This window comes from Rutidosis leptorrhynchoides, chromosome 5 (assembly GCF_046630445.1).
Source record: "Rutidosis leptorrhynchoides isolate AG116_Rl617_1_P2 chromosome 5, CSIRO_AGI_Rlap_v1, whole genome shotgun sequence".
Taxonomy (NCBI): domain Eukaryota; kingdom Viridiplantae; phylum Streptophyta; class Magnoliopsida; order Asterales; family Asteraceae; genus Rutidosis; species Rutidosis leptorrhynchoides.
Genome location: NC_092337.1, coordinates 228870387 through 228942475, shown reverse-complemented (window position 1 = coordinate 228942475; position 72089 = coordinate 228870387).

Sequence of the window (72089 nt, the reverse complement as noted above, 5' to 3'; positions counted from 1 at the left end):
ATAATCGTGACGAGACACTCTAGAAATGAGAGAGAAAATGGTGTCTCGGACAGGTTCGCCGGTAAGTGCTTTAGGTTCTTCGCCAAGAGGGCAATGTGGTGGATGGAAGGGATCACCTTCTTCTTGTCTCCAATGATTTAGGAGGCTACGAACCCATCCCTAATTCATCCAGAATAGATGATGGCTGATTGGTTGATCCATTCCGGTCACACTGCTTTCGGAGCTCGAGTGAAACTCATATCGAAATCCGAGGGACTTGAACTAGTGGCGAGTTCCATTTCGTACGATTGAATAAAGGATTTTTCGATATGAAATGATTTCTGGCTATCGGATGGCATTCTAATTACATAGAATATCTATATATATAGAACAAAAGATTTCGTGGATTACGGAGGATTTTACGGAATATGTCAGACAAAGTTTACAGTAACAGATACGCTAAGATATAAATTAGCAGATATGCTAAGATATGAATTTTGTCTATACACTATTCATGTAATTAATGCATAAGATTTGTCTAGAGTAAGAATGATAAGCATAGTTTCTGACAAGATATGATAAGAAAAACTTTTTAACATGCAACTAAGGTCGAAGTCCAGACTCACTAATGCATCCTAATGACTATAAGTTAGTCACACTAATGCAGACCTGATTCGCTAAGACCACAGCTCTGATACCACATGAGACGACCCGTCCAAATCCATAAGAACGAATACAATAACATATGGTTACATCGCGGGGTATTTGACCTCTATATGATAAATTTTACAAACATTGCATTCATTTTTAAAAGACAGACTTTCATTTCATCGAAAGTTGACAGGAATGCATACCATTCCATAACATCCAAACTATAAATGACCTAATCTGTCATTTACTTTAGTAATAATCTGTAATGAACTCAATGACTTGAATGCAACATCTTTTGAAATATGTCATGAATGACTGCAAGTAATATCTCTAAAATGAGCAAATGCACAGCGGAAGATTTCTTTCAAACCTGAGAATAAACATGCTTTTAAGTGTCAATCAAAAGGTTGGTGAGTTCATTAGTTTATTGTAATCAATCATTTCCATAATTTTAATAGACCACAAGATTTCATTTAATCAATAATCATACACTCGTAAGTGTTTAAAATTCATTCATATGGATTGAACACCTGGTAACCGACCTTAACAAATGCATCTAGAATATCCCCAAAAAATAAAGTCGAAGTACTAAAGCAGTTCAAATTCTCTGACGGGGGCTTGTCAATGGCCCATAGATCTATCTTTAGGATTCGCGTCAATTGGTGGCAATTATAATAAACACCAATTCTTAGGTTACCAAGTTCAACAAGGGCGATATCCGGTATAACAATTCAACCATAGAATGTAGTTTCGATTACTTGTGTCTATTTCGTAAAACATTTATAAAAACGCATGTATTCTCAGTCCCAAAAATATATATTGCAAAAGTATTTAAAAAGGGAGTAATGAAACTCATCATACTGTATTTTGTAGTAAAAATACATATGACGTCATTGAACAAGTGTAGGGTTGGTCTCGGATTCACGAACCTATATTATTCATATATTTATTAAAGCATATACTTGTAATTGAACAAGTTTAGATATTATTATTAATTGTTATTCTAATAACTTGTATGTTTCATTGGTAACTGTATTAACTATATTTATTTTATATACTTTAAATAAATAATTAGTATTTATTATGAAAATATTAAGGTTGTTATGTGATATGTTTTAAATATATTCTTATATAGCTATTTATTTGGTAAAATAATATTAATAATAATAATAATAAATAAAAATTTGTATCTTTTTATGGTAATAAAAATAATACTAAAAGTAATTAGATTTAGTAATGATACTACTATTAATAGTTTTTATAATAATACTAATAATAAAAATAATGTTAGTAATAATAATAATTTTAATGAAAAGATAATAATGATAAGATAAAAATGTTATTTTTCATAAAAATAATATTTTAAATAATAATGGTACTCTTAATAAGGATAATGATTCTAATAGAAATTTTAATAGTCATATTATTAATAATACTATATATTTTAATAATAATAATAATGATAATAATATTAATTATACTAATAATCTTATTTCTAATATTGGTAATAATAATAACTACTTAATAACAATCAATAATAATTAATAATAATTATAATAATAATAAAAAAAATAATAATGAAATAATAATAATAAGAGTATTAGTAATAACTACCTCAAAGGAGTAGACCTTAAAAAAAATGTCCAAGTCCGGGTTTAAACCCGCGACGTCCCGCTAACCCGAAAACAATCCTAACCATTCCTCCGTTTCTGTTTATCTGTTTATTATCATACCCATATCTATTTATCCTGTATTTCTTTCCTTTTCTTCTTCTTCCCCAATACAATAATCGACTAGAGTTTTACTAAATCATTATCATAATCGTATCACCATGATTTCATAACATCATCATCAATCTAACTAAACGATCATCATCCCTATCACCATCATTATCATCATAATATGATATCATCATCATTTAATTATTATCATCATATAATTATTATCATTATATATGATTATTATCATCCTCATCTATATATAACCCACTTATCCAATCGGTTATCATCATCATCATTAAATATCATCTTTCATTATCATCAACACCTCATATATACATATAATAGATAGAATTAGCACCAGCAGAAAAACATACGCATATTCAACCTTTTCTTGATTGGGCCTGCTATGTTGTTGGGCTTATTTTACTAGGAAACAAGTTGGCCCGGCTAGAAATCATGGCAGTCTAATCGATTACTTCAGCAGCCCACCTAATTTAATAATCTAAATACTTGATTAGCCCAACTACTAGATAGGCCCAAGGAAAATTAACCTAATCTAATACGTACTGATTATTTAGTGCATTATTTGTAGGGCTTGTGGTATGGTTCGACAAAAGCAAGAGGATACCACCATTCGTAACAGTGAACGGACATATCATCATTATACAAAATCGCACATCATCGTTAGTCACCTTATCATTATCATACCACCCAAATTAATAAGGAGAAGGTTGGTGTCGTGTTATCTCAAACAGGAGAAAGGATTGAACGAGATATTAAATGGTTCACATGCAGTCCACTATCTCTTTTAAATATCCAAGTGGGGTTATATGTTAGGAATTTGTCGGCCATGAATTGTTAATTTGCTCCACTTGCTATTAGATTAAAACGCCATCTTATATTATAGCCAATTGGCAAAACCATAGACTATGACCTTTTCTATCCTTTTTCATTTATTTAAATAGCTCAATAGAAAAAAAATATAGATTGAGTGGAGGTGGTTACAGTCACGAAAAGGAGTAGTACAGCAGCAGTAAAACAGTTGTGGTTTGACGAGTTTAAAGGATTTATCTTTTGGGGTTTCTTCAACAGAAAGAAAAAGAAACGGAAATAAGCAGTGAGCAGCAGCCATTTAAAGTTAAAGTGGAGTGGTGAGTCTTTTTGGTTAATACCTCAGCGAAAAGAAAAACGAGAAGAAAAAGCTATATAATGAGGTTTGTATTTTTTTTTTCGAAGAGTAGCAGTAGTAAAAACAATCGACTATGGTTCAATGGTAATGGTGAAGTGGTTGTGAACTATGGTTGTTTGGTGAATATAGTTGTCGAGAAGAAGTTCACTAAAGTGATGGTTTTTCAAATGAGATTAGGAGAGGGATTTAGAGAGAGAGAGAGAGATAATGAAGAATATAGTGGCCGGAGAGGTGGTTGGTGGGTTACGTTTGTAATTACAGTAAACGAGCAAGTGATTGTTGGTAGATATCATGGTGGTGTTCGAGTTGATGGTAATAGGAACAAAAGATAACGTTGATGGTTGTCTATGGTGTTGGGTGGCGAGGTTGTGGTGTTCAAATTGCATAATTCGAATGACAGTGATGGTTGATCATGTAAGGAATAAGAAGTAAATTAAACTTGGTGATGGTTATAAGGTTTGAAGGAGAAGCAGAATTGAAGGAGAATTAGAAACAGAAATTGTAGACATATTAAAGTAGGATATGATTGCTAATGATAGTGAGCAATTGAATTACTTTTCTTAACTTTTATGAGACAATTGATTCCTAAATAATTGAGATTTGTGTCGACCCTAAATCACGGGTAAACAGATAGATAGGAGAAAAGAACAAAAAAATTAAAGTTTGATGGGATCTATAACAGATTGTATGCGTAATTTATTTGATTGATTTTATATACGTATATTTAATATTAACAAATATAAATATATTAATAATAATAATAATAATAATAATAATAATAATAATATTAATGATACTTTTAATAAGTTGTGTTATAATAATAATAACAATAATTATTAATGATAAAAAATTATTAGTAATATTGTTATTAAATAATAACAATATTAATATAACAAATTAATTTTAATACATAATTATTTTACATAAATGAAATAAATTTTCTACATTTAATATTTATGAATTAATTATATTACCATATTCACATGAATAACTATATATAGAAATTATATATAGATTTAGATATTTATTTACAAATAGTTGTTCGTGAATTGTCGAGAACGATCGATGGTCAATTGAACAGTTCAAAATTTTGAGACTCAACCTAACAGACTTTGTTTATCGTGTCGAGATTATATAAAGATCAAGTTTAAATTTGGTCAGAAATTTTCGGGTCGTCACACCGACGAAATTTAAAATGCGTAAAATAAATAACAAAAATTAAATAACAATAAATAAAATTGCGATAATTAAAATTGCGATAAATAAATTGGGATAATTAAATTGCGATAATTAAAATGTAACAGGGAATTAGGAACAGTTATCTGGAAACAGTTAGCTAGGAATAGTTAGCGTGGATGCTTAACAGAATTTCTCATAGTTAATTTTTTTGTTTCTAACAAATTTTATTTTTGTCAAATGTTTTCTTCATTATGCCACTTTTTGGATTCTGATAAGTCAAAATCCAAATATGAAATTAAATGAAAATGGTTATTCTGTGGTGAACGGATTCGTATATCTGTGGATGTAAGTAGGATAGTAAATGGTTGTTGAATCAGATTCGAAAAATGTACAGTGTAACTTATTAATGTGAAATCTAAATATTTATCGGGTATTACTAACCCGTTAAAATATTTTCACCATTAACAGTTTGTACAAAAGAATTTTTAATTACAATCTTTATGAAAACATATATACATATATATTTTCTACAGATGTAATCATGAATTTGATGAGTTAATATGATATTAATCTCATTTGCTTTTTGGTTTGAGCTAGAATAAATAATCTCTAAAACATTAGAAATTACATAATCTCCATGTAGAACGAAGATACTTGATGTAGAACGATACGTAGAATGAAGATCATTCTTGGGGTATAAATTGTGATATTGTGGCTTGTGGTGTTGATGGTACGGGTGCTGTTGCTGGTGGTTCTGTTGGTGTCAGTGATGTTGCTGAAGCTGGTAAGTTTTGAACCATATTCTCCAAAGCCACTACTCGAGCGCAAAGCTCGTTGACTTCTTCTATGACCCCGGGATGATTGGCGGTTCGGACGAACGGATGAATAAGATCTAAAATTCGTGATAGTATATAATCATGGTGAGATACTCTGGAAATGAGAGAGAAAATGGTGTTTCAGACTGGTTCGCCGGTAAGTGCTTTAGGTTCTTCGCCAAGAGGTGAATTCGGTTGATGAAAAGGATCACCTTCTTCGTATCTCCATTGATTAAGTCGACTTTGAACCCATCCTCAATTCATCCAGAATTTAAAATGACTAATTAGTTGATCCATTTCGTTTACACTGCTTTCGGATCTCAAGTGTGTATCCATATCGAAATAGCTGTCAGAATTCGAGGAACTTGAACTAGTGGCGAGTTCCATCTTATACAATCAAGGAATGATTTTTGATATGTACTGATTTTCGAATATCGAATGATATTCTAATTACATAGAATACTTATATAGTACAGAAGATCACGTAGATTACGGAGGAATTTACAGAATATGTCAGGCAGAGTTTACAGTAACAGATACGCTAAGATATGAATTTTGTCTATACACTATTCAAGCAATCAATGCAGTAAGATGTGTCTAGACTAAGAATGATAAGTAGGCAATTTCCTACAGATGATAAGTGGATGATTTCTGACTAGAAATGATAAGCAAAACTTTTGACATGCAGACACGGTCGAAGTCCAGACTCACTAATGCATCCTAACAACTATCATTTAGACACACTAATGCAAGACCTGGTTCACTAAGACCACCGCTTTGATACCAACTGAAAGGACCCGTTCATATCGATTATAAATCATTCACAATAGTTGATTTCATTGCGAGGTATTTGACCTCTATATGATACATTTTACAAACATTGCATTCTTTTTTAAAAGATAAACTTTCTTTACATCGAAAGTTGACGGCATGCATACCATTTCATAATATATCCAACTATAATTGACTTAATAATAATCTTGATGAACTCAACGACTCGAATGCAACGTCTTTTGAAATATGTCATGAATGACTCCAAGTAATATCTCTAAAATGAGCAATTGCACAGCGGAAGATTTCTTTCATACCTGAGAATAAAAATGCTTTCAAGTGTTAACCAAAAGGTTGGTGAGTTCATTAGTTTATCGTAATCAATCATTTCCATTATTTAAATAGACCACAAGATTTCATATTTCAATTTCTCATAATCATCATGCATGCATATAGCCATCTGCATAAAAATCATTCATATGGATTGAACACCTGGTAACCGACATTAAACATAATGCATAGAATATCCCCACAGACATCGACGTCTGTATAATAATAATCTCGAAGTACTAAAGCCATCCATAAACATGAATGGGGGTTGTTAGGCCCAATAGATCTATCTTTAGGATTCGCGTCAATTAGGGGCCATTTCCCTAATTCTTAGGTTACCAGACTTGAAGGGCGATATTCGATTTCGATAATCCAACCATAGAATGTAATTTCGATTACTTGTGTCTTTTTCGTAAAACATTTATAAAAGCAGTGCATGTATTCTCAGTCCCAAAAATATATATTGCAAAAGCATTTAAAAAGGGAGCAAATGAAACTCACGATACGATATTTTGTAGTAAAAATATGCATACGACGGAACTGAACAATGCAAGGTTGGCCTCAGATTCACAAACCTATATCAAGTATATATATTAACACATATAATCGTAATCGAACAAGTTTTATGTATTATTAGTAATTGTTATTTTAGTAACTTTTATGTTTCATTAATAACTAAATTAGCTATATTTATTTGATATACTTTAGATAAATAATTAGTATTTATTATGAAAATATTAATTTTGTTATGTGATATGTATTAAATATATTCTTATATAGCTTATTTATTTGGTAAAATAATATTAATAATAATAATATTATTAAATAAAAATTTTGTATCTTTTTATGATAATAATAATACTAAAAATAACTAGATTTAGTAATGATACTGATATTAATAGTTTTGATAATAATACTAATAATAATAATAATAACTATAATAATTTTTAATATTAATGATAATGGTTTTAATCCTAATGATACAACTAATAATAATCTAATTAGTAATAATAATAATACTTATAATAATAATAGTAATAATAATCTTAATATTAATATTAATGATGATACTAATTACAATAATAACACTTATGATAATAATATAAATGATAATCATATTACTAATAATCATACATTTATAAAAAAAATCATATTTTTAAGGATGATAATATTATTAGCAATAACAATAATATTAATAATAATAATAATAATTTTAATTATAATCATAATAATAATAATGAACGATAATCTAATAATACTTGTGTTAGTAATAATAATAATAATAATAATAATAATAATAATAATAATAATAATAATAATAATAATAATAATAATAATAATAATAAATAGAGTAAAATTACTACCTCAAAGAAGTAGCCCTTAGAAAAATGCCCAAGTCCGGGTTTGAACCCGCAACCTCTCGATAACCCGATAATATCCATAACCATTCCTCTATTTATTTATTTCATGACATAAATCGCCCATTAAACCTTTTAAGCTATAAAAACCTATTTCCCTCTTCTTCATCTTTGGCCCAACAAACAAATACGGCCCAATACAAAACAGTCCATCTGTTTAATCTATTATATTAATTAGTAGAAGCCCAAAGTTAAGGTCCACTAATATGAAATATGGAACCCAGGATGTAATACAAATTGGGTTTTTAAATTTCTGTTTTGCTCGATCAGAATCAAACAAACAATCATCGTTCTTTCTTTGTTACCTCACCATCCTCACAATTTGAACAGAGACAAAACAGCAGCATCATCGTTAATCTTCATCATTAAATTATTATTATAACATCTTTAACATCATCAAATCAATGGATATCATAATCACATCATCATTGTGATTCTAATGTTCATCGTCATCAACATGTCACTGTGTCACTATCATAGTCAATTAACATCACCATTGATTCCTCTTGTTCATCGTTTTGCAGCTCGTATAATAACCAGTTAAAAAGAAACACTACAACTAGCAGCTATAGTCAAACAAATTTGGGTTATCACCCTTTGAATAGTAGTAGTAATAAAAAAATGGGTTTAGTTTTGGTGCTTGCTTCATACCAGAACAGAAGTTTGCAGCAGTAACAACGAACTCAGTGGCACAACATTAATGTTTGGGTGATGTTTGGGTCTCGAACAACTGTAGTAGCAGTAGTATATGCAGCTTAATCATGGTGACTGTTATGGGTTCGAGTAGAAAATATTAACAAAACAGCGAGTATCAGACGATGGACTGTTTGGACCGAATATCACAATAGCAACAGCAATGATTTAATGGGTTTTCATGGATGGTCGATGGGTGTGAGTTCACAATGAAAATAGAGAGAGGAGAGAGAATAGTGAGAGAGAAAGGAGAGATGGGTTATGGTGATTTGAAATTGGTGGTGATAATAAGGTGGTGGAACATGGTTGCAGTGGCGGTGGTTTGTTCGAGAGGATGGTGAAGTGGTGGGTTGATTAAAATATCACGTAAGTATATGAATATATATATAAATGGAAAGAGATAGTGGTGGTAGCGGTTGTAGGTGAGGATGAAGGTAGATCAAAGTGAGTTTCGATTTCGTGCTTGAGTAACGAGAACCGTATGGGTTCAATTATGGTTGCAGTCTTCAGGTTGGGAAGTTCATGGTGGCGGTTGTTTAGGTGGCTCACGGTGGTGATGAATGTTGCTTCGGTCAAATATAGAAGAGAGAAAATAAATGATGATGGTTCAATTCATATATGCAGTGTATATGTAATCTCACTATCTAAATATATACATAAGTTATATAGATGTAATTTTAATAATAATTAATAATTAATATTAATAATAATAAGGTAGCAAATGTCAATAAAGTAAAAGAAGAAGAAAACAAAGAAGTGAATTGTGATGACCCGAAAATTTCCGACTAAATTTAAACTTTATCTTTATATTATTCTGACACGATAAGCAATGTTTGTTAAGTTAAATCTCAAGGATTTTAAACTATGTTTATACATTCATTTAAACCTCGACCAAATTCCAATGATTCACGAACCATTAAATGAACATATATGAATATGTATGTATATGTGTATATGTTATAAATTGAAAATGTCAACAAAGTATTTAAAAGTATAATGCTTTATATGAACGTATTTATTTCAATATGATTATCGATGAAATTAAAAAAAATATATTAAATGATTGAATTATCAGAAACATTGAATTATGATTACAAGTCTCTGTTGAGAGGTCCACTATGATTTGAGAAATCTATTCCTCTTAACGATATTCGGAATAATTTGTAAAGCTATTTATAAATAAAAATAAAAAGTGTCATTTACGAAAGTTAGACAAAAGCTAGTGGAGAATTGGTTTCCATAATATTCTATTAATCTATTTTCAAACGTACAAAAACGTTTTCAGTTTAAAAAAAACTTTATTATTAAACTTTTATAAATATCTAGAATCACTTTTGACAACTCATTACTTAACCAGTATAATAAATATAACGATATTTATATTTTATTTCATTAAATATATATAACGATTTAAATTAATATTATATATATTTATACGAGTATTATACATACATAGTTTTTATACTTTTACTATACTTTAACTTTTCCTTTACTTTACTTTTACTTTACTTTAACTTTAATAATTCATACTTTAATAATTCACTTTAATAATTCATACTTTAATAATTCACTTTAATAATTCATACTTTAATAATTCACTTTAATAATTCATACTTTAATAATTCACTTTAATAATTCACTTTAATAATTCATACTTTAATAATTCACTTTAATAATTCATACTTTAATAATTCAAAAATCTATTATAAATAGAATTCAATAGGTTTCATTATTTCATAGAAACTTGAAAATATATTTCTCTAAACTCTCTCAATCGATTTACATATATATATATATATATATATATATATATATATATATATATATATATATATATATATATATATATTTGCTCTGTATTATTTCAAGATATTATTAGTATACATAAAATATTACGACGGAGTGATGTCCGAGTGATTTTCAAAATAGTTTTTTGAATGAGTCGAAGCTAAGGAAATTATGGGTTATAGCTATGGAAGTGATGGGTATGGTTCATGGGTATGCTCGTGAGGTCAATCTAGTGTTTATCATCTCCGTTGCGTCTACGTACTTTCCTGCAATATTGAATCTCAATATTGATACGTGAGCACTCATAACTTAACTTTTATATATCAATAGTGTATCCCTAACTAGTGCTCGAGTATATAGGATTATCCATGCTTGTACATTCGATATTGTCCTTAGATAGGTTTGTTGAATCCTGAATTAGATACATATGCTACTGAGATAGGGTATATGATATGCATGTCATTGGAAAGCTAGCGAAAAATTAAGAACTTTTCATTTAGATATCGAATGGTTTCGATGAACGGATTAGAAGTTATAGTCAACTGAATTTTAGTATTATTGTTAAAATGATTATTATTACTATCATCGTTATTATTTTAATAGAAATATCATTGTTATTATAAAATATCATTATTACTATTATGTTAGTATTATCATTTTATCATAATACCATTTTTAGTAAATATAAATATTGTTATTTTTTATAGAATAATAATAATTATTATTACAAAATAATACAACTTTTACTTATTATTATTATGATCAATATTATTTTATCAAATAAATAGGGGATACAAAGATATTTTTCACCACGCGTAATATAATTACATTAATAATACTTACCACTATAGTTTTACGATATTAAGTGAACTTTATAAATTTTACTACTTAAGATATATAAAAGTATATTTTATCATATATAAACGTTAATATAAATTTTTATTAATAAATGACTTTTATTATTATAAAATCTAATAAATATATTTAAATATATAAAACGACTATAGTTAAGTTATATAATAAAAAAGTATAAATTTTAGAAGTCATTTTGGGTCAAGTTGACTTTTGTTGACTTTTGCATATTAGTCTCGAGCATTAGGATTGTGGTACACTATGACTTGACAAAAAATTGTTAGACAAATATTGACCAACATATAAATATATATAATCAATATAGGTTCGTGAATCCGAGGCCAACCTTGCACTTGTTAAATGACGTTATATGTATTTTTACTACGAAATACAGTATGGTGAGTTTCATTTGCTCCCTTTTATATATATTTTTGGGACTGAGAATACATGCGATGTTTTTATAAATGTTTTACGAAATAGGCACAAGTACTAAAACTAATTCTATGTGGGTTTAAACCAGAAATATACCCTTAGCTTGGTAACATTATGTAGTGACCCGAACTTTTCCATGTATATATATATTAATTGAGATTGATATTTACATGATTAAATGTTTCCAACATGTTAAGCAATCAAACTTGTTAAGACTTTATTAATTGAAATATGTTTCATATAGACAATTGACCACCCAAGTTGACCGGTGATTCACGAACGTTAAAACTTGTAAAAACTATATGATGACATATATATGGATATATATATAGTTAACATGATACTATGATAAGTAAACATATCATTAAGTATATTAACAATGAACTACATATGTAAAAACAAGACTACTAACTTAATGATTTTTAAACGAGACATATATGTAACGATTATCGTTGTAAAGACATTTAATGTATATATATCATATTAAGAGATATTCATACATGATAATATCATGATAATATAATAATTTAAAATCTCATTTGATATTATAAACAATGGGTTAACAACATTTAACAAGATCGTTAACCTAAAGGTTTCAAAACAACACTTACATGTAACGACTAACGATGACTTAACGACTCAGTTAAAATGTATATACATGTAGTGTTTTAATATGTATTTATACACTTTTGAAAGACTTCAATACACTTATCAAAATACTTCTACTTAACAAAAATGCTTACAATTACATCCTCGTTCAGGTTCATCAACAATTCTACTCGTATGCACCCGTATTTGTACTCGTACAATACACAGCTTTTAGATGTATGTACTATTGGTATATACACTCCAATGATCAGCTCTTAGCAGCCCATGTGAGTCACCTAACACATGTGGGAACCATCATTTGGCAACTAGCATGAAATATCTCATAAAATTACAAAAATATGAGTAATCATTCATGACTTATTTACATGAAAACAAAATTACATATCCTTTATATCTAATCCATACACCAACGACCAAAAACACCTACAAACACTTTCATTCTTCAATTTTCTTCATCTAATTGATCTCTCTCAAATTCTATCTTCAAGTTCTAAGTGTTCTTCATATATTCTACAAGTTCTAGTTACATAAAATCAAGAATACTTTAAAGTTTGCTAGCTCACTTCCAATCTTGTAAGGTGATCATCCAACCTCAAGAAATCTTTGTTTCTTACAGTAGGTTATCATTCTAATACAAGGTAATAATCATATTCAAACTTTGGTTCAATTTCTATAACTATAACAATCTTATTTCAAGTGATGATCTTACTTGAACTTGTTTTCGTGTCATGATTCTGCTTCAAGAACTTCGAGCCATCCAAGGATCCGTTGAAGCTAGATCCATTTTTCTCTTACCAGTAGGTTTATCCAAGGAACTTAAGGTAGTAATGATGTTCATAACATCATTCGATTCATACATATAAAGCTATCTTATTCGAAGGTTTAAACTTGTAATCACTAGAACATAGTTTAGTTAATTCTAAACTTGTTCGCAAACAAAAGTTAATCCTTCTAACTTGACTTTTAAAATCAACTAAACACATGTTCTATATCTATATGATATGCTAACTTAATGATTTAAAATCTGGAAACACGAAAAACACCGTAAAACCGGATTTACGCCGTCGTAGTAACACCGCGGGCTGTTTTGGGTTAGTTAATTAAAAACTATGATAAACTTTGATTTAAAAGTTGTTATTCTGAGAAAATGATTGTTATTATGAACATGAAACTATATCCAAAAATTATGGTTAAACTCAAAGTGGAAGTATGTTTTCTAAAATGGTCATCTAGACGTCGTTCTTTCGACTGAAATGACTACCTTTACAAAAACGACTTGTAACTTATTTTTCCGACTATAAACCTATACTTTTTCTGTATAGATTCATAAAATAGAGTTTAATATGAAACCATAGCAATTTGATTCACTCAAAACGGATTTAAAATGAAGAAGTTATGGGTAAAACAAGATTGGATAATTTTTCTCATTTTAGCTACGTGAAAATTGGTAACAAATCTATTCCAACCATAACTTAATCAACTTGTATTGTATATTATGTAATCTTGAGATACCATAGACACGTATAAAATTTTTTGACCTATCATGTCGACACATCTATATATATTTCGGAACAACCATAGACACTCTATATGTGAATGTTGGAGTTAGCTATACAGGGTTGAGGTTGATTCCAAAATATATATAGTTTGAGTTGTGATCAATACTGAGATACGTATACACTGGGTCGTGGATTGATTCAAGATAATATTTATCGATTTATTTCTGTACATCTAACTGTGGACAACTAGTTGTAGGTTACTAACGAGGACAGCTGACTTAATAAACTTAAAACATCAAAATATATTAAAAGTGTTGTAAATATATTTTGAACATACTTTGATATATATGTATATATTGTTATAGGTTCGTGAATCAACCAGTGGCCAAGTCTTACTTCCCGATGAAGTAAAAATCTGTGAAAGTGAGTTATAGTCCCACTTTTAAAATCTAATATTTTTGGAATGAGAATACATGCAGGTTTTATAAATGATTTACAAAATAGACACAAGTACGTGAAACTACATTCTATGGTTGAATTATCGAAATCGAATATGCCCCTTTTTATTAAGTCTGGTAATCTAAGAATTAGGGAACAGACACCCTAATTGACGCGAATCCTAAAGATAGATCTATTGGGTCTAACAAACCCCATCCAAAGTACCGGATGCTTTAGTACTTCGAAATTTATATCATATCCGAAGGGTGTCCCGGAATGATGGGGATATTCTTATATATGCATCTTGTTATTGTCGGTTACCAGGTGTTCACCATATGAATGATTTTTATCTCTATGTATGGGATGTGTATTGAAATATGAAATCTTGTGGTCTATTATTATGATTTGATATATATAGGTTAAACCTATAACTCACCAACATTTTTGTTGACGTTTTAAGCATGTTTATTCTCAGGTGATTATTAAGAGCTTCCGCTATCGCATACTTAAATAAGGACGAGATTTGGAGTCCATGCTTGTATGATATTATGTAAAAAAACTGAATTCAAGAAACTTATTTTGTTGTAACATATTTGTATTGTAAACCATTATGTAATGGTCGTGTGTAAATAGGATATTTTAGATTATCATTATTTGATAATCTACGTAAAGCTTTTTAAAACCTTTATTGATGAAATGAAGGTTATGGTTTGTTTTAAAATGAATGCAGTCTTTGAAAAACGTCTCATATAGAGGTCAAAACCTCGCAACGAAATCAATTAATATGGAACGTTTTTAATCAATAAGAACGGGACATTTCAGTTGGTATCCGAGCGTTGGTCTTAGAGAACCAGAATTTTGCATTAGTGTGTCTTATCGAGTTTGTTAGGATGCATTAGTGAGTCTGGACTTCGACCGTGTTTACTTGAAAAATGATTGCTTAACAAATTTTGTTGGAAACTATATATTTTTAACATGTGAATATTATGTGATATATTAATCTCTTAACGCGTTTGATATTATGTGATAGATGTCTACCTCTAGAACAAGTCCCATTGACTCACCTAATAATAATGAAGAGTCAAATGTAAATTGGAATGATTCGTGGACTGATTCACAAGTTCCCGAAGAGGAACCGGAAGAAGAGTCGGAACCGGAAGAAGAATCGGAACCGGAAGAAGAATCGGAACCGGATGAAGAAATAGAACCGGTGGGGGAAATAATAAAACGGTTAAGTAAAAGAAAATCCTCAACCAACCGACCAAGGTTAATTATGGTCAATGGTGTTTCTGCCAAGGAAGCAAAATATTGGGAGGATTACCAATTCTCCGATGAATCGGATTCCGACGAGAATTCCAATGATGTTATAGAAATTACCCCAACTGAATTTAAAAAGGCAAAAGAAAATAATAAGGGAAAGGGCATAAAAATAGAGAAATCTAATTCCAACCCCGATGAACTTTATATGTATCGTCAACCCCCGAAGTCATTAAGTTGTAACAATGACCCGGGAACCTCTAAACCACCAGGTTTTTCTAAACCAATGTGGAAAACGACGACTCGTATTAGGGGAACATCATATATCCCTAGAAACTTGGCAAAACGAACCAAAACCGAAGAAGAAGAAACAAGCGAGTCGGAATAAGATAGTTTTATTCGTGTGGTGTAATATATGTAATATAGTGTGCTTATGCTTTATGATATATGTAAAAATTGCTTGTATTAATAAGTATTTTTTTTTATGAATCTAACTCTTGTCTATTTTACAGTATAAAAACACAAAATGGATAGACAACCCAATATTTTAAGAGACCTACCCGGAGACATGATTGATGAAATCTTGTCTAGAGTCGGTCAGAATTCTTCGGCACAACTATTTAAGGCGAGATCAGTTTGTAAGACATTCGAAGAACGTTCCAAGAATGCCTTGGTTTATAAAAGGCTTTCGTTCGAAAGATGGGGGATATCACATTGGGAAATCCATAAGTTACGATGTGTTTACTTTGATGCATATATTGCGGGGAACCCAAATGCTATTTTACGCAATGGGTTAAGAAATTATTTTGACTCAATATATCCGAATATTGGACTTCGTGATTTAGAAAAAGCGGCTAACATGCAACATAAAGAAGCATGTTATGCTTACGGATTAGTAATGTTCGCTTCTCACCAAAGTGAGAACAAGAACATCGGGCTACAACTATTAAACAAAACGTTCCCACAAGTGACGGAGTCGGTAATTGGGGTAAGAAATGAGGTTTTTAGATTGCTACGGGACTGTTGGACATTACGTAACCCTCGTCCCTTCGATGACGTTACAACACGATGTCTTATCAATGGCCATAACGGTTATGTTCCACAAGACCAAGGATGGGAAGTAATCCTAGTAAAACCAGAATGCATGACTTGTTTCTGGACGTATGAATTACGTGTCTTTATTGCCTTTGCTGAACGACTTGTGTACTAGCTAGAATTATCTTCACAACCATCTTGTATCAAATTTATTGTGTGCTATATTTCATGCTATATGTAAAATAAGCGATATTGTAAGTTTGTAAAATATTGTGTAAAAGTTTGAACGCGAAATATTATTATAATCAGTTTTTCATATAGAATTGTAGTAGTTGAATTGTATATTAGCTACTAAGTATGAACTTAACGGGTAGGTACTACCCGAATTTAAACTTATAAAAGGCTAATATGAAGAAAAAGCTTTTATAAATGAGTTCATATTATGCTACGAAATACTATTAACTACTCTTAATATTCTGTATGATTAACTTGTTCCATTTGACTATTTTGAAGGAAATGGCACCGACTACTCGACACACCGTGAATATGAATGAAGAGAAATTCCGTACTTTTCTAGCTTCAAACATAGCCGCAGTACAGGCTGCGCTGCATACCAACAATAACCTTGGATCTAGCAGTACAGGAAATCGTGTAGGATGCACCTACAAAGAATTCACTGCCTGCAAACCTTTGGAATTTGATGGAACCGAAGGACCGATCGGATTGAAACGGTGGACCGAGAAGGTCGAATCGGTGTTTGCCATAAGTAAGTGTACTGAAGAGGACAAAGTGAAGTACGCTACGCATACCTTCACAGGTTCTGCGTTAACATGGTGGAATACCTATCTAGAGCAAGTGGGACAAGACGATGCTTACGCACTACCGTGGTCAGCATTCAAGCACTTGATGAACGAGAAATACCGTCCCAGAACCGAGGTCAATAAGCTCAAGACAGAACTTAGAGGGTTACGAACCCAAGGATTTGATATTACGACGTACGAAAGACGATTCACAGAATTGTGCCTATTGTGTCCAGGAGCATTCGAAGATGAGGAAGAGAAGATCGACGCATTTGTGAAAGGATTACCGGAAAGAATCCAAGAAGATATAAGTTTACACGAGCCCGCCTCCATACAACAGGCATGTAGAATGGCTCACAAACTAGTGAACCAGATTGAAGAAAGAATTAAAGAACAGACTGTTGAAGAGGCCAATGTGAAGCAAGTCAAAAGAAAGTAGGAGGAAAACGGTGATAAGAATCACCAATACAACAACAACAGCAATTACAACAATAATCGCAACAATTATCCCAACAATCGCAACATCAATCGCAACTACAACAAACGGCCCAACAACAACAACAACAACAACAGCAACTACAACAATCATCCCAACAACAATAATAACCGCAACAACAACAACAATCAGAAGCAGCTATGCCAAAGGTGTGAAAAGTATCACTCGGGGTTCTGCACCAAATTTTGCAACAAGTGTAAAAGAAATGGTCATAGCGCGGCGAAGTGTGAGGTCTACGGACCAGGGGCTAATAGAATGAAAGGAACAAATGGTGTCGGAACGAATAATGGCGGAGCAAGTAGTGTCGGAGCAAGTTATGCCAATGTAGTTTGTTATAAATGTGGAAAACTGGGCCACATTATTAGAAATTGCCCGAACCAGGAGAACACGAATGGACAAGGCCGCGGAAGAGTTTTCAATATTAATGCGGCAGAGGCACAGGAAGACCCGGAGCTTGTTACGGGTACGTTTTTATTGACAATAAATCTGCTTACGTTTTATTTGATTCGGGTGCGGATAGAAGCTATATGAGTAGAGATTTTTGTGCTAAATTAAGTTGTCCATTGACGCCTTTGGATAGTAAATTTTTACTCGAATTAGCAAATGGTAAATTAATTTCAGCAGATAATATATGTCGGAATCGAGAAATTAAACTGGTTAGCGAAACATTTAAGATTGATTTGATACCAGTAGAGTTAGGGAGTTTTGATGTGATAATCGGTATGGACTGGTTGAAAGAAGTGAAAGCAGAGATCGTTTGTTACAAAAATGAAATTCGCATTATACGAGAAAAAGGAAAACCCTTAATGGTGTACGGAGAAAAGGGCAACACGAAGCTACATCTTATTAGTAATTTGAAGGCACAAAAACTAATAAGAAAAGGTTGCTATGCTGTTCTAGCACACGTCGAGAAAGTACAAACTGAAGAAAAGAGCATCAATGATGTTCCCATTGCAAAAGAATTTCCCGATGTATTTCCGAAAGAATTACCGGGATTACCCCCACATCGATCCGTTGAATTTCAAATAGATCTTGTACCAGGAGCTGCACCAATAGCTCGTGCTCCTTACAGACTCGCACCTAGGGAGATGAAAGAACTGCAAAGCCAATTACAAGAACTTTTAGAGCGTGGTTTCATTCGACCAAGCACATCACCGTGGGGAGCTCCTGTTTTGTTTGTCAAGAAGAAGGATGGTACATTCAGGTTGTGTATCGACTACCGAGAGTTGAACAAACTTACCATCAAGAACCGCTACCCACTACCGAGAATCGACGACTTATTTGATCAACTACAAGGCTCGTCTGTTTATTCAAAGATTGACTTACGTTCCGGGTATCATCAAATGCGGGTGAAAGAAGATGATATTCCAAAGACTGCTTTCAGAACACGTTACGGTCATTACGAGTTTATGGTCATGCCGTTTGGTTTAACTAATGCACCAGCTGTGTTCATGGACCTTATGAACCGAGTGTGTGGACCATACCTTGACAAGTTTGTCATTGTTTTCATTGATGACATACTTATTTACTCAAAGAATGACCAAGAACACGGTGAACATTTGAGAAAGGTGTTAGAAGTATTGAGGAAGGAAGAATTGTACGCTAAGTTTTCAAAGTGTGCATTTTGGTTGGAAGAAGTTCAATTCCTCGGTCACATAGTGAACAAAGAAGGTATTAAGGTGGATCCGGCAAAGATAGAAACTGTTGAAAAGTGGGAAACCCCGAAAACTCCGAAACACATACGGCAGTTTTTAGGACTAGCTGGTTACTACAGAAGGTTCATCCAAGACTTTTCCAAAATAGCAAAACCCTTGACTGCATTAACGCATAAAGGGAAGAAATTTGAATGGAATGATGAACAAGAGAAAGCGTTTCAGTTATTGAAGAAAAAGCTAACTACGGCACCTATATTGTCATTGCCTGAAGGGAATGATGATTTTGTGATTTATTGTGACGCATCAAAGCAAGGTCTCGGTTGTGTATTAATGCAACGAATGAAGGTGATTGCTTATGCGTCTAGACAATTGAAGATTCATGAACAAAATTATACGACGCATGATTTGGAATTAGGCGCGGTTGTTTTTGCATTAAAGACTTGGAGGCACTACTTATATGGGGTCAAAAGTATTACATATACCGACCATAAAAGTCTTCAACACATATTTAATCAGAAACAACTGAATATGAGGCAGCGTAGGTGGATTGAATTATTGAATGATTACGACTTTGAGATTCGTTACCACCCGGGGAAGGCAAATGTGGTAGCCGATGCCTTGAGCAGGAAGGACAGAGAACCCATTCGAGTAAAATCTATGAATATAATGATTCATAATAACCTTACTACTCAAATAAAGGAGGCGCAACAAGGAGTTTTAAAAGAGGGAAATTTAAAGGATGAAATACCAAAGGATCGGAGAAGCATCTTAATATTCGGGAAGACGGAACCCGGTATAGGGCTGAAAGGATTTGGGTACCAAAATTTGGAGATATGAGAGAAATGGTACTTAGAGAAGCTCATAAAACCAGATACTCAATACATCCTAGAACGGGGAAGATGTACAAGGATCTCAAGAAACATTTTTGGTGGCTGGGTATGAAAGCCGATGTTGCTAAATACGTAGGAGAATGTTTGACGTGTTCTAAGGTCAAAGCTGAGCATCAGAAACCATCAGGTCTACTTCAACAACCCGAAATCCCGGAATGGAAATGGGAAAACATTACCATGGATTTCATCACTAAATTGCCAAGGACTGCAAGTGGTTTTGATACTATTTGGGTAATAGTTGATCGTCTCACCAAATCAGCACACTTCCTGCCAATAAGAGAAGATGACAAGATAGAGAAGTTAGCACGACTGTATTTGAAGGAAGTCGTCTCCAGACATGGAATACCAATCTCTATTATCTCTGATAGGGATGGCAGATTTATTTCAAGATTCTGGCAGACATTACAGCACGCATTAGGAACTCGTCTAGACATGAGTACTGCCTATCATCCACATACTGATGGACAGAGCGAAAGGATGATACAAACGCTTGAAGACATGCTACGAGCATGTGTTATTGATTTCGGAAACAGTTGGGATCGACATCTACCGTTAGCAGAATTTTCCTACAACAACAGCTACCATTCAAGCATTGAGATGGCACCGTTTGAAGCACTTTATGGTAGAAAGTGCAGGTCTCCGATTTGTTGGAGTGAAGTGGGGGATAGACAAATTACGGGTCCGGAGATTATACAAGAAACTACCGAGAAGATCATCCAAATTCAACAACGGTTGAAAACCGCCCAAAGTCGACAAAAGAGCTACGCTAACATTAAAAGAAAAGATATAGAATTTGAAATTGGAGAGATGGTCATGCTTAAAGTTGCACCTTGGAAAGGTGTTGTTCGATTTGGTAAACGAGGGAAATTAAATCCAAGGTATATTGGACCATTCAAGATTATTGATCGTGTCGGACCAGTAGCTTACCGACTTGAGTTACCTCAACAACTCGCAGCTGTACATAACACTTTCCACGTCTCGAATTTGAAGAAATGTTTTGCTAAAGAAGATCTCACTATTCTGTTAGATGAAATCCAAATCAACGAAAAACTTCAATTCATCGAAGAACCCGTCGAAATAATGGATCGTGAGGTTAAAAGACTTAAGCAAAACAAGATACCAATTGTTAAGGTTCGATGGAATGCTCGTAGAGGACCCGAGTTCACCTGGGAGCGTGAAGATTAGATGAAGAAGAAATACCCGCATCTATTTCCAGAAGATTCGTCAACACCTTCAACAGCTTAAAATTTCGTGACGAAATTTATTTAACGGGTAGGTACTGTAGTGACCCGAACTTTTCCATGTATATATATATTAATTGAGATTTATATTTACATGATTAAATGTTTCCAACATGTTAAGCAATCAAACTTGTTAAGACTTTATTAATTGAAATATGTTTCATATAGACAATTGACCACCCAAGTTGACCAGTGATTCACGAACGTTAAAACTTGTAAAAACTATATGATGACATATATATGGATATATATATAGTTAACATGATACTATGATAAGTAAACATATCATTAAGTATATTAACAATGAACTACATATGTAAAAACAAGACTACTAACTTAATGATTTTTAAACGAGACATATATGTAACGATTATCGTTGTAAAGACATTTAATGTATATATATCATATTAAGAGATATTCATACATGATAATATCATGATAATATAATAATTTAAAATCTCATTTGATATTATAAACAATGGGTTAACAACATTTAACAAGATCGTTAACCTAAAGGTTTCAAAACAACACTTACATGTAACGACTAACGATGACTTAACGACTCAGTTAAAATGTATATACATGTAGTGTTTTAATATGTATTTATACACTTTTGAAAGACTTCAATACACTTATCAAAATACTTCTACTTAACAAAAATCCTTACAATTACATCCTCGTTCAGTTTCATCAATAATTCTACTCGTATGCACCCGTATTTGTACTCGTACAATACACAGCTTTTAGATGTATGTACTATTGGTATATACACTCCAATGATCAGCTCTTAGCAGCCCATGTGAGTCACCTAACACATGTGGGAACCATCATTTGGCAACTAGCATGAAATATCTCATAAAATTACAAAAATTTGAGTAATCATTCATGACTTATTTACATGAAAACAAAATTACATATCCTTTATATCTAATCCATACACCAACGACCAAAAACACCTACAAACACTTTCATTCTTCAATTTTCTTCATCTAATTGATCTCCCTCAACTTCTATCTTCAAGTTCTAAGTGTTCTTCATATATTCTACAAGTTCTAGTTACATAAAATCAAGAATACTTTCAAGTTTGCTAGCTCACTTCCAATCTTGTAAGGTGATCATCCAATCTCAAGAAATCTTTGTATCTTACAGTAGGTTATCATTCTAATACAAGGTAATAATCATATTCAAACTTTGGTTCAATTTCTATAACTATAACAATCTTATTTCAAGTGATGATCTTACTTGAACTTGTTTTCGTGTCATGATTCTGCTTCAAGAACTTCGAGCCATCCAAGGATCCGTTGAAGCTAGATCCATTTTTCTCTTTCTAGTAGGTTTATCCAAGGAACTTAAGGTAGTAATGATGTTCATAACATCATTCGATTCATACATATAAAGCTATCTTATTCGAAGGTTTAAACTTGTAATCACTAGAACATAGTTTAGTTAATTCTAAACTTGTTCGCAAACAAAAGTTAATCCTTCTAACTTGACTTTTAAAATCAACTAAACACATGTTCTATATCTATATGATATGCTAACTTAATGATTTAAAATCTGGAAACACGAAAAACACCGTAAAACCGGATTTACGCCGTCGTAGTAACACCGCGGGCTGTTTTGGGTTAGTTAATTAAAAACTATGATAAACTTTGATTTAAAAGTTGTTATTCTGAGAAAATGATTGTTATTATGAACATGAAACTATATCCAAAAATTATGGTTAAACTCAAAGTGGAAGTATGTTTTCTAAAATGGTCATCTAGACGTCGTTCTTTCGACTGAAATGACTACCTTTACAAAAATGACTTGTAACTTTATTTTCCGACTATAAACCTATACTTTTTCTGTATAGATTCATAAAATAGAGTTCAATATGAAACCATAGCAATTTGATTCACTCAAAACGGATTTAAAATGAAGAAGTTATGGGTAAAACAAGATTGGGTAATTTTTCTCATTTTAGCTACGTGAAAATTGGTAACAAATCTATTCCAACCATAACTTAATCAACTTGTATTGTATATTATGTAATCTTGAGATACCATAGACACGTATACAATGTTTCGACCTATCATGTCGACACATCTATATATATTTCGGAACAACCATAGACACTCTATATGTGAATGTTGGAGTTAGCTATACAGGGTTGAGGTTGATTCCAAAATATATATAGTTTGAGTTGTGATCAATACTGAGATACGTATACACTGGGTCGTGGATTGATTCAAGATAATATTTATCGATTTATTTCTGTACATCTAACCGTGGACAACTAGTTGTAGGTTACTAACGAGGACAGCTGACTTAATAAACTTAAAACATCAAAATATATTAAAAGTGTTGTAAATATATTTTGAACATACTTTGATATATATGTATATATTGTTATAGGTTCGTGAATCAACCAGTGGCCAAGTCTTACTTCCCGACGAAGTAAAAATCTGTGAAAGTGAGTTATAGTCCCACTTTTAAAATCTAATATTTTTGGGATGAGAATACATGCAGGTTTTATAAATGATTTACAAAATAGACACAAGTACGTGAAACTACATTCTATGGTTGAATTATCGAAATCGAATATGCCCCTTTTTATTAAGTCTGGTAATCTAAGAATTAGGGAACAGACACCCTAATTGACGCGAATCCTAAAGATAGATCTATTGGGCCTAACAAACCCCATCCAAAGTACCGGATGCTTTAGTACTTCGAAATTTATATCATATCCGAAGGGTGTCCCGGAATGATGGGGATATTCTTATATATGCATCTTGTTATTGTCGGTTACCAAGTGTTCACCATATGAATGATTTTTATCTCTATGTATGGGATGTGTATTGAAATATGAAATCTTGTGGTCTATTATTATGATTTGATATATATAGGTTAAACCTATAACTCACCAACATTTTTGTTACCGTTTTAAGCATGTTTATTCTCAGGTGATTATTAAGAGCTTCCGCTATCGCATACTTAAATAAGGACGAGATTTGGAGTCCATGCTTGTATGATATTATGTAAAAAAACTGCATTCAAGAAACTTATTTTGTTGTAACATATTTGTATTGTAAACCATTATGTAATGGTCGTGTGTAAATAGGATATTTTAGATTATCATTATTTGATAATCTACGTAAAGCTTTTTAAAACCTTTATTGATGAAATGAAGGTTATGGTTTGTTTTAAAATGAATGCAGTCTTTGAAAAACGTCTCATATAGAGGTCAAAACCTCGCAACGAAATCAATTAATATGGAACGTTTTTAATCAATAAGAACGGGACATTTCACATTAAACTACTTGTCTATGTACGGTAGGCGCGAATCTTAAAGATAGATCTATTGGGCCTGACAAACCCCATCCTGACTATGGGATGCTTTAGTACTTCGAGGTTATTTTAAACACACCTGATCTGGTGTACTTCAGAGGGTAAAACATGAACGTTAAGGCTTGTTACCGGGTGCCTACAACTTATAGAATAATTTTATACACTTGCGAGTGTACATATATTTATAAACGGAAATCTTGTGGTCTATTAATATATTGAAATGATTGTTATGATAAACCTATGAACTCACCAACCTTTTGGTTGACACTTTAAAGCATGTTTATTCTCAGGTATTAAAGAAATCTTCCGCTGTGCATTAACTCATTTTAAGGATATTACTTGGAGTCATTCATGGCATATTTTGAAAGACGTTGCATTCAAGTCATTGAGTTCATCAAGATTATTATTAAGTCAATTATGGTTGGATGTATTATGAAATGGTGTGCATACCGTCAATTTTTGTTGTAAAGAAAGTTTGTCTTTTAAAAACGAATGCAATGTTTGTAAAATATATCATATATAGGTCAAATACCTAGCGATGTAATCAACTATTGTGAATCGTTTATAATGTATATGATCGGGTCCTTTCAGTTGGTATCAGAGCGGTGGTCTTAGCGAACCAGGTCTGCATTAGTGTGTCTAACTGATAGTCATTAGGATGCATTAGTGAGCCTGGACTTCGACCGTGTCTGCATGTCAAAAGTTTTGCTTATCATTTTTGTCGGAAATTGCCTGCTTATCATTCTTACTCTAGACACGTCTTACTGCATTGATTGCATGAATAGTGTATAGACAAAATTCATATCTTAGCATATCTGCTAATCCATATCTTAGCGTATCTGTTACTGTAAACTTTGCCTGACATATCCCGTAAATTCCTCCGTAATCTACGAAATCTTTTGCGCTATATATATAGATATTCTATGTAATTAGAATACCACCCGATAGCCGAAAAATTATTTCATATCGAAAAATCCTTTATTCAATCGAACGAAATAGAATTCGTCATTAGTTCAAGTCCCTCGAATTCCGATATGGAATCCCACTCAAGCTCCGAAAGCAGTGTGACCGAAATGGATCAACCAATTAGCCATCATCTATTCTGGATGAATTGGGGATAGGTTCGTAGCCTCCTCAATAATTGGAGACAAGAAGAAGGTGATCCCTTCCATCCACCACATTGGCCTCTTGGCGATGAACCTGAAGTACTTACCGGTGAACCGGTCCGAAACACCATTTTCTCTCTCATTTCCAGAGTATCTCGTCACAATTATATACTACATCAAATTCTAGATTTTATTTATCCACTCGTCCGAACCGACAATCACCCCGGTGTAATAGAAGAAGTCAACGAGCTTCGCGCTCGAGTAGTGGCTTTAGAGAATATGGTGCAAGGGTTACAAACACCAACAAATAACGAAGTATTAATTCATAATTTCAATTTTATTGAATAAATACTCCGTAAAAGTTATGTAATTTCTAAAGTCTTTAGGGATTATTCGGTTCTAGTTTCAACCGTAAATCAAATAAGTTTAATTTAATATTAACTCATTAAATCTATGTTACATCTGAAGAAAATATGCACATATATATTTTCATAAAGACTGTAATAAAATTCTGTTGTACAAAATATTAATTGTGAAATTTTTTTTAACGGGTAGGTAATACGCGAGAGATATATAAATTCACAATTAATATGTTACATTTTTCGAATCTGATTAAGCAAATCATCAACTATACTCCCAAAATCTCACAACAATATACATTCTTGTATAGTAATCAAAACAACCATTCTCACCCAAATTTGATTACGCATTCTGATTTTGACAAATCAAAATCCAAGTCATGATTTAACAGAAGACATCACTCTTAGATTCCTACATCTTTCAAAGCTATACTTTGACTTCAAAACTGTGTTAGAACATCATATGTATATTAACGATTACAAACTGTGTTCAAACTCTCCGAAGTTTTCGAAGACACTTCAAACAATGAACAATCTAGATGATGATCCAACCACATATTACCCACATTTATGTACCTAAAAAGCTCTCGAAGCCAAAATCATAGTTCGACGCGTATCCGTGTTAGACCCTTTGTCATTTATTAGCTAAAATGACTTTTCAATTCCTTTTCAAAGTAGACAGTTTTGTCACAGCTCCAGCAAGTCAACTTCGACTTTTCAGTCGGACTAGTCTTATTATAACCTCAATAGATACGTTGCCCTTTCGTCATCGTTACTGGGGACCTTTCATATCTCGCCACCTTAGCAATAAACTTACCAATAACTTCAATTATCTTTGACTTTTCGAAAAATCATTATATTTATTGAAATAACATTATTTACTCATTCGCATCTTGTAACGAGAATTGTCATATGAATCATCGGAAAACAATAACCAGTATTTTGAAATCTCGCATCATGTCTACGCCAACAGTTATATGTGTACGTAAAACGTCTATCTCCTTGACTTACATACTTTGAATGTGAAGTTCTGAAAAATATTTTGAACTGCAAACTAGTTCTTGAAATGCTGACGAAGCATCAAAAACTGTAAACGATCTTAACAGCAAAAAGTTTGATGACAAAGAATAGTAAGGTGGTAAAGCTGAGAAAAAGAGAAGGTTTGGAACTGGAAAACGGACTGAACAGACTATGAAGGAGGCTGTGGACAAATCACAAAGACTAAATCTGCCTTCAAAGAATCTAAATGATTCAGTGTCTGCTAAAGTCATTAACGAATACCTTACTCTTTATTCTAAACCTTTACAGAAAAATCTTCATCATCATCCATCAATATTAGATATTCTAAGAGATTATCATATCTTTCATTATAAATATCCGCGATATTTCTGAAGATATTTTCACAACTAATCTTATCTGAAGTCATTTATCTCTTTGCGCTATCAGTGTTACATCATATAAGAAACTATTAGTTTCTATATTCTATAAACTTTCGAGTTTAAATTATGAATGTTTTGAAGTAGTGTTGGGAACTGAAGCATGAGTTAGTATAATATAATGACACTTGATCAACGTGATTATATTACAGTAAGTCATGCTGAGTTTCTAATGGGACATGACGATTCACAGACCATGCCATCATCATGTTCCATGTTACACGACTCTTGTATTCTATTTAATCTCTAAAAATATCAAGAATATATTTTCTTGATGATTCGGTCTTTTCAGGGTATTCTGGTAAATTAACAAATCAAGATCGTGCCATTACCATTTCCTTCTTAGAACATTAACTATGTTCATTCTGAAATTCATATCTGCGAATACTGGACCATTACAAACGTTGCTTAATCGCAAGAAGAAGAAACGAAAGGACAAAACTCCAAAATAGAAATTGGAGTATAAATTGCAGCAAATAGAATGGAGCATTAACTATGGATGTCAATGATTATAGAAGACAAAAGCAGGGGCTTTGAAATATAAGGGAAGATATAAAACCCAACAACCACCCAAAAATTATAAACCGTATATATCGATGCATATAGCAATATAAAGACACGGAAGAACTAAAAACACTATAAAACTGAGAGTATAGTAGAAGTAAATAGATTCTTCCGGAGGCAGATGAAAAAGAAGAACGACAGATATGAAAGTGAGGAGTATATCGAGAATCAGTACTGGATGAAGCATATTGACAAATACTTTAAAATATGAGTTGATGGAGAAAGAATAGAAGGTGTGAGTTGTAAGGAAACGAAGGAGGTGGATTTATAGTGAAATACCCGACAGAGAAATCAAGATGGATTATCGTATTAATTCGAAGAGAATCATAATCTCCTTAATCACCGAAGCATCAAATCCAACATAGATTACAAAGATTTTCTTTAAATTTGGAGATCAATTGTGATGACGTCAAAAGATATGACGAATCACTACAATCTTATTTCCTTCATTTACGATAACTTCCCTCATACGCTTTGAGTAATCGAATTATTTTATCTATACTTCTTAGACATGATAAAACTTCATAATCGTCATAATAACATTCTCATTATTAGCCATAACGACCTCTATCAAATTTCGGGGACGAATTTTCTTTAACGGGTAGGTACTGTGATGACCCGGAAATTTCCGACTAAATTTAAACTTTATCTTTATATTATTCTGACACGATAAGCAATGTTTGTTAAGTTAAATCTCAAGGATTTTAAACTATGTTTATACATTCATTTAAACCTCGACCAAATTCCAATGATTCACAAACCATTAAATGAACATATATGAATATGTAATTATATGTGTATATGTTATAAATTGAAAATGTCAACAAAGTATTTAAAAGTATAATGCTTTATATGAACGTATTTATTTCAATATGATTATCGATGAAATTAAAAAAAATATATTAAATGATTGAATTATCAGAAACATTGAATTATGATTACAAGTCTCTGTTGAGAGGTCCACTATGATTTGAGAAATCTATTCCTCTTAACGATATTCGGAATAATTTGTAAAGCTATTTATAAATAAAAATAAAAAGTGTCATTTACGAAAGTTAGACAAAAGCTAGTGGAGAATTGGTTTCCATAATATTCTATTAATCTATTTTCAAACGTACAAAAACGTTTTCAGTTTAAAAAAAAACTTTATTATTAAACTTTTATAAATATCTAGAATCACTTTTGACAACTCATTACTTAACCAGTATAATAAATATAACGATATTTATATTTTATTTCATTAAATATATATAACGATTTAAATTAATATTATATATATTTATACGCGTATTATACATACATAGTTTTTATACTTTTACTATACTTTAACTTTTCCTTTACTTTACTTTTACTTTACTTTAACTTTAATAATTCATACTTTAATAATTCACTTTAATAATTCATACTTTAATAATTCACTTTAATAATTCATACTTTAATAATTCACTTTAATAATTCATACTTTAATAATTCACTTTAATAATTCACTTTAATAATTCATACTTTAATAATTCACTTTAATAATTCATACTTTAATAATTCACTTTAATAATTCAAAAATCTATTATAAATAGAATTCAATAGGTTTCATTATTTCATAGAAACTTGAAAATATATTTCTCTAAACTCTCTTAATCGATTTATATATATATATATATATATATATATATATATATATATATATATATATATTTGCTCTGTATTATTTCAAGATATTATTAGTATACATAAAATATTACGAAGGAGTGATGTCCGAGTGATTTCAAAATAGTTTTTTGAATGAGTCGAAGCTAAGGAAATTATGGGTTATAGCTATGGAAGTGATGGGTATGGTTCATGGGTATGCTCGTGAGGTCAATCTAGTGTTTATCATCTCCGTTGCGTCTACGTACTTTCCTGTAATATTGAATCTCAATATTGATACGTGAGCACTCATAACTTAACTTTTATATATCAATAGTGTATCCCTAACTAGTGCTCGAGTATATAGGATTATGCATGCTTGTACATTCGATATTGTCCTTAGATAGGTTTGTTGAATCCTGAATTAGATACATATGCTACTGAGATAGGGTATATGATATGCATGTCATTAGAAAGCTAGCGAAAAATTAAGAACTTTTCATTTAGATATCGAATAGTTTCGATGAACGGATTAGAAGTTATAGTCAACTGAATTTTAGTATTATTGTTAAAATGATTATTATTACTATCATCGTTATTATTTTAATAGAAATATCATTGTTATTATAAAATATCATTATTACTATTATGTTAGTATTATCATTTTATCATAATACCATTTTTAGTAAATATAAATATTGTTATTTTTTATAGAATAATAATAATTATTATTACAAAATAATACAACTTTTACTTATTATTATTATGATCAATATTATTTTATCAAATAAATAGGGGATACAAAGATATTTTTCACCACGCGTAATATAATTACATTAATAATACTTACCACTATAGTTTTACGATATTAAGTGAACTTTATAAATTTTACTACTTAAGATATATAAAAGTATATTTTATCATATATAAACGTTAATATAAATTTTTATTAATAAATGACTTTTATTATTATAAAATCTAATAAATATATTTAAATATATAAAACGACTATAGTTAAGTTATATAATAAACACGTATAAATTTTAGAAGTCATTTTGGGTCAAGTTGACTTTTGTTGACTTTTGCATATTAGTCTCGAGCATTAGGATTGTGGTACACTATGACTTGACAAAAAATTGTTAGACAAATATTGACCAACATATAAATATATATAATTAATATAGGTTCGTGAATCCGAGGCCAACCTTGCACTTGTTAAATGACGTTATATGTATTTTTACTACGAAATACAGTATGGTGAGTTTCATTTGCTCCCTTTTATATATATTTTTGGGACTGAGAATACATGCGCTGTTTTTATAAATGTTTTACGAAATAGGCACAAGTACTAAAACTAATTCTATGTGGGTTTAAACCAGAAATATACCCTTAGCTTGGTAACATTAAACTACTTGTCTATGTACGGTAGGCGCGAATCCTAAAGATAGATCTATTGGGCCTGACAAACCCCATCCTGACTATGGGATGCTTTAGTACTTCGAGGTTATTTTAAACACACCTGATCTGGTGTACTTCAGAGGGTAAAACATGAACGTTAAGGCTTGTTACCGGGTGCCTACAACTTATAGAATAATTTTATACACTTGCGAGTGTACATATATTTATAAACGGAAATCTTGTGGTCTATTAATATATTGAAATGATTGTTATGATAAACCTATGAACTCACCAACCTTTTGGTTGACACTTTAAAGCATGTTTATTCTCAGGTATTAAAGAAATCTTCCGCTGTACATTAACTTATTTTAAGGATATTACTTGGAGTCATTCATGGCATATTTTGAAAGATGTTGCATTCAAGTCATTGAGTTCATCAAGATTATTATTAAGTCAATTATAGTTGGATGTATTATGAAATGGTGTGCATACCGTCAATTTTTGTTGTAAAGAAAGTTTGTCTTTTAAAAACGAATGCAATGTTTGTAAAATGTATCATATAGAGGTCAAATACCTCGCGATGTAATCAACTATTGTGAATCGTTTATAATGTATATGAACGGGTCCTTTCATGAATCAAACGTGCAAATTTAATTTCAATTCTGCCGACACTATTTGTCTATAATTCATGGACTGGAGTATCATGCTCCGTTGTTAAACAGTGGCAAATAAAAGTCTTCAGAAAAATCCCAAATTTTTAAATTATATAGTTTTATTTATTTTGGTCATTATGGTATAAAATTTTATCATTAATTTATTAAATAAAAATTACATCAACTGTCTCTCTCAATTCTGGGTAAAATATATAAAGTTCTAAAATTTAATAAACAGCTCCTAAATACATTTTTAATAAGTCTATAATTTATAGAACTCATTTTCGGATCACCGTTTATTTTAAAATCACATAAGTTGAATTTAACTTGTCTAAATAATCATTGAATGTTAACGAGTGCTTCTAACGTTTACTAAATGAATTCGGAACTATATAAATTTGTTCAATATACTTTATTTATATATATATATATATATATATATATATATATATATATATATATATATATATATATATATATATATATATATATATATATATATATATATATATATATATATATATATATATATACTTTTTAAATAATAATCATTATAATATCCTATTTTATTTTTACTTTACATAAATAAATTTTTGTAACAACAACATACAATATTTAAAATTATGTTTCCAATTATTATTATATATATATATATATATATATATATATATATATATATATATATATACACCTATCAAGTTACAATTAATTGTTCATGAATCGTCAAAACTGGTCGAAGGTCAAATGATTTCATAAAATATTTCAAAAATTTTGAAATTCAATTTAATAGACTTTGATTATCATGTTGGAAACATATAAAGATTAAGTTTAAATTTGGTCAGAAATTTCTGGGTCGTCACATAAGTTTATCATAAACAATAAAATTCAATAATTTTGATAGACCACAAGATTTAAATAAAGTACACCTATCTCATGTATAAAACCATTTTTCATAAATGCTTGGCCGAGTAGGTTCGTATCCTTTTCTCCACCGTAGGTTGATTTTTTAATAAACGTACACATATCTCGTGTACAAAATAACATACACATAACTTGTGTATAAAAATCATTCTCTCTATATATATAACCTTTGCTTGGTAACCGACCTTAACATATAATGCGCATAAAAATATCCCCAAAACAGAACCTCTCGTCTGTGTAAATACATAAACCTCGAAGTACTAAACACCACACCCACTAACTCTACTGTCTAGTGAACATTCTGGGTGGGGGTGTTAAACCCGGTAGCTACCTTTAGGATTCGTGTCAATTAGTGATAATTATAATGTCCAACTAATTCTTAGGTTACCAAGCTATAATAATCAGGGGGAAATATTCATGTCAATTAGTGGCAATTATAACGTCCAACTAATTCATTAGAGGAATGTTTTACTTGTGTCTATCTTGTTAAACATTTATAAAAGCATTTCATGTATTCTCAGTCCCAAAAATATATATTGTAAAAGCATTTAATAAAAAGGGATCAAATGAACTCACGATACGTTATTTTGTAGTAAAAATATGCATACGACGGAACTGAACAAATGCAGGGTTGGCCTCGAATTCACGAACCTATATCATTTATATATATTAACACATATAATTGAAGTCGAATAAATTTATGTATTATTATTAATATAACTGTTATTTTAGTAATTCATGTGTTTCATTATTAACTCAAATATATTTATTTTATATACTTTAAATAAATAATTTATAAAATATAGTTTTATTAAGTATATTTTTAAATAACTACTTTTATTGTAATAATAATAATAATAATAATAATAAAAATAATAATAATTATAGTAATATTGATAATAATAATAATAATAATATAGTTCTAATAATAATAATGGTAAAAGTAATAATAATGATAGTAATAATATTAAAAATGATTAAAAATATTAATAATAATGTTAATATTAATAATAATGATGGTAAAAATAATAATAACGATAATATCCATAATACTTAACAATAATAATAATAATAATAATAATAATAATAATAATAATAATAATAATAATAATAATAATAATAATAATAATAATAAAAGTAATAATAATAAAAATAATAATAATAAAATTTATACCTCACATGAATAGCTAAAAAAAATAAAGTGCCTCCCAAGGCTCGAACTAGCAACCTCCCGCTACCCTAAGACACTACAAACCATGGAACCATTTCTATTTTTCTGTTATAATACGAATCCTATATTCATTTACGCCATTTTATTTATCTGTTTCCATGTTCTTCTTCATCTGATAACCAGTCTACCAGATTACATACAAACATCATAACTGTGACTTTCATCATTAAATCAGTATCATCATTAAAAATTCGTGATCACAGAATCAACACAACAACATATACTGTTTCCTTCATCATCACTATTTCTCATCTCTTTCGTGATTTTATGTATCATTATCGTTTTTAACCTCCTCGTTCATTCTTTTTCCTATGATCATTCTCGTGTAACCATATCGCCATTATCATTTCATCATCATCAAGTCATGTATCATTAACAGATCACTAGTCACCATTATCATGAATTTCATCAAAATCTTTCGGCTCAAAAGGAAAGGGAAACTCAGCCCAACAAACTTGGGACACGGCCCAACAGGAGGAATTGAAACAGGCCCAAGTTATACTAGTAGCCCAAGAATAGTCCAATGGCTAGAATAAGGATTCGGTTAAAAAATAAGGCGTATAGCAAAAAGGGTTTTTGCAAGTTGATAAATAAATCAATGTGGCAGCCGTATACAGTATCTATTAAAACAAGTGGGGTTTATCTCCTTTTAATTGTCGGCCAAAAGAAGAAAACAACAGTCAAATTAAATAATGGTGTTTAATTTTTGGTTTGGGGTTCGGCAGCAGAAATAGAAAAACAGGAAACAACAATGAATTATCATCCTATTCAACATACCCTCATCATTTTTATCTTGCGTTTAACTCCTCACAGCAACAATAAAACAAACAAAAATATTAAGGCTACAGCAGTAGCAGTAGGCTTCACGATGGTTGAGGAGAGGGAGAGAGAGAGGGATGAGTGAGAGAGAAGGGTGAAGGAGATGGTGTTACGGTGGTTACAGTGATGGTGATGGGTGCTCGGTTTAAACAATAGAAGGAAATAAAATTCGGTGGTTTGATAATGGTGCTCGTGTTCGATTTTAAATTGATCGAAAAGAATTTTGGTAAAACAAAGGTGGTGGTTCGTGGAAGTTGAAATGTCCCGTTCTTATTGATTAAAAACGTTCCATATTAATTGATTTCGTTGCGAGGTTTTGACCTCTATATGAGACGTTTTTCAAAGACTGCATTCATTTTTAAACAAACCATAGCCTTTATTTCCTCAATAAAGGTTTAAAAAGCTTTACGTAGATTATCAAATAATGATAATCTAAAATATCCTGTTTACACACGACCATTACATAATGGTTTACAATACAAATATGTTACAACAAAATAAGTTTCTTGAATGCAGTTTTTACACAATATCATACAAGCATGGACTCCAAATCTTGTCCTTATTTAAGTATGCGACAGCGGAAGCTCTTAATAATCACCTGAGCATAAACATGCTTAAAACGTCAACAAAAATGTTGGTGAGTTATAGGTTTAACCTATATATATCAAATCGTAACAATAGACCACAAGATTTCATATTTCAATACACATCCCATACATAGAGATAAAAATCATTCATATGGTGAACACCTGGTAACCGACAATAACAAGATGCATATATAAGAATATCCCCATCATTCCGGGACACCCTTCGGATATGATATAAATTTCGAAGTACTAAAGCATCCGGTACTTTGGATGGGGTTTGTTAGGCCCAATAGATCTATCTTTAGGATTCGCGTCAATTAGGGTGTCTGTTCCCTAATTCTTAGATTACCAGACTTAATAAAAAGGGGCATATTCGATTTCGATAATTCAACCATAGAATGTAGTTTCACGTACTTGTGTCTATTTTGTAAATCATTTATAAAACCTGCATGTATTCTCATCCCAAAAATATTAGATTTTAAAAGTGGGACTATAACTCACTTTCACAGATTTTTACTTCGTCGGGAAGTAAGACTTGGCCACTGGTTGATTCACGAACCTATAACAATATATACATATATATCAAAGTATGTTCAAAATATATTTACAACACTTTTAATATATTTTGATGTTTTAAGTTTATTAAGTCAGCTGTCCTCGTTAGTAACCTACAACTAGTTGTCCACAGTTAGATGTACAGAAATAAATCGATAAATATTATCTTGAATCAATCCACGACCCAGTGTATACGTATCTCAGTATTGATCACAACTCAAACTATATATATTTTGGAATCAACCTCAACCCTGTATAGCTAACTCCAACATTCACATATAGAGTGTCTATGGTTGTTCCGAAATATATATAGATGTGTCGACATGATAGGTCGAAACATTGTATACGTGTCTATGGTATCTCAAGATTACATAATATATAATACAAGTTGATTAAGTTATGGTTGGAATAGATTTGTTACCAATTTTCACGTAGCTAAAATGAGAAAAATTATCCAATCTTGTTTTACCCATAACTTCTTCATTTTAAATCCGTTTTGAGTGAATCAAATTGCTATGGTTTCATATTGAACTCTATTTTATGAATCTAAACAAAAAAAGTATAGGTTTCTAGTCGGAAAAATAGGTTACAAGTCGTTTTTGTAAAGGTAGTCATTTCAGTCGAAAGAACGACGTCTAGATGACCATTTTAGAAAACATACTTCCACTTTGAGTTTAACCATAATTTTTGGATATAGTTTCATGTTCATAATAAAAATCATTTTCTCAGAATAACAACTTTTAAATCAAAGTTTATCATAGTTTTTAATTAACTAACCCAAAACAGCCCGCGGTGTTACTACGACGGCGTAAATCCGGTTTTACGGTGTTTTTCGTGTTTCCAGGTTTTAAATCATTAAGTTAGCATATCATATAGATATAGAACATGTGTTTAGTTGATTTTAAAAGTCAAGTTAGAAGGATTAACTTTTGTTTGCGAACAAGTTTAGAATTAACTAAACTATGTTCTAGTGATTACAAGTTTAAACCTTCGAATAAGATAGCTTTATATGTATGAATCGAATGATGTTATGAACATCATTACTACCTTAAGTTCCTTGGATGAACCTACTGGAAAATAGAAAAATGGATCTAGCTTCAATGGATCCTTGGATGGCTCAAAGTTCTTGAAGCAAAATCATGACACGAAAACAAGTTCAAGTAAGATCATCACTTGAAATAAGATTGTTATAGTTATAGAAATTGAACCAAAGTTTGAATATGATTATTACCTTGTATTAGAATGATAACCTACTGTAAGAAACAAAGATTTCTTGAGGTTGGATGATCACCTTACAAGATTGGAAGTGAGCTAGCAAACTTGAAAGTATTCTTGATTTTATGAAACTAGAACTTTTGGAATTTATGAAGAACACTTAGAACTTGAAGATAGAACTTGAGAGAGTTCAATTAGATGAAGAAAATTGAAGAATGAAAGTGTTTGTAGGTGTTTTTGGTCGTTGGTGTATGGATTAGATATAAAGGATATGTAATTTTGTTTTCATGTAAATAAGTCATGAATGATTACTCATATTTTTGTAATCTTATGAGATATTTCATGCTAGTTGCCAAATGATGGTTCCCACATGTGTTAGGTGACTCACATGGGCTGCTAAGAGCTGATCATTGGAGTGTATATACCAATAGTACATACATCTAAAAGCTGTGTATTGTACGAGTACGAATACGGGTGCATACGAGTAGAATTGTTGATGAAACTGAACGAGAATGTAATTGTAAGCATTTTTGTTAAGTAGAAGTATTTTGATAAGTGTATTGAAGTCTTTCAAAAGTGTATAAATACATATTAAAACACTACATGTATATACATTTTAACTGAGTCGTTAAGTCATCGTTAGTCGTTACATGTAAGTGTTGTTTTGAAACCTTTAGGTTAACGATCTTGTTAAATGTTGTTAACCCAATGTTTATAATATCAAAAGAGATTTTAAATTATTATATTATCATGATATTATGATGTACGAATATCTCTTAATATGATATATATACATTAAATGTCGTTACAACGATAAACGTTACATATATGTCTCGTTTCAAAATCATTAAGTTAGTAGTCTTGTTTTTACATATGTAGTTCATTGTTAATATAATTAATGATATGTTTACTTATCATAATATCATGTTAACTATATATATAACCATATATATGTCATCATATAGTTTTTTTACAAGTTTTAACGTTCGTGAATCACCGGTCAACTTGGGTTGTCATAACCCGTCCTTAACCATAAGAACGTGTTAGATAACGTATGATTTCATTGCGAGGTATTGACCTCTATATGCGACATTTTTAAAAGAGAAACTGCATATATTATACATTACAAACCATAACCATTATTTTTGTTACAAGCTTTAGACAATAGAAAGATGATTATCGTTTAGCGATAATCTTCGACTTACAAACTTTACAAATGATAATAACAACCCGATTTCTAGCATATTTTACAACACAAGTTCTTGGGTATGCAGTTTTATTTTTGACACAAATATGCGTACGCAAGATCCTGCTCAAATTCAACATAATGCAGCGGAAGCTTTAGTAATCACCTGAGAATAGACATGTTTTAAAAGGTCAACATAAAGTTGGTGAGATATAGGTTTAATGCCGGCAGCAATATATATATATAGACCACAAGATTTCGTATATAAACAGTTTAATAAAAATATTCTAAGTGGTTGAGCACTTGGTAACCATACTTAACATTTAATCACGTCGCATATTCCCTTTAATATGAAATCTTACTACACCGTACCAAGTGTAGTCACGAAACGAAGTACTGTGCAACCGTTGAATACTGGTCGTCCAGTCCGGTTGGGGTTGTCAGGCCCGATAGATCTATCAACAGGATTCGCGTTTACAATACCGCTGTAAATAACAGTTACCAAGCTACAGGGAAGTATGCCAGTGGTACAACTCAACGTAGAATATATTTTTCAGTTACTTGTGTCCATAACGTAAAACATAAAATACATGTATTCTCATCCCGAAATATTTAGAGTTTAAAAGTGGGACTATATACTCACTTTCGTCTTGAAGATATATATATAATTTGACTTGGTCTCCGGTTGATATCACGAACCTATCCATATATAATATATCAATACCTTTTCTTTTTAAACAAACGTCACATATATATACTTGTTATACTTTTAATACTTTGAATAATTCCTTAGTCCGTAGTTAGCAGTTCGTTGTTAGTAATTCAATTTTAATGGTTCATTTTTAGATGTTTAATATACCCGCAATGAAATAAATAAAACCCCCAACGAAATAAATAAAACCCCATCGTATATGTATTGGTCGAGATTAATCTTGACCCATGGTACCGGTGTTGTCAAATGACGTGTTGCATACATAAAGTACCGGTGTTGTCAAATGACGTGTTGCGTACAATCATGGGATCTTATGATTAATCTTCTCGTGTTGTTTACGGGTGATCCTGAACCATATAAAATTGAATTATAAGTACATATATATAAAATATCATGTTAACTTAAAAAGATGTGATTTATTTAATTTTTTCCCAATTATTTTCGTGGCTAAACTAGTCTTGGATATCCGATTTTGTTTCGGTCATAGTTTCTTCGTTACAACTCCGTTTTCGTTGATTCAACTTGCCATCTCCTTGGATCGAGTCCCTCTTTAAGACTATGAACTGTAAATACCTTAGTTTGTATTCAAAATCACACGGCATAGGTCAAACTTTAGTGAAACTTATGAAGTTAATCATTTTCCATCATGTAAACAACCTCAAATGATTATTTTTCTAAAAATACTTATACTTTGAGTTAAATCATTAAATTTTTATGTGTTATCATATTCATAGTAAAAATCATTTTTCCAGAAAATAAACCTCCAATTCAAAGTTTAAGATGGTTTTTAATTATCCAACCCAAAACAGCCCCCGGTTGCACTCCGACGTCGTAAATTCAGTTTTTAAGGTGTTCTTTGAAAAACCAAGTTATACCTTGTTAAGTTAGCATATAATTAAGATATGTTACAGGTCTTGAAGTATTTTAAAAGTTAAGTTAGAAGGATCTATTTAGTTTGCGAACAAGTTTGAAATCATTCAAACTATGTTCTAGTTTATAAACTCTTATATATATAGCTTTAAATATATGAATTGAAAAAGAGTTGAAGTAGAGTTTTTACCTCAAGTTTAAAATGTAAAGTTGCTGGAAAGAAGTAGTAAAATAAAAGTTGAGAGAGTTCTTGCAAGTGTGTGTGAAAATTGGAAGTAAAATTTGGAAAATGAATGTGTAAAAATGAGTTAGAAATGGTGCTTATTTATAGGCTTGAAAATTTGGTTTTTAGTGAAAATATCTAAGATAAGTTAAAATTTATTATGTCATGAATGACATATTATTCCAATAATTGAAGATTTCTATTGGTATATACCAATAGTAAATACTTCTAGAAGCTGTGTATAGTACCCTAGATATACGTATAGGATTATTGAGGAAACGGAACGAGAATTCAAATATAACTATCTTTTGTAAATATACTTATATTGTTTTATGTATAAAAGCCCTTTAAAAATGATTAAATACATTACTTATACGATATATGTATAAACATTATAAATCATCAGTATTTATGTCAAATAACGTTACGTAGGTTATTGTTTTGAAAACTTAAGTTAGTAGTTTCAAAATATACTTATGACTTTTTGTTATTAATACAAAATGAGATATTAAAACATCCTTAGATCATGTTAAATATGTATGTATAATTATCATATATTGTATAGTTCGTGATATCATCGGTCAAACTAGACGGTCAAACGTTGTGTAAAACTCTTTTCAAAAACATAAGTCTCAACAATTTGGATTGCTTATCATGTTGGTAAGGTTTAATTTATGTAAATATTAATCTCATAAGTATAGAACTATCGGAAAAGTGCGGGTCGTTACAGTACCTACCCGTTAAATAAATTTCGTCCCGAAATTTTAAAATTGTACCTATTTTGCGTCATCGAGAAACAAGTGTGGATACTTTTGTTTCATCTGATCCTCTCGTTCCCAAGTAAACTCAGGACCTCTTCGAGCATTCCAACGAACCTTAACGATTGGTATGTTGCTCTGCTTGAGCTGTTTAACTTCACGATCCATGATTTCGATTGGTTCTTCGATGAATTGTAGTTTCTCATCGACATGGATTTCTTCAAGAGGAATGGTGAGGTCTTCCTTTGCAAGACACTTCTTAAGGTTTGAGACGTGAAAGGTATTGTGTACTCCGGCGAGTTGTTGCGGTAACTCGAGTCGATAAGCTACCGGTCCAATGCGTTCGATGATCTTGAACGGGCCTACATATCTTGGGTTCAGTTTACCTCTTTTACCGAAACGTATTACACCTTTCCAAGGTGACACCTTTAGCATAACCATGTCCCCAATCTGAAACTCTAATGGTTTCCTTCGGACATCGGCGTAGCTCTTTTGGCGACTTCGGGCTGTTTTCAATCTCTCCTTGATTTGTACTATCTTCTCAGTCGTTTCGTGTATGATCTCGGGACCAGTTAATTGTCGATCTCCTACTTCATTCCAACAGATAGGAGATCTACACTTCCTTCCATACAATGCTTCGAATGGTGCAGCTTTAATGCTTGCATGATAACTATTATTATACGAAAATTCTGCTAACGGTAGATACTTATCCCATCCGTTTCCAAAATCGATCACACATGCCCTGAGCATGTCTTCAAGAGTCTGAATCGTTCTTTCACTCTGCCCGTCGGTTTGCGGATGATATGCGGTACTCATATCTAAATGAGTTCCTAGTGCCTCCTGCAGTGATTGCCAGAACTTTGAGGTAAATCTAGTATCACGATCGGATATAATGGAAATAGGTATTCCATGCCTTGAAACAATTTCCTTTATATACAATCGTAATAGTTTCTCCATTCTATCCGTTTCCTTTATAGGCAAGAAATGGGCAGATTTGGTAAGACGATCAACAATCACCCAAATGGTGTCGTATCCCCAGGCAGTCTTTGGTAACTTCGTGATGAAATCCATGGTAATACCGTCCCATTTCCATTCTGGGATTTCTGGTTGTTGAAGTAATCCTGACGGCTTTTGGTGTTCTGCTTTGACTTTGGAACAAGTTAAACACTCCCCAACATATGTTGCAACGTCTGTCTTTAAATTAGGCCACCAATAATGCGTCTTAAGATCTTGATACATCTTTCCAACTCCAGGATGTATCGAGTATCTTGTCTTATGTGCCTCATTCAATATCAACTTCCTTAATCCACCCAACTTCGGTACCCAAATACGGTTTGCAAAATATCGAATTCCGTCTTCCCGTATAACGAGTTGCTTCTCATAATTCTTCATTATTTCATTTCTTATGTTTTCTTTAGTAAGTGCTTCTCGTTGAACTTCTTTGATTTGTGAGTTGAGATTCATGCGAATTTTTATGTTCATCGCTCGTACTCGAATTGGTTCTCGTTCGTTTCTGCTTAGAGCATCGGCCACCACGTTCGCCTTTCCGGGATGATAACGAATTTCACAATCATAGTCGTTTATCAGCTCGACCCACCTACGTTGCCTCATGTTCAGCTGTTTTTGATCGAAAATATGTTGAAGGCTTTTATGATCAGTAAACACAGTGCATTTAACCCCATACAAGTAGTGTCTCCATATCTTCAATGCAAACACGACTGCTCCCAGTTCTAGATCATGCGTCGTATAATTCCGCTCGTGAATCTTTAATTGTCGGGATGCGTATGCAATAACTTTCTTCCGTTGCATAAGAACGCAACCAAAACCTTGTCGCGAAGCGTCACAATATATTTCAAAATCATCGTTCCCTTCTGGTAACGATAAAATAGGCGCCGTAGTCAACTTCTTTTTCAGTAATTGAAATGCACTCTCCTGCTCAGAAGTCCATTCATATTTCTTCCCTTTTTGCGTTAACGCTGTCAACGGCTTAGCTATTCGGGAAAAATCTTGAATAAACCTTCTATAATAACCGGCTAAACCCAAAAATTGGCGTATCTGCATTGGTGTCTTAGGAGTCTCCCATTTTTCAATGGCTTCAATTTTTGCTGGATCAACCTGAATTCCTTTGCTACTAACAACGTGGCCAAGAAATTGCACTTCTTTCAACCAGAAAGCACATTTAGAAAATTTAGCATATAGCTGTTCTTTTCTCAACAACTCTAATATCAACCTTAAATGCTGCTCATGCTCTTGCTCACTCTTGGAATAGATAAGAATATCATCAATGAAAACGATAACAAACTTATCTAAATATGGACTACAAACTCGATTCATGAGGTCCATGAATACAGCTGGCGCATTCGTCAATCCAAACGGCATGACCAAAAATTCGTAATGACCGTAGCGTGTCCGAAAAGCAGTTTTCGGTATATCTTCTTCTTTGACACGTAATTGATGATAGCCCGATCTTAGGTCAATTTTTGAGTACACACATGATCCTTGGAGTTGATCAAATAAGTCATCAATTCTCGGTAGTGGATACCGATTCTTGATAGTTAACTTATTTAATTCACGATAATCTATACACATTCGGAAAGATCCGTCTTTCTTCTTGACGAATAAAATTGGAGCTCCCCACGGTGAAGTACTTGGTCGTATGAATCCACGATCCAGTAATTCTTTTAACTGACTCTGAAGTTCTTTTAACTCGGACGGTGCAAGTCTATATGGAGCACGGGCAACCGGTGCAGCTCCTGGTACAAGATCTATTTGAAATTCTACAGATCTAAATGGAGGTAATCCCGGTAACTCTTCCGGAAATACTTCAGGAAAATCTCTTGCCACAGGCACGTCATTGATGCACTTCTCTTTTTCTTTCTTTTCGTCTTTATTAACATGTGCTAAGATAGCATAGCACCCTTTCTTCAAGCACTTTTGAGCTTTCAAATAACTAATGAGTTTTAGCTTTGATTTACCCTTCTCTCCATAAATCATTACTGGCGTTTTATCCTTACGAGGAATGCGAATTGCCTTCTTGGCGCACACAACTTCAGCTCCTATTTTGGACATCCAGTCCATGCCGATTATTATATCAAAACTTCCTAATTCTACGGGTATCAAATCAATCTTAAATGTTTCTCCGGCTAAATTTATTTTACAATCACGGCAAATTTTATCGGCTTTAATTAGTTTACCATTAGCTAACTCAATCATGTACTTAGCATCTAGAGGTAATGATGAACAATTCAATTTAGCGTGAAAGTCTCTACACACGTAACTTCTATCAGCACCAGTATCAAATATAATAGATGCGGATAAGTTATTAATGGTAAACGTACCCGTAACAAGCTCCGGGTCTTCACACGCCTCTCTAGCATTAATAACAAATGCTCTTCCACGTGCAGATCCATTATTCTTCTCTGGATTCGGGCACTGGCTCTTATAGTGACCTTGTTTTCCACACCCAAAACAAGTAATGGTAGCCAAAGCAGTTCTATTTGCATTGGTGGCAGGAGTCTTGGTACCATTTGTATTTGTAACGAGAGCCCTACAATCTTCAGCAAGATGACCCTTTCGATTACATTTGTTGCATACCACATTACAGTAGCCAGAGTGATGTTTGTGGCATCGGTTGCATAAAGGATTTTGTCCTTTGTAACCAAAGCTTGAACCACCACCTGCACCTTGTATGGTTTCTTGTTTCTTAAAAGATTGTTGTTGGTTACCTCGATCATAATTTCCATTCCACTTTCTTTTGTTACCTGATACCTTCACATCAGTATTGGATGCTTTCTTATCCATGATGACCTGATCCATTAGCTCGTTTGCCATGGTTATAGCTTCATGAATTGTCTTAGGTTTCGATGCTGTAACGTTTGCCATGAACTTTTTGGGCAAACCATCTTTGTACATTTCAATCTTCCGTTCTTCGGTTGGAACCAATTCAGGACATAGCAAAACTAATTCCATGAATCGCTGATTGTAGTTGGTGATTTCAGTACCAATAACCTTCAGACTTCGTAACTCATCTTCCAACTTCCTAACCTCGTTCCTTGGACAATATTCGTTGATTAACATTGTTTTGAATTCTTCCCACGGAGTATCATAAGCTACATCTCCTCCTACAGCCTTCACATAATTTTTCCACCACGTGAGTGCACTATCTTGTAAAGTGCATGATGCATACTTGGTCATGTCCTTTTCAACACAACCACTGATTTTAAACACAGTCTCCATCTTTTCTATCCATCGGGTTAAACCGATCGGTCCTTCTGTTCCACTGAATGATGAGGGCTTGCAAGCTTGAAAAGTTTTGTAAGTGCACCCCACACGAGGATTTGGGTTAACTGCAGCACCTCTTGCAGCCTCGACCCATAACATTCTGTCGTTCACTCGTTGATTGATGAGTTCCTGGATTTCTTGTTCCGTCATTCAGTTCAATCGCGCCATATTCTTCTATAAGAATGAAAAGAAAATAATTATTCACATGGAATATTATAGATGTAGTGTATATTTACAGTACATTATAGCTTATTAATAATATGAAACAGGTATTATTATAAAAGCCTTTTCTTCTTATTAGCGTTTTATAATTATATCTAGGGTAGTACCTACCCGTTAATGTCCATACTTAATAGCTTAGTACAGAATCAATTACTACCATCTAAATAATACTTAACCATGGAAAATTATTGCATTTCACACTTCACTATTTTACATATGCTTATCTTACATCGAACATTAAGCAAACCACACTAATAATATTATACAAAACATTATATGATCCCATGGTTTAATACGGCAGCGCATCGTTTGGTCTATTTTCTAGGACGTTTAGGTTCAAAGAATCGCTTAACGCTTATCCTGGCTGTCTGCCTATATTTTGGCTGTGGGACTGAAGAACTGGATGCCGGGATAGAACGAATAGGAATAGCGGGAATAGGGGTGGTAGTGTCTAGTGGAGTTGGTGCCACATCATCCTTATTAAACTCAGGATTTGAATTTTCTAATTCATTAGCCTTTCGTTTCTTTCCTAGTTCGAACTCGTCTTTTGTAATTTCCTGTATTTCTTCCTCGGGTTCACTTTCCTCCTCGGGTTCACTTTCCTCCTCGGGTTCACTTTCCTCCTCGGGTTCACTTTCCGGGTTCTCTATAGTTGGTTCATCCGGAATTTGTGAGTCTTCCCCAAAGATATCATTTTCGTCATCGGATAGGTTAATGACTGGAACACCATCTGAAGATTCTAGTTCGGAGTCGCTGAATGTGATAACAAGTTTTGAGCCCGACATCTATCATACAACAACTAACCCATTAGTACTACATAATATTTATATATAAATTTTAACCAACAATGATAAGCAATGGTTTTTAAATCAGACCCGGTCAAAGTCCAGACTTACTAATGTATCCTAACGACTTATCGGTTAGACACACTAATGCAAACCTGGTTCGCTAAGACCACCGCTCTGATACCACATGTCATAACCCGTCCTTAACCATAAGAACGTGTTAGATAACGTATGATTTCATTGCGAGGTATTGACCTCTATATGCGACATTTTTAAAAGAGAAACTGCATATATTATACATTACAAACCATAACCATTATTTTTGTTACAAGCTTTAGACAATAGAAAGATGATTATCGTTTAGCGATAATCTTCGACTTACAAACTTTACAAATGATAATAACAACCCGATTTCTAGCATATTTTACAACACAAGTTCTTGGGTATGCAGTTTTATTTTTGACACAAATATGCGTACGCAAGATCCTGCTCAAATTCAACATAATGCAGCGGAAGCTTTAGTAATCACCTGAGAATAGACATGTTTTAAAAGGTCAACATAAAGTTGGTGAGATATAGGTTTAATGCCGGCAGCAATATATATATATAGACCACAAGATTTCGTATATAAACAGTTTAATAAAAATATTCTAAGTGGTTGAGCACTTGGTAACCATACTTAACATTTAATCACGTCGCATATTCCCTTTAATATGAAATCTTACTACACCGTACCAAGTGTAGTCACGAAACGAAGTACTGTGCAACCGTTGAATACTGGTCGTCCAGTCCGGTTGGGGTTGTCAGGCCCGATAGATCTATCAACAGGATTCGCGTTTACAATACCGCTGTAAATAACAGTTACCAAGCTACAGGGAAGTATGCCAGTGGTACAACTCAACGTAGAATATATTTTTCAGTTACTTGTGTCCATAACGTAAAACATAAAATACATGTATTCTCATCCCGAAATATTTAGAGTTTAAAAGTGGGACTATATACTCACTTTCGTCTTGAAGATATATATATAATTTGACTTGGTCTCCGGTTGATATCACGAACCTATCCATATATAATATATCAATACCTTTTCTTTTTAAACAAACGTCACATATATATACTTGTTATACTTTTAATACTTTGAATAATTCCTTAGTCCGTAGTTAGCAGTTCGTTGTTAGTAATTCAATTTTAATGGTTCATTTTTAGATGTTTAATATACCCGCAATGAAATAAATAAAACCCCCAACGAAATAAATAAAACCCCATCGTATATGTATTGGTCGAGATTAATCTTGACCCATGGTACCGGTGTTGTCAAATGACGTGTTGCATACATAAAGTACCGGTGTTGTCAAATGACGTGTTGCGTACAATCATGGGATCTTATGATTAATCTTCTCGTGTTGTTTACGGGTGATCCTGAACCATATAAAATTTAATTATAAGTACATATATATAAAATATCATGTTAACTTAAAAAGATGTGATTTATTTAATTTTTTCCCAATTATTTTCGTGGCTAAACTAGTCTTGGATATCCGATTTTGTTTCGGTCATAGTTTCTTCGTTACAACTCCGTTTTCATTGATTCAACTTGCCATCTCCTTGGATCGAGTCCCTCTTTAAGACTATGAACTGTAAATACCTTAGTTTGTATTCAAAATCACACGGCATAGGTCAAACTTTAGTGAAACTTATGAAGTTAATCATTTTCCATCATGTAAACAACCTCAAATGATTATTTTTCTAAAAATACTTATACTTTGAGTTAAATCATTAAATTTTTATGTGTTATCATATTCATAGTAAAAATCATTTTTCCAGAAAATAAACCTCCAATTCAAAGTTTAAGATGGTTTTTAATTATCCAACCCAAAACAGCCCCCGGTTGCACTCCGACGTCGTAAATTCAGTTTTTAAGGTGTTCTTTGAAAAACCAAGTTATACCTTGTTAAGTTAGCATATAATTAAGATATGTTACAGGTCTTGAAGTATTTTAAAAGTTAAGTTAGAAGGATCTATTTAGTTTGCGAACAAGTTTGAAATCATTCAAACTATGTTCTAGTTTATAAACTCTTATATATATAGCTTTAAATATATGAATTGAAAAAGAGTTGAAGTAGAGTTTTTACCTCAAGTTTAAAATGTAAAGTTGCTGGAAAGAAGTAGTAAAATAAAAGTTGAGAGAGTTCTTGCAAGTGTGTGTGAAAATTGGAAGTAAAATTTGGAAAATGAATGTGTAAAAATGAGTTAGAAATGGTGCTTATTTATAGGCTTGAAAATTTGGTTTTTAGTGAAAATATTTAAGATAAGTTAAAATTTATTATGTCATGAATGACATATTATTCCAATAATTGAAGATTTCTATTGGTATATACTAATAGTAAATACTTCTAGAAGCTGTGTATAGTACCCTAGATATACGTATAGGATTATTGAGGAAACGGAACGAGAATTCAAATATAACTATCTTTTGTAAATATACTTATATTGTTTTATGTATAAAAGCCCTTTAAAAATGATTAAATACATTACTTATACGATATATGTATAAACATTATAAATCATCAGTATTTATGTCAAATAACGTTACGTAGGTTATTGTTTTGAAAACTTAAGTTAGTAGTTTCAAAATATACTTATGACTTTTTGTTATTAATACAAAATGAGATATTAAAACATCCTTAGATCATGTTAAATATGTATGTATAATTATCATATATTGTATAGTTCGTGATATCATCGGTCAAACTAGACGGTCAAACGTTGTGTAAAACTCTTTTCAAAAACATAAGTCTCAACAATTTGGATTGCTTATCATGTTGGTAAGGTTTAATTTATGTAAATATTAATCTCATAAGTATAGAACTATCGGAAAAGTGCGGGTCGTTACATGGGTGGTCAATTGTCTATATGAAACCTATTTCAATTAATCAAGTCTTAACAAGTTTGATTGCTTAACATGTTGGAAACATTTAATCATGTAAACATCAATCTCAATTAATATATATAAACATGGAAAAGTTCGGGTCACTACAGTACCTACCCGTTAAATAAATTTCGTCCCGAAATTTTAAGCTGTTGAAGGTGTTGACGAATCTTCTGGAAATAGATGCGGGTATTTCTTCTTCATCTGATCTTCACGCTCCCAGGTGAACTCGGGTCCTCTACGAGCATTCCATCGAACCTTAATAATTGGTATCTTGTTTTGCTTAAGTCTTTTAACCTCACGATCCATTATTTCGACGGGTTCTTCGATGAATTGGAGTTTTTCGTTGATTTGGATTTCATCTAACGGAATAGTGAGATCTTCTTTAGCAAAACATTTCTTCAAATTCGAGACGTGGAAAGTGTTATGTACAGCCGCGAGTTGTTGAGGTAACTCAAGTCGGTAAGCTACTGGTCCGACACGATCAATAATCTTGAATGGTCCAATATACCTTGGATTTAATTTCCCTCGTTTACCAAATCGAACAACGCCTTTCCAAGGTGAAACTTTAAGCATGACCATCTCTCCAATTTCAAATTCTATATCTTTTCTTTTAATGTCAGCGTAGCTCTTTTGTCGACTTTGGGCGGTTTTCAACCGTTGTTGAATTTGGATGATCTTCTCGGTAGTTTCTTGTATAATCTCCGGACCCGTAATCTGTCTATCCCCCACCTCACTCCAACAAATCGGAGACCTGCACTTTCTACCATAAAGTGCTTCAAACGGCGCCATCTCAATGCTTGAATGGTAGCTGTTGTTGTAGGAAAATTCTGCTAACGGTAGATGTCGATCCCAACTGTTTCCGAAATCAATAACACATGCTCGTAGCATGTCTTCAAGCATTTGTATCGTCCTTTCGCTCTGCCCATCAGTTTGTGGATGATAGGCAGTACTCATGTCTAGACGAGTTCCTAATGCTTGCTGTAATGTCTGCCAGAATCTTGAAATAAATCTGCCATCCCTATCAGAGATAATAGAGATTGGTATTCCATGTCTGGAGACGACTTCCTTCAAATACAGTCGTGCTAACTTCTCCATCTTGTCATCTTCTCTTATTGGTAGGAAGTGTGCTGATTTGGTGAGACGATCAACTATTACCCAAATAGTATCAAAACCACTTGCAGTCCTTGGCAATTTAGTGATGAAATCCATGGTAATGTTTTCCCATTTCCATTCCGGGATTTCGGGTTGTTGAAGTAGACCTGATGGTTTCTGATGCTCAGCTTTGACCTTAGAACACGTCAAACATTCTCCTACATATTTAGCAACATCGGCTTTCATACCCGACCACCAAAAATGTTTCTTGAGATCCTTGTACATCTTCCCCGTTCCAGGATGTATTGAGTATCTGGTTTTATGAGTTTCTCTAAGTACCATTTCTCTCATATCTCCAAATTTTGGTACCCAAATCCTTTCAGCCCTATACCGGGTTCCGTCTTCCCGAATATTAAGATGCTTCTCCGATCCTTTGGGTATTTCATCCTTTAAATTTCCCTCTTTTAAAACTCCTTGTTGCGCCTCCTTTATTTGAGTAGTAATGTTATTATGAATCATTATATTCATAGATTTTACTCGAATGGGTTCTCTATCCTTCCTGCTCAAGGCATCGGCTACCACATTTACCTTCCCCGGGTGGTAACGAATCTCAAAATCGTAATCATTCAATAATTCAATCCACCTACGCTGCCTCATATTCAGTTGTTTCTGATTAAATATGTGTTGAAGACTTTTGTGGTCGGTATATATAATACTTTTGACCCCATATAAGTAGTGCCTCCAAGTCTTTAATGCAAAAACAACCGCGCCTAATTCCAAATCATGCGTCGTATAATTTTGTTCGTGAATCTTCAATTGTCTAGACGCATAAGCAATCACCTTCGTTCGTTGCATTAATACACAACCGAGACCTTGCTTTGATGCGTCACAATAAATCACAAAATCATCATTCCCTTCAGGCAATGACAATATAGGTGCTGTAGTTAGCTTTTTCTTCAATAACTGAAACGCTTTCTCTTGTTCATCATTCCATTCAAATTTCTTCCCTTTATGCGTTAATGCAGTCAAGGGTTTTGCTATTCTGGAAAAGTCTTGGATGAACCTTCTGTAGTAACCAGCTAGTCCTAAAAACTGGCGTATGTGTTTCGGAGTTTTCGGGGTTTCCCACTTTTCAACAGTTTCTATCTTTGCCGGATCCACCTTAATACCTTCTTTGTTCACTATGTGACCGAGGAATTGAACTTCTTCCAACCAAAATGCACACTTTGAAAACTTAGCGTACAATTCTTCCTTCCTCAATACTTCTAACACCTTTCTCAAATGTTGACCGTGTTCTTGGTCATTCTTTGAGTAAATAAGTATGTCATCAATGAAAACAATGACAAACTTGTCAAGGTATGGTCCACACACTCGGTTCATAAGGTCCATGAACACAGCTGGTGCATTAGTTAAACCAAACGGCATGACCATAAACTCGTAATGACCGTAACGTGTTCTGAAAGCAGTCTTTGGAATATCATCTTCTTTCACCCGCATTTGATGATACCCGGAACGTAAGTCAATCTTTGAATAAACAGACGAGCCTTGTAGTTGATCAAATAAGTCGTCGATTCTCGGTAGTGGGTAGCGGTTCTTGATGGTAAGTTTGTTCAACTTTCGGTAGTCGATACACAACCTGAATGTACCATCTTTCTTCTTGACAAACAAAACAGGAGCTCCCCACGGTGATGTGCTTGGTCGAATGAAACCACGCTCTAAAAGTTCTTGTAATTGGCTTTGCAGTTCTTTCATCTCGCTGGGTGCGAGTCTGTAAGGAGCACGAGCTATTGGTGCAGCTCCTGGTACAAGATCTATTTGAAATTCAACGGATCGATGTGGGGGTAATCCCGGTAATTCTTTCGGAAATACATCGGGAAATTCTTTTGCAATGGGAACATCATTGATGCTCTTTTCTTCAGTTTGTACTTTCTCGACGTGTGCTAGAACAGCATAGCAACCTTTTCTTATTAGTTTTTGTGCCTTCAAATTACTAATAAGATGTAGCTTCGTGTTGCCCTTTTCTCCGTACACCATTAAGGGTTTTCCTTTTTCTCGTATAATGCGAATTGCATTTTTGTAACAAACGATCTCCGCTTTCACTTCTTTCAACCAGTCCATACCGATTATCACATCAAAACTCCCTAACTCTACTGGTATCAAATCAATCTTAAATGTTTCGCTAACCAGTTTAATTTCTCGATTCCGACATATATTATCTGCTGAAATTAATTTACCATTTGCTAATTCGAGTAAAAATTTACTATCCAAAGGCGTCAATGGACAACTTAATTTAGCACAAAAATCTCTACTCATATAGCTTCTATCCGCACCTGAATCAAATAAAACGTAAGCAGATTTATTGTCAATAAGAAACGTACCCGTAACAAGCTCCGGGTCTTCCTGTGCCTCTACCGCATTAATATTGAAAACTCTTCCACGGCCTTGTCCATTCGTGTTCTCCTGGTTCGGGCAATTTCTAATAATGTGGCCTGGTTTTCCACATTTATAACAAACTACATTGGCATAACTTGCTCCGACACTACTTGCTCCGCCATTACTCGTTCCGACACCATTTGTTCCTTTCGTTCTATTAACCCCTGGTCCGTAGACCTCACACTTCGCCGCGCTATGACCATTTCTTTTACACTTGTTGCAAAATTTGGTGCAGAACCCCGAGTGATTCTTTTCACACCTTTGGCATAGTTGTTTCTGATTGTTGTTGTTGTTGCGGTTATTATTGTTGTTGGGATGATTGTTGTAGTTGCTGTTGTTGTTGTTGTTGTTGTTGTTGTTGTTGTTGTTGTTGGGCCGTTTGTTGTAGTTGCGATTGATGTTGCGATTGTTGGGATAATTGTTGCGATTATTGTTGTAATTGCTGTTGTTGTTGTATTGGTGATTCTTATCACCGTTTTCCTCCCACTTTCTTTTGACTTGCTTCACATTGGCCTCTTCAGCAGTCTGTTCTTTAATTCTTTCTTCAATCTGGTTCACTAGTTTGTGAGCCATTCTACATGCCTGTTGTATGGAGGCGGGCTCGTGTGAACTTATATCTTCTTGGATTCTTTCCGGTAATCCTTTCACAAACGCGTCGATCTTCTCTTCCTCATCTTCGAATGCTCCCGGACACAATAGGCACAATTCTGTGAATCGTCTTTCGTACGTGGTAATATCAAATCCTTGGGTTCTTAACCCTCTAAGTTCTGTCTTGAGCTTATTGACCTCAGTTCTGGGACGGTACTTCTCGTTCATCAAGTGCTTGAATGCTGACCACGGTAGTGCGTACGCATCATCTTGTCCCACTTGCTCTAGATAGGTATTCCACCATGTTAATGCAGAACCTGTGAAGGTATGCGTAGCGTACTTCACTTTGTCCTCTTCAGTACACTTACTTATGGCAAACACCGATTCAACCTTCTCGGTCCACCGTTTCAATCCGATCGGTCCTTCGGTTCCATCAAATTCCAAAGGTTTGCAGGCAGTGAATTCTTTGTAGGTGCATCCTACACGATTTCCTGTACTGCTAGATCCAAGGTTATTGTTGGTATGTAGCGCAGCCTGTACTGCGGCTATGTTTGAAGCTAGAAAAGTACGGAATTCCTCTTCATTCATATTCACGGTGTGTCGAGTAGTCGGTGCCATTTCCTTCAAAATAGTTAAATGGAACAAGTTAATCATACAGAATATTAAGAGTAGTTAATAGTATTTCGTAGCATAATATGAACTCATTTATAAAAGCTTTTTCTTCATATTAGCATTTTATAAGTTTAAATTCGGGTAGTACCTACCCGTTAAGTTCATACTTAGTAGCTAATATACAATTCAACTACTACAATTCTATATGAAAAACTGATTGTAATAATATTTCGCGTTCAAACTTTTATACAATATTTTACAAACTTACAATACCGCTTATTTTACATAAAGCATGAAATATAGCACACAATAACTTTGATACAAGATAGTTGTGAAGACAATTCTAGCTAGTACACAAGTCGTTCGGCAAAGGCAATAAAGACACGTAATTCATACGTCCAGAAACAAGTCATGCATTCTGGTTTTACTAGGACTACTTCCCATCCTTGGTCTTGTGCAACATAACCGTTATGGCCGTTGATAAGACAGCGTGTTGTAACGTCATCAAAGGGACGAGGGTTACGTAATGTCCAACAGTCCCGTAATAATCTAAAAACCTCATTTCTTACCCCAATTACCGACTCCGTCACTTGTGGAAACGTTTTGTTTAATAGTTGTAGCCCGATGTTCTTGTTCTCACTTTGGTGAGAAGCGAACATTACTAATCCGTAAGCATAACATGCTTCTTTATGTTGCATGTTAGCCGCTTTTTCTAAATCACGAAGTCCAATATTCGGATATATTTAGTCAAAATAATTTCTTAACCCGTTGCATAAAATAGCATTTGGGTTCCCCGCAATATATGCGTCAAAGTAAACACATCGTAACTTATGGGTTTCCCAATGTGATATCCCCCATCTTTCAAACGAAAGTCTCTTATAAACCAAGACATTCTTGGAACGTTCTTCGAATGTCTTACAAACTGATCTCGCCTTAAATAGTTGTGCCGAAGAATTCTGGCCGACTCTAGACAAGATTTCATCAATCATGTCTCCGGGTAGGTCTCTTAAAATATTGGGTTGTCTATCCATTTTGTGTTTTTAAACTGTAAAATAGACAAGAGTTAGATTCATAAAAAAAATACTTATTAATACAAGCAATTTTTACATATATCATAAAGCATAAGAACACTATATTCCATATATTACACCACACGAATACAACTATCTTATTCTGACTCGCTCGTTTCTTCTTCTTCGGTTTTGGTTCGTTTTGCCAAGTTTCTAGGGATATATGATGTTCCCCTAATACGAGCCGTCGTTGTCCACATTGGTTTAGAAAAACCTGGTGGTTTAGAGGTTCCCGGGTCATTGTTACAACTTAAGGACTTCGGGGGTTGACGATACATATAAAGTTCATCGGGGTTGGAATTAGATTTCTCTATTTTTATGCCCTTTCCCTTATTATTTTCTTTTGCCTTTTTAAATTCAGTTGGGGTAATTTCTATAACATCATCGGAATTCTCGTCGAAATCCGATTCATCGGAGAATTGGTAATCCTCCCAATATTTTGCTTCCTTGGCGGAAACACCATTGACCATAATTAACTTTGGTCGGTTGGTTGAGGATTTTCTTTTACTTAACCGTTTTATTATTTCCCCCACCGGTTCTATTTCTTCATCCGGTTCCGATTCTTCTTCCGGTTCCGATTCTTCTTCCGGTTCCGACTCTTCTTCCGGTTCCTCTTCGGGAACTTGTGAATCAGTCCACAAATCATTCCAATTTACATTTGACTCTTCATTATTATTAGGTGAGTCAATGGGACTTGTTCTAGAGGTAGACATCTATCACATAATATCAAACACGTTAAGAGATTAATATATCACATAATATTCATATGTTAAAAATATATAGTTTCCAACAAAAATGTTAAGCAATCATTTTTAAAGAAAACACGGTCGAAGTCCAGACTCACTAATGCATCCTAACAAACTCGATAAGACACACTAATGCAAATTTTCTGGTTCTCTAAGACCAACGCTCGGATACCAACTGAAATGTCCCGTTCTTATTGATTAAAAACGTTCCATATTAATTGATTTCGTTGCGAGGTTTTGACCTCTATATGAGACGTTTTTCAAAGACTGCATTCATTTTTAAACAAACCATAGCCTTTATTTCCTCAATAAAGGTTTAAAAAGCTTTACGTAGATTATCAAATAATGATAATGTAAAATATCCTGTTTACACACGACCATTACATAATGGTTTACAATACAAATATGTTACAACAAAATAAGTTTCTTGAATGCAGTTTTTACACAATATCATACAAGCATGGACTCCAAATCTTGTCCTTATTTAAGTATGCGACAGCGGAAGCTCTTAATAATCACCTGAGAATAAACATGCTTAAAACGTCAACAAAAATGTTGGTGAGTTATAGGTTTAACCTATATATATCAAATCGTAACAATAGACCACAAGATTTCATATTTCAATACACATCCCATACATAGAGATAAAAATCATTCATATGGTGAACACCTGGTAACCGACAATAACAAGATGCATATATAAGAATATCCCCATCATTCCGGGACACCCTTCGGATATGATATAAATTTCGAAGTACTAAAGCATCCGGTACTTTGGATGGGGTTTGTTAGGCCCAATAGATCTATCTTTAGGATTCGCGTCAATTAGGGTGTCTGTTCCCTAATTCTTAGATTACCAGACTTAATAAAAAGGGGCATATTCGATTTCGATAATTCAACCATAGAATGTAGTTTCACGTACTTGTGTCTATTTTGTAAATCATTTATAAAACCTGCATGTATTCTCATCCCAAAAATATTAGATTTTAAAAGTGGGACTATAACTCACTTTCACAGATTTTTACTTCGTCGGGAAGTAAGACTTGGCCACTGGTTGATTCACGAACCTATAACAATATATACATATATATCAAAGTATGTTCAAAATATATTTACAACACTTTTAATATATTTTGATGTTTTAAGTTTATTAAGTCAGCTGTCCTCGTTAGTAACCTACAACTAGTTGTCCACAGTTAGATGTACAGAAATAAATCGATAAATATTATCTTGAATCAATCCACGACCCAGTGTATACGTATCTCAGTATTGATCACAACTCAAACTATATATATTTTGGAATCAACCTCAACCCTGTATAGCTAACTCCAACATTCACATATAGAGTGTCTATGGTTGTTCCGAAATATATATAGATGTGTCGACATGATAGGTCGAAACATTGTATACGTGTCTATGGTATCTCAAGATTACATAATATATAATACAAGTTGATTAAGTTATGGTTGGAATAGATTTGTTACCAATTTTCACGTAGCTAAAATGAGAAAAATTATCCAATCTTGTTTTACCCATAACTTCTTCATTTTAAATCCGTTTTGAGTGAATCAAATTGCTATGGTTTCATATTGAACTCTATTTTATGAATCTAAACAAAAAAAGTATAGGTTTCAAGTCGGAAAAATAGGTTACAAGTCGTTTTTGTAAAGGTAGTCATTTCAGTCGAAAGAACGACGTCTAGATGACCATTTTAGAAAACATACTTCCACTTTGAGTTTAACCATAATTTTTGGATATAGTTTCATGTTCATAATAAAAATCATTTTCTCAGAATAACAACTTTTAAATCAAAGTTTATCATAGTTTTTAATTAACTAACCCAAAACAGCCCGCGGTGTTACTACGACGGCGTAAATCCGGTTTTACGGTGTTTTTCGTGTTTCCAGGTTTTAAATCATTAAGTTAGCATATCATATAGATATAGAACATGTGTTTAGTTGATTTTAAAAGTCAAGTTAGAAGGATTAACTTTTGTTTGCGAACAAGTTTAGAATTAACTAAACTATGTTCTAGTGATTACAAGTTTAAACCTTCGAATAAGATAGCTTTATATGTATGAATCGAATGATGTTATGAACATCATTACTACCTTAAGTTCCTTGGATGAACCTACTGGAAAATAGAAAAATGGATCTAGCTTCAATGGATCCTTGGATGGCTCAAAGTTCTTGAAGCAAAATCATGACACGAAAACAAGTTCAAGTAAGATCATCACTTGAAATAAGATTGTTATAGTTATAGAAATTGAACCAAAGTTTGAATATGATTATTACCTTGTATTAGAATGATAACCTACTGTAAGAAACAAAGATTTCTTGAGGTTGGATGATCACCTTACAAGATTGGAAGTGAGCTAGCAAACTTGAAAGTATTCTTGATTTTATGAAACTAGAACTTTTGGAATTTATGAAGAACACTTAGAACTTGAAGATAGAACTTGAGAGAGTTCAATTAGATGAAGAAAATTGAAGAATGAAAGTGTTTGTAGGTGTTTTTGGTCGTTGGTGTATGGATTAGATATAAAGGATATGTAATTTTGTTTTCATGTAAATAAGTCATGAATGATTACTCATATTTTTGTAATCTTATGAGATATTTCATGCTAGTTGCCAAATGATGGTTCCCACATGTGTTAGGTGACTCACATGGGCTGCTAAGAGCTGATCATTGGAGTGTATATACCAATAGTACATACATCTAAAAGCTGTGTATTGTACGAGTACGAATACGGGTGCATACGAGTAGAATTGTTGATGAAACTGAACGAGAATGTAATTGTAAGCATTTTTGTTAAGTAGAAGTATTTTGATAAGTGTATTGAAGTCTTTCAAAAGTGTATAAATACATATTAAAACACTACATGTATATACATTTTAACTGAGTCGTTAAGTCATCGTTAGTCGTTACATGTAAGTGTTGTTTTGAAACCTTTAGGTTAACGATCTTGTTAAATGTTGTTAACCCAATGTTTATAATATCAAAAGAGATTTTAAATTATTATATTATCATGATATTATGATGTACGAATATCTCTTAATATGATATATATACATTAAATGTCGTTACAACGATAAACGTTACATATATGTCTCGTTTCAAAATCATTAAGTTAGTAGTCTTGTTTTTACATATGTAGTTCATTGTTAATATAATTAATGATATGTTTACTTATCATAATATCATGTTAACTATATATATAACCATATATATGTCATCATATAGTTTTTTTACAAGTTTTAACGTTCGTGAATCACCGGTCAACTTGGGTGGTCAATTGTCTATATGAAACCTATTTCAATTAATCAAGTCTTAACAAGTTTGATTGCTTAACATGTTGGAAACATTTAATCATGTAAACATCAATCTCAATTAATATATATAAACATGGAAAAGTTCGGGTCACTACAGAAGTTGTATGGGTTGGTGGTGGAAGGTGATTGTAGTACGTTTTGTGGTGATGAGATGGTGGTCTATGGTTGTGGATGGTGGACGGTGAAAACAGTGATGGTGGTTGGTTTCACTTTAAACCGGAAAAAAAGAGCCAAGAAGTAAACTGTAGTGACCCGAACTTTTCCATGTTTATATATATTAATTGAGATTGATATTTACATGATTAAATGTTTCCAACATGTTAAGCAATCAAACTTGTTAAGACTTGATTAATTGAAATATGTTTCATATAGACTATTGACCACCCAAGTTGACCGGTGATTCACGAACGTTAAAACTTGTAAAAACTATATGATGACATATATATGGATATATATATAGTTAACATGATACTATGATAAGTAAACATATCATTAAGTATATTAACAATGAACTACATATGTAAAAACAAGACTACTAACTTAATGATTTTTAAACGAGACATATATGTAACGATTATCGTTGTAAAGACATTTAATGTATATATATCATATTAAGAGATATTCATACATGATAATATCATGATAATATAATAATTTAAAATCTCATTTGATATTATAAACATTGGGTTAACAACATTTAACAAGATCGTTAACCTAAAGGTTTCAAAACAACACTTACATGTAACGACTAACGATGATTTAACGACTCAGTTAAAATGTATATACATGTAGTGTTTTAATATGTATTTATACACTTTTGAAAGACTTCAATACACTTATCAAAATACTTCTACTTAACAAAAATGCTTACAATTACATCCTCGTTCAGTTTCATCAACAATTCTACTCGTATGCACCCGTATTCGTACTCGTACAATACACAGCTTTTAGATGTATGTACTATTGGTATATACACTCCAATGATCAGCTTTTAGCAGCCCATGTGAGTCATCTAACACATGTGGGAACCATCATTTGGCAACTAGCATGAAATATCTCATAAAATTACAAAAATATGAGTAATCATTCATGACTTATTTACATGAAAACAAAATTACATATCCTTTATATCTAATCCATACACCAACGACCAAAAACACCTACAAACACTTTCATTCTTCAATTTTATTCATCTAATTGATCTCTCTCAAGTTCTATCTTCAAGTTCTAAGTGTTCTTCATATATTCTACAAGTTCTAGTTACATAAAATCAAGAATACTTTCAAGTATGCTAGCTCACTTCCAATCTTGTAAGGTGATCATCCAACCTCAAGAAATCTTTGTTTCTTACAGTATGTTATAATTCTAATACAAGGTAATAATCATATTCAAACTTTGGTTCAATTTCTATAACTATAACAATCTTATTTCAAGTGATGATCTTACTTGAACTTGTTTTCGTGTCATGATTCTGCTTCAAGAACTTCGAGCCATCCAAGGATCCGTTGAAGCTAGATCCATTTTTCTCTTTTCCAGTAGGTTTATCCAAGGAACTTAAGGTAGTAATGATGTTCATAACATCATTCGATTCATACATATAAAGCTATCTTATTCGAAGGTTTAAACTTGTAATCACTAGAACATAGTTTAGTTAATTCTAAACTTGTTCGCAAACAAAAGTTAATCCTTCTAACTTGACTTTTAAAATCAACTAAACACATGTTCTATATCTATATGATATGCTAACTTAATGATTTAAAACCTGGAAACACGAAAAACACCGTAAAACCGGATTTACGCCGTCGTAGTAACACCGCGGGCTGTTTTGGGTTAGTTAATTAAAAACTATGATAAAATTTGATTTAAAAGTTGTTATTCTGAGAAAATTATTTTTATTATGAACATGAAACTATATCCAAAAATTATGGTTAAACTCAAAGTGGAAGTATGTTTTCTAAAATGGTCATCTAGACGTCGTTCTTTCGACTGAAATGACTACCTTTACAAAAACGACTTGTAACTTATTTTTCTGACTATAAACCTATACTTTTTCTATTTAGATTCATAAAATAGAGTTCAATATGAAACCATAGCAATTTGATTCACTCAAAACGGATTTAAAATGAAGAAGTTATGGGTAAAACAAGATTGGATAATTTTTCTCATTTTAGCTACGTGAAAATTGGTAACAAATCTATTCCAACCATAACTTAATCAACTTGTATTGTATATTATGTAATCTTGAGATACCATAGACACATATACAATGTTTCGACCTATCATGTCGACACATCTATATATATTTCGGAACAACCATAGACACTCTATATGTGAATGTTGGAGTTAGCTATATAGGGTTGAGGTTGATTCCAAAATATATATAGTTTGAGTTGTGATCAATACTGAGATACGTATACACTGGGTCGTGGATTGATTCAAGTTAATATTTATCAATTTATTTCTGTACATCTAACTGTGGACAACTAGTTGTAGGTTACTAACGAGGACAGCTGACTTAATAAACTTAAAACATCAAAATATATTAAAAGTGTTGTAAATATATTTTGAACATACTTTGATATATATGTATATATTGTTATAGGTTCGTGAATCAACCAGTGGCCAAATCTTACTTCCCGACGAAGTAAAAATCTGTGAAGGTGAGTTATAGTCCCACTTTTAAAATCTAATATTTTTGGGATGAGAATACATGCAGGTTTTATAAATGATTTACAAAATAGACACAAGTACGTGAAACTACATTCTATGGTTGAATTATCGAAATCGAATATGCCCCTTTTTATTAAGTCTGGTAATCTAAGAATTAGGGAACAGACACCCTAATTGACGCGAATCCTAAAGATAGATCTATTGGGCCTAACAAACCCCATCCAAAGTACCGGATGCTTTAGTACTTCGAAATTTATATCATATCCGAAGGGTGTCCCGGAATGATGGAGATATTCTTATATATGCATCTTGTTAATGTCGGTTACCAGGTGTTCACCATATGAATGATTTTTATCTCTATGTATGGGATGTGTATTGAAATATGAAATCTTGTGGTCTATTATTATGATTTGATATATATAGGTTAAACCTATAACTCACCAACATTTTTGTTGACGTTTTAAGAATGTTTATTCTCAGGTGATTATTAAGAACTTCCGCTGTCGCATACTTAAATAAGGACGAGATTTGGAGTCCATGCTTGTATGATATTGTGTAAAAACTGCATTCAAGAAACTTATTTTGTTGTAACATATTTGTATTGTAAACCATTATGTAATGGTCGTGTGTAAACAGGATATTTTAGATTATCATTATTTGATAATCTACGTAAAGCTTTTTAAACCTTTATTGATGAAATAAAGGTTATGGTTTGTTTTAAAATGAATGCAGTCTTTGAAAAACGTCTCATATAGAGGTCAAAACCTCGCAACGAAATCAATTACTATGGAACGTTTTTAATCAATAAGAACGGGACATTTCAGTTGGTATCCGAGCGTTGGTCTTAGAGAACCAGAATTTTGCATTAGTGTGTCTTATCAAGTTTGATAGGATGCATTAGTGAGTCTGGACTTCGACCGTGTTTACTTGAAAAATGATTGCTTAGCAAATTTTGTTGGAAACTATATATTTTTAACATGTGAATATTATGTGATATATTAATCTCTTAACGCGTTTGATATTATGTGATAGATGTCTACCTCTAGAACAAGTCCCATTGACTCACCTAATAATAATGAAGAGTCAAATGTAAATTGGAATGATTCGTGGACTGATTCACAAGTTCCCGAAGAGGAACCGGAAGAAGAGTCGGAACCAGAAGAAGAATCGGAACCGGAAGAAGAATCGGAACCGGATGAAGAAATAGAACCGGTGGGGGAAATAATAAAACGGTTAAGTAAAAGAAAATCCTCAACCAACCGACCAAGGTTAATTATGGTCAATGGTGTTTCCGCCAAGGAAGCAAAATATTGGGAGGATTACCAATTCTCCGATGAATCGGATTCCGACGAGAATTTCGATGATGTTATAGAAATTACCCCAACTGAATTTAAAAAGGCAAAAGAAAATAATAAGGGAAAGGGCATAAAAATAGAGAAACCTAATTCCAACCCCGATGAACTTTATATGTATCGTCAACCCCCGAAGTCCTTAAGTTGTAACAATGACCCGGGAACCTCTAAACCACCAGGTTTTTCTAAACCAATGTGAAAAATTACGGCTCGTATTAGGGGAACATCATATATCCCTAGAAACTTGGCAAAACAAACCAAAACCGAAGAAGAAGAAACAAGCAAGTCGGAATAAGATAGTTATATTCGTGTGGTGTAATATATGTAATATAGTGTGCTTATGCTTTATGATATATGTAAAAATTGCTTGTATTAATAAGTATTTTATTTTTTATTTTTATGAATCTAACTCTTGTCTATTTTACAGTATAAAAACACAAAATGGATAGACAACCCAATATTTTAAGAGACCTACCCGGAGACATGATTGATGAAATCTTGTCTAGAGTCGGTCAGAATTCTTCGGCACAACTATTTAAGGCAAGATCAGTTTGTAAGACATTCGAAGAGCGTTCCAAGAATGCCTTGGTTTATAAAAGGCTTTCGTTCGAAAGATGGGGGATATCACATTGGGAAATTCATAAGTTACGATGTGTTTACTTTGACGCATATATTGCGGGGAACCCAAATGCTATTTTACGCAATGGGTTAAGAAATTTTTTTGACTCAATATATCCGAATATTGGACTTCGTGATTTAGAAAAAGCGGCTAACATGCAACATAAAGAAGCATGCTATGCTTACGGATTAGTAATGTTCGCTTCTCACCAAAGTGAGAACAAGAACATCGGGCTACAACTGTTAAACAAAACGTTCCCACAAGTGACGGAGTCGGTAATTGGGGTAAGAAATGAGGTTTTTAGATTGTTACGGGACTGTTGGACATTACGTAACCCTCGTCCCTTGGACGACGTTACAACACGCTGTCTTATCAACGGCCATAACGGTTATGTTCCACAAGACCAAGGATGGGAAGTAATCCTAGTAAAACCAGAATGCATGACTTGTTTCTGGACGTATGAATTACGTGTCTTTATTGCCTTTGCTGAACGACTTGTGTACTAGCTAGAATTATCTTCACAACCATCTTGTATCAAATTTATTGTGTGCTATATTTCATGCTATATGTAAAATAAGCGGTATTGTAAGTTTGTAAAATATTGTGTAAAAGTTTGAACTCGAAATATTATTATAATCAGTTTTTCATATAGAATTGTAGTAGTTGAATTGTATATTAGCTACTAAGTATGAACTTAACGGGTAGGTACTACCAGAATTTAAACTTATAAAACGCTAATATGAAGAAAAAGCTTTTATAAATGAGTTCATATTATGCTATGAAATACTATTAACTACTCTTAATATTCTGTATGATTAACTTGTTCCATTTGACTATTTTGAAGGAAATGGCACCGACTACTAGACACACCGTGAATATGAATGAAGAGGAATTCCGTACTTTTATAGCTTCAAACATAGCCGTAGTACAGGCTGCGCTACATACCAACAATAACCTTGGATCTAGCAGTACAGGAAATCGTGTAGGATGCACCTACAAAGAATTCACTGCCTGCAAACCTTTGGAATTTGATGGAACCGAAGGACCGATCGGATTGAAACGGTGGACCGAGAAGGTCGAATCGGTGTTTGCCATAAGTAAGTGTACTGAAGAGGACAAAGTGAAGTACGCTACGCATACCTTCACAGGTTCTGCGTTAACATGGTGGAATACCTATCTAGAGCAAGTGGGACAAGATGATGCGTACGCACTACCGTGGTGAGCATTCAAGCACTTGATGAACGAGAAGTACCGTCCCAGAACCGAGGTCAATAAGCTCAAGACAGAACTTAGAGGGTTACGAACCCAAGGATTTGATATTACCACGTACGAAAGATGATTCACAGAATTGTGCCTATTGTGTCCGAGAGCATTCGAAGATGAGGAAGAGAAGATCGACGCGTTTGTGAAAGGATTACCGGAAAGAATCCAAGAAGATATAAGTTCACACGAGCCCGCCTCCATACAACAGGCATGTAGAATGGCTCATAAACTAGTGAACCAGATTGAAGAAAGAATTAAAGAACAGACTGCTGAAGAGGCCAATGTGAAGCAAGTCAAAAGAAAGTGGGAGGAAAACGGTGATAAGAATCACCAATACAACAACAACAGCAATTACAACAATAATCGCAACAATTATCCCAACAATAGCAACATCAATCGCAAATACAACAAACGGCCCAACAACAACAACAACAACAACAACAACAACAGCAACTACAACAATCATCCCAACAACAATAATAACCGCAACAACAACAACAATCAGAAGCAGCTATGCCAAAGGTGTGAAAAGTATCACTCGAGGTTCTGCACCAAATTTTGCAACAATTGTAAAAGAAATGGTCATAGCGCGGCAAAGTGTGAGGTCTACGGACCAGGGGTTAATAGAACGAAAGGAACAAATGGTGTCGAAACGAGTAATGGCGGAGCAAGTAGTGTCGGAGCAAGTTATGCCAATGTAGTTTGTTATAAATGTGGAAAACCAGGCCACATTATTAGAAATTGCCCGAACCAGGAGAACACGAATGGACAAGGCCGCGGAAGAGTTTTCAATATTAATGCGGCAGAGGCACAGGAAGACCCGGAGCTTGTTACGGGTACGTTTCTTATTGACAATAAATCTGCTTACGTTTTATTTGATTCGGGTGCGGATAGAAGCTATATGAGTAAAGATTTTTATGCTAAATTAAGTTGTCCATTGACGCCTTTGGATAGTAAATTTTTACTCGAATTAGCAAATGGTAAATTAATTTCAGCAGATAATATATGTCGGAATCGAGAAATTAAACTGGTTAGCGAAACATTTAAGATTGATTTGATACCAGTAGAGTTAGGGAGTTCTGATGTGATAATCGGTATGGACTGGTTGAAAGAAGTGAAAGCAGAGATCGTTTGTTACAAAAATGCAATTCGCATTATACGAGAAAAAGGAAAACCCTTAATGGTGTACGGAGAAAAGGGCAACACGAAGCTACATCTTATTAGGAATTTGAAGGCACAAAAATTAATAAGAAAAGGTTGCTATGCTGTTCTAGCAAACGTCGAGAAAGTACAAACTGAAGAAAAGAGCATCAATGATGTTCCCATTGCAAAAGAATTTCCCGATGTATTTCCGAAAGAATTACCGGGATTACCCCCACATCGATCCGTTGAATTTTAAATAGATCTTATACCAGGAGCTGCACCAATAGCTCGTGCTCCTTACAGACTCGCACCCAGCGAGATGAAAGAACTGCAAAGCCAATTACAAGAACTTTTAGAGCGTGGTTTCATTCGACCAAGCACATCACCATGGGGAGCTCCTGTTTTGTTTGTCAAGAAGAAAGATGGTACATTCAGGTTGTGTATCGACTACCGAGAGTTGAACAAACTTACCATCAAGAACCGCTACCCACTACCGAGAATCGACGACTTATTTGATCAACTACAAGGCTCGTCTGTTTATTCAAAAATTGACTTACGTTCCGGGTATCATCAAATGCGGGTGAAAGAAGATGATATTCCAAAGACTGCTTTCAGAACACGTTACGGTCATTACGAGTTTATGGTCATGCCGTTTGGTTTAACTAATGCACCAGCTGTGTTCATGGACCTTATGAACCGAGTGTGTGGACCATACCTTGACAAGTTTGTTATTGTTTTCATTGATGACATACTTATTTACTCAAAGAATGACCAAGAACACGGTGAACATTTGAGAAAGGTGTTAGAAGTATTAAGGAAGGAAGAATTGTACGCTAAGTTTTCAAAGTGTGCATTTTGGTTGGAAGAAGTTCAATTCCTCGGTCACATAGTGAACAAAGAAGGTATTAAGGTGGATCCGGCAAAGATAGAAACTGTTGAAAAGTGGGAAACCCCGAAAACTCCGAAACACATACGCCAGTTTTTAGGACTAGCAGGTTACTATAGAAGGTTCATCCAAGACTTTTCCAGAATAGCAAAACCCTTGACTGCATTAACGCATAAAGGGAAGAAATTTGAATGGAAGGATGAACAAGAGAAAGCGTTTCAGTTATTGAAGAAAAAGCTAACTACGGCACCTATATTGTCATTGCCTGAAGGGAATGATGATTTTGTGATTTATTGTGACGCATCAAAGCAAGGTCTCGGTTGTGTATTAATGCAACGAACGAAGGTGATTGCTTATGCGTCTAGACAATTGAAGATTCACGAGCAAATTTATATGACGCATGATTTGGAATTAGGCGCGGTTGTTTTTGCATTAAAGACTTGGAGGCACTACTTATATGGGGTCAAAAGTATTATATATACCGACCACAAAAGTCATCAACACATATTTAATCAGAAACAAATGAATATGAGGCAGCGTAGGTGGATTGAATTGTTGAATGATTACGACTTTGAGATTCGTTACCACCCGGGGAAGGCAAATGTGGTAGCCGATGCCTTGAGCAGGAAGGACAGAGAACCCATTCGAGTAAAATCTATGAATATAATGATTCATAATAACCTTACTACTCAAATAAAGGAGGCGCAACAAGGAGTTTTAAAAGAAGGAAATTTAAAGGATGAAATACCCAAAGGATCGGAGCAGCATCTTAATATTCAGGAAGACGGAACCCGGTATAGGGCTGAAAGGATTTGGGTACCAAAATTTGGAGATATGAGAGAAATGGTACTTAGAGAAGCTCATAAAACCAGATACTCAATACATCCTGGAACGGGGAAGATGTACAAGGATCTCAAGAAACATTTTTGGTGGCCGGGTATGAAAGCCGATGTTGCTAAATACGTAGGAGAATGTTTGACGTGTTCTAAGGTCAAAGCTGAGCATCAGAAACCATCAGGTCTACTTCAACAACCCGAAATCCCAGAATGGAAATGGGAAAACATTACCATGGATTTCATCACTAAATTGCCAAGGACTGCAAGTGGTTTTGATACTATTTGGGTAATAGTTGATCGTCTCACCAAATCAGCACACTTCCTACCAATAAGAGAAGATGACAATATGGAGAAGTTAGCACGACTGTATTTGAAGGAAGTCGTCTCCAGACATGGAATACCAATCTCTATTATTTCTGATAGGGATGGCAGATTTATTTCAAGATTCTGGCAGACATTACAACAAGCATTAGGAACTCGTCTAGACATGAGTACTGCCTATCATCCACAAACTGATGGGCAGAGCGAAAGGACGATACAAACGCTTGAAGACATGCTACGAGCATGTGTTATTGATTTCGGAAATAGTTGGGATCGACATCTACCGTTAGCAGAATTTTCCTACAACAACAGCTACCATTCAAGCATTGAGATGGCGCCGTTTGAAGCACTTTATGGTAGAAAGTGCAGGTCTCTAATTTGTTGGAGTGAAGTGGGGGATAGACAGATTACGGGTCCGGAGATTATACAAGAAACTACCGAGAAGATCATCCAAATTCAACAACGGTTGAAAACCGCCCAAAGTCGACAAAAGAGCTACGCTGACATTAAAAGAAAAGATATAGAATTTGAAATTGGAGAGATGGTCATGCTTAAAGTTGCACCTTGGAAAGGTGTTGTTCGATTTGGTAAACGAGGGAAATTAAATCCAAGGTATATTGGACCATTCAAGATTATTGATCGTGTCGGACCAGTAGCTTACCGACTTGAGTTACCTCAACAACTCGCGGCTGTACATAACACTTTCCACATCTCGAATTTGAAGAAATGTTTTGCTAAAGAAGATCTCACTATTCCGTTAGATGAAATCCATATCAACGAAAAACTCCAATTCATCGAAGAACCCGTCGAAATAATGGATCGTGAGGTTAAAAGACTTAAGCAAAACAAGATACCAATTATTAAGGTTCGATGGAATGCTCATAGAGGACCCGAGTTCACCTGGGAGCATGAAGATCAGATGAAGAAGAAATACCCGCATCTATTTCCAGAAGATTCGTCAACACCTTCAACAGCTTAAAATTTCGGGACGAAATTTATTTAACGGGTAGGTACTGTAGTGACCCGAACTTTTCCATGTTTATATATATTAATTGAGATTGATATTTACATGATTAAATGTTTCCAACATGTTAAGCAATCAAACTTGTTAAGACTTGATTAATTGAAATATGTTTCATATAGACAATTGACCACCCAAGTTGACCGGTGATTCACGAACGTTAAAACTTGTAAAAACTATATGATGACATATATATGGATGTATATATAGTTACCATGATACTATGATAAGTAAACATATCATTAAGTATATTAACAATGAACTATATATGTAAAAACAAGACTACTAACTTAATGATTTTTAAACGAGACATATATGTAATGATTATCGTTGTAAAGACATTTAATGTATATATATCATATTAAGAGATATTCATACATGATAATATCATGATAATATAATAATTTAAAATCTCATTTGATATTATAAACATTGGGTTAACAACATTTAACAAGATCGTTAACCTAAAGGTTTCAAAACAACACTTACATGTAACGACTAACGATGACTTAACGACTCAGTTAAAATGTATATACATGTAGTGTTTTAATATGTATTTATACACTTTTGAAAGACTTCAATACACTTATCAAAATACTTCTACTTAACAAAAATGCTTACAATTACATCCTCGTTCAGTTTCATCAACAATTCTACTCGTATGCACCCGTATTCGTACTCGTACAATACACAGCTTTTAGATGTATGTACTATTGGTATATACACTCCAATTATCAGCTCTTAGCAGCCCATGTGAGTCACCTAACACATGTGGGAACCATCATTTGGCAACTAGCATGAAATATCTCATAAAATTACAAAAATATGAGTAATCATTCATGACTTATTTACATGAAAACAAAATTACATATCCTTTATATCTAATCCATACACCAACAACCAAAAACACCTACAAACACTTTCATTCTTCAATTTTCTTCATCTAATTGATCTCTCTCAAGTTCTATCTTCAAGTTCTAAGTGTTCTTCATATATTCTACAAGTTCTAGTTACATAAAATCAATAATACTTTCAAGTTTGCTAGCTCACTTCCAATCTTGTAAGGTGATCATCCAACCTCAAGAAATCTTTGTTTCTTATAGTAGGTTATCATTCTAATACAAGGTAATAATCATATTCAAACTTTGGTTCAATTTCTATAACTATAACAATCTTATTTCAAGTGATGATCTTACTTGAACTTGTTTTCGTGTCATGATTCTACTTCAAGAACTTCGAGCCATCCAAGGATCCGTTGAAGCTAGATCCATTTTTCTCTTTTCTAGTAGGTTTATCCAAGGAACTTAAGGTAGTAATGATGTTCATAACATCATTCGATTCATACATATAAAGCTATCTTATTCGAAGGTTTAAACTTGTAATCACTAGAACATAGTTTAGTTAATTCTAAACTTGTTCGCAAACAAAAGTTAATCCTTCTAACTTGACTTTTAAAATCAACTAAACACATGTTCTATATCTATATGATATGCTAACTTAATGATTTAAAACCTGGAAACACGAAAAACACCGTAAAACCGGATTTACGCCGTCGTAGTAACACCGCGGGCTGTTTTGGGTTAGTTAATTAAAAACTATGATAAACTTTGATTTAAAAGTTGTTATTCTGAGAAAATGATTTTTATTATGAACATGAAACTATATCCAAAAATTATCGTTAAACTCAAAGTGGAAGTATGTTTTCTAAAATGGTCATCTAGACGTCGTTCTTTCGACTGAAATGACCACCTTTACAAAAACGACTTGTAACTTATTTTTCCAACTATAAACCTATACTTTTTCTATTTAGATTCATAAAATAGAGTTCAATATGAAACCATAGCAATTTGATTCATTCAAAACGGATTTAAAATGAAGAAGTTATGGGTAAAACAAGATTGGATAATTTTTCTCATTTTAGCTACGTGAAAATTGGTAACAAATCTATTCCAACCATAACTTAATCAACTTGTATTGTATATTATGTAATCTTGAGATACCATAGACACGTATACAATGTTTCGACCTATCATGTCGACACATCTATATATATTTCGGAACAACCATAGATGAAATGTCCCGTTCTTATTGATTAAAAACGTTCCATATTAATTGATTTCGTTGCGAGGTTTTGACCTCTATATGAGACGTTTTTCAAAGACTGCATTCATTTTTAAAACAAACCATAACCTTTATTTCATCAATAAAGGTTTAAAAAGCTTTACGTAGATTATCAAATAATGATAATCTAAAATATCCTGTTTACACACGACCATTACATAATGGTTTACAATACAAATATGTTACAACAAAATAAGTTTCTTGAATGCAGTTTTTACACAATATCATACAAGCATGGACTCCAAATCTTGTCCTTATTTAAGTATGCGACAGCGGAAGCTCTTAATAATCACCTGAGAATAAACATGCTTAAAACGTCAACAAAAATGTTGGTGAGTTATAGGTTTAACCTATATATATCAAATCGTAACAATAGACCACAAGATTTCATATTTCAATACACATCCCATACATAGAGATAAAAATCATTCATATGGTGAACACCTGGTAACCGACAATAACAAGATGCATATATAA